The sequence below is a fragment of the Prionailurus bengalensis genome, chromosome D3, assembly GCF_016509475.1.
Source record: "Prionailurus bengalensis isolate Pbe53 chromosome D3, Fcat_Pben_1.1_paternal_pri, whole genome shotgun sequence".
In the NCBI taxonomy this organism is placed as follows: Eukaryota; Metazoa; Chordata; class Mammalia; order Carnivora; family Felidae; genus Prionailurus; species Prionailurus bengalensis.
Genome location: NC_057356.1, coordinates 18,581,841 through 18,642,788, shown reverse-complemented (window position 1 = coordinate 18,642,788; position 60,948 = coordinate 18,581,841). Strand labels below are relative to the sequence as shown.

General features: G+C 56.0%; 1 protein-coding gene across 2 annotated transcripts; it reads right to left on the bottom strand.

The window, feature by feature from the left end:
* Positions 1 to 3,959: 3,959 nt before the first annotated feature.
* Positions 3,960 to 59,449, bottom strand: FAM222A (family with sequence similarity 222 member A). Of its 2 annotated transcripts, none has more exons than XM_043557859.1 (3): positions 58,564 to 59,449; positions 29,372 to 29,499; positions 3,960 to 6,491 (listed from the first exon to the last, which is right to left on the bottom strand). In XM_043557859.1, exons 2-3 carry the CDS (start codon positions 29,451 to 29,453, stop codon positions 5,206 to 5,208), a joined length of 1,368 nt encoding a protein of 455 aa, XP_043413794.1. In that variant the 5' UTR covers positions 29,454 to 29,499; positions 58,564 to 59,449; the 3' UTR covers positions 3,960 to 5,205. The 2 variants fall into 2 exon arrangements, with proteins under 2 accessions (XP_043413794.1, XP_043413795.1); XM_043557860.1 differs by having other exon boundaries at positions 29,378 to 29,499; positions 58,564 to 58,664.
* Positions 59,450 to 60,948: the final 1,499 nt, after the last annotated feature.

Sequence of the window (60,948 nt, the reverse complement as noted above, 5' to 3'; positions counted from 1 at the left end):
CGACTTTGGCTCAGGTCATGATCTTGCAGTTCGTGAGTTCTAGCCCCACGTCGGGCTCTGTGCTGACAGCTCCGAGCCTGGAGTCTGCTTCGGATTCTGTGTCTTCCTCTTTCTCTGCTCCTCCCCCCCGCTCACGCTCTGTCTCTGCCTCTCAAAAATGAATACACTTAAAAAAAATTAAAAATAAACAAACATTGAAAAAAAGAACTAAAAAAAAGTTAGGGAAATGCTGGGTTAAAAGGATGGATACTTTGCCTGAAGGACTTTTCAGAGCCTTTAATATGCTAATATGATTTGGGCCTCTCCGAGGTAGAGGGAGAGGGATGCATCTGTTTTTGGACCTCTTTTTACATGGAAACGCACTTTCCAAGGTGAAAGCAGCTGGAGTAGGTGATGACAGAAATAACACACCTAACTTTGGGGGCATCTTCTCTAAAGCGGACTCTGTTCCCTAGGGGACTTGGCCACCTGTTTCCTATGTTCAACCGCACACGGTGATAATGCGGTAATACCAGTCTCTTTACAGTGGAGAAATAGGCAGCTCAGAGAGGGGTGGTCACTTGCCAAAGGCCACATGCTCATGAGGGGCAGTGTCAACCTTGGAACCAGGTCTGTCTGATCCTCTAACCGCTAGACCCCACTGCCCTCAGGCAGGTCCCTCACAGGGCCCATTTGCCCTGTCATTCTGATCACACATCACCTGGTGATATCCCGTCCTTCAGATGCCACGACCTCCTCCTTTGACAGATCTGGAATCGAGGCCACACAAGTCCCCCCAGAGTCACCTATGGAGTGGAAGAGTTACTGAAGCCAGTTTCCCGGCCTCCTCCCCTCCCGCCACCACAGTCCTAGTGAGCTGGCCGTGCTGGTGATTTAAACAGAAATCCTTCAGTCCACCCGCCCCCCTAGCTGGGCTCCACCTTCCAGGCCCGCGCAGGGGGCCGGTAGGACCACCAGGGCCCTTTAAGGGAGCCTGGGATGCGCAGGCGCAGTGGGACAGGGTGCACGTGTGGGGGCGGAGTCTCGGCGCAGCTGGAAGCCCTAGCGTAGGTGTAGGTTCGAGGTCGCTGGCTGCTGCCTGGCAAGTTCAGGGGTTGACGTGGTCTCAGGTTCCCCTCTCCAGAAGTGGGGAGGGGCTCTGAAGGCTGGCACATGGGTCCAGAAAGCACAGAGCTTCCCGGAAAGGTGAGTGTCCCCTGTACCGGACCCTCCACTGAAATATTTGCCCAGGCTCTCAGGCCCCTCACGGGCAGCTCTGGAGTCTGTAAGATGGGGTGGTCTTGTAGCCCTTGTTAATGAAGTAAGTGCTAATAATCCTCGAAGTTCCGTGCCAGCCACGTGTGGCTACCGCGTGGGACAGTTCAGCTCTCAGGGGTGTGAGCCCACAGCAGGAGGAGGAGCCTGGGGTCGCCAGGAGGGGCTTGGAGACAGGGAAGGGCTTGCACAAGCTCTGGTTGGGGAGGGGGGGGCAGACAGAGGGCAGATTGTCCCCTCTGCCCCTTCACCCAGCACCACACCCTGCAGCCGGCAGTGGGGGCCCCAAGGCTGGACCTTTGTGCTGGAGCCCAGGGGGCCACATCTGGGGCTTGGTGGTAGTTTATTGTTCTCCGCAAAGCGCGGCAGGTCAGAGGTCAGACTCTGAATCAGACAGGCCTGGGGTCGATCCCAGCCGCTTCGCCCTCCTCCGGCCTCAGCTGACGCTGGGCAAAGCGATTGCCCTCCCTGGGGGTGTCACTAGCCTCACCTGGGACACTGGGACGTGCACCTGTATCGTGGTGAATGGTCGTGGCGACTAACACCGTTTAGCACCGAGCCTGGTGACTAGTGTGCCTGGGGTGACTGTGGGCCCTTGGTGATTGTAGCGTTGATGGTAACGTCGTGGTCGCCTGCACTGCGAGGCCATGATATAAAGGGCAGGGCTGCGACATGTCAGCATGGTGATTCTGGAAGGCTCTTCGCGCTCAGCTAGTTCAGCTCCTGGGAAGAAGGAGCCTGGCCAAGGCGCCGGGGGAAGCCGGTGCTAGGGCAGGGCCAGAACCCCAGCCGGACCCTGGGGCCGGCCCCAGTCTGTCTGTGCCACGTGCCCCCACCGCCCACGGCGCAGGCCCCGCCCCACAAAGGTGGAGCCTTTCCCGGATAGGAGGCGGGTCCTCAATCTGCAATTCCAGCATCTCCAAATGCAGGGACCTGGCTCGGCCTGTGGCTCCAGGCTTGCCTCCGTGTGCTCCCCTGATGCCCCTGGCCGTGGGCCCAGGACGTGGGGACCTGGGCTACCGGGAGAGCACATCACGTTGGTGCGGAGGCGGCCCCTGGGAACAGCTGAGCCACAGGCCAACACCCAGCCCTGAATCTAGCCCTAGACCCTGTCCCTCTGCCCCTCTCCAAGTTCCAGAACGGTGCTTTCGTGTTCTTGAATTCCCTCGCTGGTCCAGGGTCACTCGGAGGAGCAAAGCTCCGACTCCAGCCTGCTTCTAGCTCCCTCCAGAGGCTGGGCCTTCTGGGCTGCCCACCTCCAGGGACCTCCCGGGCACTGCGCGGCCCCAGGCGGGCTGCAGCTCTGCGTGAGGGCGGAGGCTGCCCGAGCCCGAGTGCGGGGCCTGACGCTCCCCTCCTGTCGGTCCGCCAGGCCATCCTCAGGTTCTGCGTTCTCATCCCGTAAGATGGGGATGACTTTGTTGCATACGTACCTGATGCAGCTGCTGTGAGACTCCCATTTCGGGAGGTCAGAAGAGCTCTTTGTCAACTGCTCTTTGCTTCCCACTTATGCTCACCCCCAGCGGCCTGCCTGGCAGTACTTTCTCAGCTTGTCACCAGCAGGACCCCGGGGCTGCTCCCCAGGGCGTGACAGTGATGTGCGGAAGGGCCTGGGTCCCGCCCTGGCGCCCAGGTGGGGCTCCGAGCATGGGAAGGGAGGCCTGCATCAAACGAACTGGGGGTGGGGCTCCTGGGGGCTCAGTCAGTTAAGCGTCCCACTTGGGCTCAGGTCATGATCTCATGGTTCATGGGTTCAGGCCCTGTGTCGGCTCTCTGCTGTCAGCACACAGCCCGCTTCACAAACTCTGTCCCTCTATCTGCCTCTCCCCTGCTTGCTCTGCCTCTCAAAAATAAATAAGCTTAAAAAAAATAATTTAAAAACTTAAAAAGAAATAACAACAAAAACAAACTGGGGGCTCCCCAGGTCCCCCAGGCTAGATGGCGGGCTCCCCTGCCTGGGGAGAGGGCAGAGACAGGATGTGAAAAAGAGTCCATGCTGTGGGATCCAGACCCCAACTTTTCAGAATTGCTGTGTGACCTTAGGCAGGTCACCTAACATCTCTGAGCCTCGGTTTCTTCCTCTCAGACACCTACTACCTTGCAAGGATGTGGCGAGGCTCCAGTGAGATACAGTGTGTATGAACACGCCCAGCACAAAGTTAGGTGCCTGATGAATGCCAAGTGTCCCGGGGTGGGGGAGTCTGTAGATCTCCAGGCGCCGGGGCCTGGAGTGGGTGTGTGCCGGGGCTGGAGAAGGTCACTGCCACAGCCACTTTGGCCTGCGCACGGCCATACTGCCCCGTGGACGCTTGGAGCGGGTCAGGCACAGGGGAAAAGCTGGGAAGGCATCTCGTGACGCAGGGAGACACCATCCCCAGACCACCTCGGCACCATTCAGGGAACGAGCCAAGGGGCCCGGGCTTGGTTCTGTCTCAGCCGCTCTGTAGACCGGTCGCCGGCCACGACCCAGCGGCCTTCCGCCTGTGTGCGGACATGTAAACGGGGTAAATGACGGTGTCTACCTTGAAAGAGCTGGAAAAGGAAATGAAACACTGAATGCAGAGTGGCCGGCGGGTGCCAGGAGGTTCCTGGCCTGCTTCCTCAGGGCTCCAAGCCCGGTCGGCAGCGGGGGAGACAGCCCGTTTTACTCCTGAGGGAGGGAGGGAGGGAGGAGAGAACAAAACAATTCCACAGCTGAGACACCATCTGTGTTTTCCTTTTTTTTTCTTTCTCTTCGTTTTTAAAACAATATAGTGCAGACTGCACTTCTCACAGTAGAATATAATGGTCAATTTTAGTATAAAAAAAAAACATTCTCAGAGATTTGTAAATGCACTTAGTGCTCGAACAGGCCTTGGAGAGATACAGTACCGCTTCCGGAGTGCCAGAGGGGCCGGGACTTGGGGACCGAAGAGGGGGCTCCTTGCCTGCCTCCCCATGGTGTGGGGTGGGCCTTGGAGGGCAGCTTGCAGGAAGGGCGTTGGATTGGGTCTCCCGGTTAAAACCAGTAGGTTGCCTCTCACTGGCTCTGAGGAGAACCCCTGAGGAAGGCAGGCCAGGGTCCCTCTGACTGGTGTCTAAGGTGGCAGGCCCACCGTCAGCCCCTGTGGTGCCTTTGTGCGAATAGGAAAATGGCGCCCCTTCCTCAAGATTCAGAAAACTGCCGTAATAAATATACACGTCTAGGATGCAAATGGTGTCTCCTTGGACGAGGTGCCCTTGTGCGGTGCACAGCCTGTACAGCCGTGCCCAGCAGCCCTGTAAGATGTGGAGAGAAAGGGGATGGTGGTAGTACGGGGTCTGGGGGGTGGGGATGGGGGTGTAATTCTGTTTGGGGAAGAAATGGGAGGAGGGAAGGAGAATCTAGAGGAGGAGGAGCAGGGGGACTGGTGGTCCTTGGAGCCTCTCTCAGAGTGGTCTTCACCTGGATTGGCCAGTGGGGGACACTGTAGGCCCTGTGACTTCCTATACCCCCTCTCTGCTCCTTTTCCAGGAGACGGGGAGCCCGTGGGGGGAGGAGCTCTCTGACCCGTGGGGGCTGCTCTGACCCCACCCTGACTCTGGACCATCACATTTCCTCCTGTGTCCCCCCGTGGCCTGAGCCCCTCTCTTGGGAAAGCCAGCAAGAACCATTCCTGTTTTAAAGTGGTTTCTCTCTCCCTGCCTCTGCCAGCTTGGATGGAGGAAGTGGTGGACGTCAGTGGTGGTCCTGGGCCCTCCCCGTGTCCTCGGGCAGCCGATAGCAGGGAGGGGCCTTGGGGAGAAAGGTGGCCCCGCCACTCCCCATCAGGTGGCCGCACGGCAGCAGCCTGCCCGGCTTCCCTGTGGGCACCCACGGGCACTCGGGCACAGGGCGAGGCTGGGCGCCCCTGTGCGCCGCCCACCCTGCTCTGCGGCCTGCCTTCCCGCTCGACGCCCTGTCCGTCTGTCCACGCGTCCGCCGGGCAGGCCTTATCTGTAGACGGGCAGGCGGATGTGGGCGTGCTGGTGGTCGAGCAGCCGGGGCACAGCCACGGTCTCGTAGCCCTTGCCCAGCATCTGCTCCTTGATGCAGGGCGGCCGGATGTCATTGATGAGATACTCCAGCGACTGCAGGCTGCTGCTCAGCACGGCCGTGTTGCACACGCTCTTGCTGGGCAGGCCCGAGAGGGCCTCCACGGGGGGGCCCGCCAGCTCCCGGGGCGCCCCCGGCCCCAGCTCCGTGACGGCCACGGCCGCCGCCGGGTTGTAGCAATCGCTGGTGGGAGTCACCAGCACGCTGTTCCAGGGGGCGGCGAAGTACTGGCCCACGGTGAAGCCGGTGGGCAGCCCCATGGCGCAGCTGAGGGGCGACCCGCTGGCCCGCTCGTACACCCGCCCCCCGCACGCCTCGGGGGACTTGCTGGCCGCCGTGCCGCCGCTGTAGGCCCTCAGCGGCTGGGGTGGGGGTGGGGGCGGCTTCTGCGGCCACAGCAGGTAATCCAGGCCCCCGTCGGCGTACCCTGCAGGCTTGGTGGCCCCAGCCAACGTCGAGGCCGCCGTGCCGCCCTGGCCCAGCTCGGCACCTTTCCGGCAGTCGGGCAGGCCGGCGGCAGCAGCCGAGTAGGCCATGCCGGGGAAGCTGGGCACGGGGCCGTGCTTGGCCGGGCTGGGGTGGGGACCGGCTACGGCCTGGCAGGCGGCAGGCGCGGCGCCCGGGGCCTGGCACTGCTGGTTGAGCTGGTAGAGGATGCTGTGGATGGAGGGCAGGTTGGAAGGCGGCAGGGGCAGGCCGCGGCCAGGCAGGGGGATGACGGAGGCGGCGGTGGCGGCGGCGGCCGCAGGCAGGCCGGGTGGTGGGGCGGGTGCCTCGGGCGGCTTGGGGTAGGCCAGGGGCCCCAGAGTGCTGGGCGCCGGGTAGGGCGCGATGCCCACCTGCACGGCAGCTGGTGACAGCTTGGTCCGCTTGCCCTCGGCGCTCTTGAGCACGCTTTTGGCAGGCCCGGCAGGCGCGGCGCTGCCGGAGGAGGAGACGGCGGCCTTGACAATGGCCAGCAGGCCCTGGTAGCCAGCGGCGTGCTGCGGGTAGGGGCTGTAGCGCTGGCCGCTGGTGTCATAGCCGTTGACCGTGCGGCCCAGGTGCTTGTGCTGGGGCACCCGGATGTTGGTGGGGAAGATCTTGATGGACAGCGGGCTGTTGGCCACCTTCTCGGCATAGGCGTCCAGCTCGGCCGGGCTCGGGTAGCGGGACGAATGCATGGAGCTGGCGGCCGTCTCGCCTGCGGAGACAAGCGGAGAGGAAAGCACAGGTGAGGGCTGACCCCGCGACCCGTGGAGGCGGTGTGGCCACAGCCCTGCCACTCCCTCCTCTGGGTCCCCATTTGCCCCCTCGCCCCTCCGTTTGTCCCTTCCAAACCCCAGAGCTTCGCCTTGGGTGTAAGGTACAGAAAGCAAACTGCATGCATCGTAAGCTGAGCTTTCACGGACGGAACGCGCTGGGCCGAGCGATGGGTCACTGCCGGTCCCCCCAGAGTGTCGCCTGCAACTCCGCCCAAGCGCACAGCCGTCCTGACTTCCGATGGCAGCGTCTGTACACGCAGGCTGGAATCCCGCCAGGCGTCCTTGGCCGCATCGGCCTCTGCCACCCAAGGTGTTTTGTGAGGTTCACTCAGGTGGCCGTGGTTCGCGCTTCCTCACGGCCGTGTGGTACTCGTGTGGACTCCTCCTTCCTGCTGCTGACGGCATTTGGGTGGTTTCCAGTTTGGGGCTGACACACACACACTGCCACGCTTCCTGGTGTACAAGTACCCAGTGAGTTCTCTTGGGACTTTGCCCGGGACGGGGATTCGGGGCAGGTGAACCTGCAGCTTCAGGAGAAGACGCCCCATGCTTTGCCAAGGAGCCTGTGCCGGGCCGTGCTCCCCCGGCGGAAAACAGGAGTTCCGGGGGCTCCGCACCCTCACTGACGCTTGGCGCCCCGTCTTCACACCACACTGGTGGCAGGCCCTTCCTCCTAGTTCTTCGTCATCCTCTCTGCGCCTCCCTTGGCTCATCTGTAAAATGGGATGATGGCCACCTGCTGACCTCTATGGGATAGTTAAATGTGTTGCTATGTGAACAGAGCCCAGCACAAGGCCTGGGACAGACAGGAGCTGCTCTGTTGGCTTTCGTCGGTTGCTCACATGACCTGCCTTGATCAGCAGGCAGGGGAGGAGGGGTTTTAGCCACAGTGGCTGCCCGTCCCATCCCCAAGTCTGCCTGTCACCTACAAGGCCAGGGTGGTAACCACTGCCTCTTCTTCGCGCTGTCATTGTGGGGCCGGAGGCTGCACTTTGTGTGACAGGCTGACCGTCCTACCGGCCACCGTCCTGGGGGAGGTGGGCTGCTGGTGGGCAGACCCCCCTCTTCCATCCAGAGCCCCTCCCCCGGGGCCTGAGACATTCCTCAGTGCTGCCCAGGACCCTCCCGAGGTGGGGAAAGGAGGGTGGGGCAGGGGTGGGCTGTGGGAGACAGATGAGAGGTCTCCGGATTTTAGAGCTGGCTGGCCTGAGTAGAGTCCTGCCTGGTTGTGGGGCTTTGCGGCTTGCCTGACCGAGCCTCCCCACCTGTGAACCGGGGATCATGATTGTGTCAGTTGTGCAGGGTGGCCTGGAGTGTTGGCTGCCAAAGGGGGTGAGACACACAGTCGGAGTTGGGAGATGGTCACCTGTCTAGGTCCTGGGGCGAGGGGCCCCTCCCTACAAGGTCTCTGCAGCACACTGCCTTTCTCCTGCCTCATGACACCCTTGGGGCCCACCGGTGACTCCCAGGGGGAACTTGAGAATGGGGCGCCTCAGTTTCCTCATCTGTAAAACGGGAGGTGATACTGCCATGAACGCTGCCTCCCAGGGTGGCTGCGAACTTTCAGGAGTTGTGCGTGGTGCAGTACGGGCAGCATCGGGTGCTCTCCGAGTGGGAGTGTTGACGCCCTCCCCATCTGCTTGGGATGAGGGCCGTCCTGGGGGCGGAAGGGCAGGGGCTCAGGCTGCCCTTCCTTCTGGCCAGCCTGGGGGGTCCTGGCACTGTGGCTGGAGTGGAGTGCAGACCCCACCTGCCCATCCCTTGAAGGTCTCACCCCACATCCCATCCATTCAGAGCCTCGCCCCTGAGCCCCTTGTTGGGCTCACAGCCGGTCGGAGCAAGACACGTGCTGTGATGGGAAGGCTAAAGCATTTGGGGATGGGGCAGGGGCCTCACCCAGCAGGGCTCTGGAAAGCGAGACAGCTTTCTGGAAGAAAGGGCATCCCAGTGAAGGCGATGTCAAAAGGGGCGAGGAGAGGGGAGAGCAGCATATTTCAGGCAGAAGAAACAGCACAGGCAGAGGTCCAGAGGTGAGGAAGCACGTCCTGAGTGAGGAACTGTAAGTAATGTGGAATGAGAGCAGAAGCCCGGATCAGGCGTGTGGAAGAGGAGAGACAGGCGGCCGGAGGGCAGGGGGCCAGTGCAAAGGGGCCTCCTCGCCTCAGGGCAGGGCAGGGCAGGGGAGGGGTGGGGCACACATGCGTGTTGCGAAGGTCATTCCCTTCTGCCCTAAGGTGCAGGAATGTGGTCTGACCTGGGCAGGGCAGCAGGGAGGGAAGAGGCAGGCGGCACTCAGCATGCCAAGGAGACTAGGGGAGTGCCCCTTCATCCCTCGGGCCTAATCCGGGGCCGGCAGGTGGAGCTGACCCCTGGCTGGCCACAGGCCCGCATCCTGACCCTGCCTGGGGCAGCCCCCTCCCTAAGTGGCCTAAAATAAACTCGGTGTGGAGAATGGAAATGTCACTTTGGCCAACGGGGGAATCTTTCTCTGAGATTGGATTTAAACTACATTATACAAGCAATTTCATGGGCACTTAGCGCCGCTCGGAGAGTCCCGCAAAAAAGGGACCAGCTCTTCATTTACCAGCCATAAATCAGCAGTTGCTATAATGAGCACAAAAATGTCACTTTTATGCAATTTTACAGATGAACAAAACTGGTGAAATTAACTGTGGTAACCTACTATAGTCAGCAAAAGCGGCTGCCGGGGAAAAAAAATTATATCTGTATGTATTTTTGTTCCTCTTAAACCCTCTTCCCAAGCAGGTTTCTGCCATTGTGGTGTGAAAACTCATTTGTCCTCACCATTATACTTTCATTTGGAGTTTATCTTGAGTATCCAATGAGCCACCAACTGTGAAAATGATTAAATCTACAAAATCTATCTAATGGATGGAATAAATTAGGTGTTTAAAACCTTTAAGAAGAAGAAGAGAGCGGGGCGGGGGGTGGGGGGTTGGGAATAAGTACTGCCTGTTACTGGTTCCCATTCACTGAAATGAGGAGCCCATCTGCCCCCCTGCTGGCCATTAGGGCTCCAGGAGGGTGGGCTGGTCCCTGCAGCACTTGGGGGAGTGGATGGAGCCTGCCCTCTGGTGAGCACGGAGCATGCGCTAGACTCTGGGCCTACGGCTTTTCTTGACGTCTCATTTGGAGCACCTGACCACTCAGAAGTGAGCGGTGGTCCCCACTTTACAGATGAGGCAGCAGACGAGTCAAAGCATTCGGCAGACAGCCACCAAGATGTGCCACACCCCTCTGCATCACTATCATCTCTTGGTACTCATGCCCGTGTGCTGCTTCCCCCCCGCCCTGCCCCCAAGTGGGGCTGACCCAGGTGACCCGTGAGGTCCTGTGGACCCAGCCAGGGCCAGATCACAGAGGCACTGTGGCTTCCTCCTCACTCACCCGGATCGCTTGCTGCGGGGGAAGCAGCCCACGGGGGAGATGAACGGGGGTCTCCCACCCACAGCCATGCGAGGCAGCCCCGGTCGAGCCTTCGGATGAGTACGGTCCCGGCCAGCATCCTGATTGCAGCTTCATGGAAGACGCAGAGCAGAACTACCCAGTTAAGCCTCTCCTGAATCCCTGGATCACAGACCATGAGCGAGAACACACGTCTGTCCAGGTCTCAAGCTGCTAAGTTCTGAAGTCACCGGCTACATGGCAACAGATAACTAGCAGAGGCCCCTGTTCTACAGATGAGGGTATGACCTCAGGGCTTCCTAAGACCACGCCACGGGCAAGGGGCGGTGCTGAGACTGGACCCGGCATGTCTTCCTTCCAAGTCTTCATAACGCTCGCCTCATGAGGCAGGCCACCGTGAAGCCAGGACACTCGAGAGGCTCTCCCTCTTCCATAGAACGGGGGGGGGGGGGGGGGGGGCAGGGAGGGTGGGAATAGTCCAAAGGAGGGACCCTGGAGTCAGCCCGGAGGCAGGAGGTGAGCCGTTAGAGGTCACAGGCCCGGCAGCTCTCACCCCTGCCCTTGGCTGGCTGCTAGGGCCTGCCAGCCCGCGGCCCTAAGCGGGTCTCGCCTGGCATGTGCTCAGGGCTCTCCGGTGTCTTGAATGGGAGTGCCTTTGGGTGGGGACATGGGTGTGCCCCTGCAGGTCACCAGAGTCCCCAGTCCCGAACCTGGCCCAGTTGCGCTGAGGCCGTGGCTGCCGCAGCCCCTGCTTTGTGCCTTGTTCCTGAAGGGCTTTCTCCTGAGCCACCCTGGGTGCCTCACACCCAGCTCTTCCCACCAGGGTTCCTGGAGGGGGGCCCAGCCACCAGTTCAGTGCTCTTGCACAGCCCTGTGTGGCCATTGTGATGACACAAAAAAGGCCTCACAGATGGCACCAGCCGAGCCGGCTGTCTCTGGCGGGCTTCTCAGCAGCGGTGAGGATGGGGGACGTGGGAAGAGCGCTCACAGGGCTAACGGGTGGCAGGGGAGGGGGCCTGTTGGGGGATCCCAGCGCCTCTTTTCCGTGCTACTCCCTCCCTGCCTTCTCGGGTCCCCCAGCTGGGCTCCATCAGTGCCTGGGCTTGGTCACCACGTGCCGGGGACTTGTCCTTCTCCCCCACCAGACTCGGGCTCCCTGAGCTGGTTTGCTCACTGCGGAGTCCCCGGTGTCTACAGGACACATAGTAGGTACTCAGGAACGTCTCAATGATGGCGCTGTGCCCAGACGGACCCGTCCAGCCTGGGGGCCCCTGTTCACTGCCAGTCATGACACTTGGGAGGAACTAAGCTAAGCGGACAGCCTCGTGGAGAGCTGCCTCTCAGAAGCCTCCCCTCAGCCCTGCATCCACCAGATGCTTCCTGGGCCCTCGTCTATGCAGGCACTATGCAGGGCCTGGGAAAAGCAGCAGTAACCAAAGCCCAGGCCTGGAGCCGACAGTCTCGTGGGGCGACAATCCTATACGTCGAGTCAGGCAGCAACCAGCCCCGGAAACAAGGATAGAGTGGGTGTGGTAGTTTTAGAACACGTCCACGAATTCTCCCACTCCTCCCACAAATCGCAGAGGCCGCTTTTCCTTCACTCGAACAGGAAGTAACTGGGCAACTCCATTCTACTGAGCAGAGTGGGGCAGACACGATGTTGTGTGGCTGGGTCTTTGCGGTGTGGCTTCGCCTGGAGCCCGAGGTGGCTCTGTGTCAGTGCCTCGGGGCGTCCACCCCTGGAACCCAGGCACTGTGCTCTCGGAAGTCCAGGTCACGTGGAGAGGTCACGTGTAGGTGTTTTCCCGACCCCCAGCATCAACCACCTGATATATGAGGAAGCAAAAGCCTTCAGAAGGTTCCAGCCCCCAGCCTGTGCCCTGTCCGTACCCCTGAGCGTACCACACGGCTGTCGGAGGCCACTGACTTTTGGGGTAATTTGTTGTGCAAGCACAGTAACAGAAACAGCAGGGCACAGGGGACGGGGCAGACCTGGTGGAGGGGTGTTCAGTGTGGACTCGGCGATCGGCGAAGAAGGCGTCTCTGATGATACGGCCTTGGAGAGAGGGCGGGAAGGTGAGCGAGTGGGCCGTGAGGCTGACTAAGAGCAGTGTCCGCAGGGGGACGGCAGGCAACAAGGCCAAGGGGCGTGGACGAGGTGCGTCTGGGGAAAGCAGAGCCAGCAGGGAAGGCCCGTAGAAGATGGACAGGGTGGCGTACTTGAGGACCTGGGCTCCTGGTCCACGTTGGAGGGTGGGGACCAGAGGAAGAACGTGACCTACCTTGAGTTTTGATGGGACCCCTTGAGCTACTGGGTGGAAAATAGGGCAGGAATAGGGGCATCAGGAGGAAGTCCTGGGAGCAGCCTGTCCCCACGAGACAGAGCACCCAGCAGGTTCTCAGCAGCAATGTGCTTTGCTGGGCATTGAGACTTGGGTTCTAGAAGGCTCTGACGAAGTGGGCAAAGGTATAGAGTACAGGTATGTGGAAAGAGGAGGTGACAGAGGGGCTGTACTCAAGAGCCCTCCGTCTCTCTCCTTCCCTGTTGAAGGGTTGGGGGGTCAAATCAAGACTGAAGAAGAAAAGAGCCGCAGATGCCAGCATGGCCCTGCCTGGTGAGGGGGCGTTTCGTTTCTTCTCTGTGCTTTTCTGTCGTTGCCAGTGGCTGGCCGTGACCTTGCGTTGCTTTAGGGTGGGGGCCAGGCGCACAGCTCTCCTTTCTCCCAGGGCCCTCCTGCCCTTGACGTCTGCGTCGCGCAGCCTGCTTCAAACCCTCCTCCTCTTCCCTCGGCCTTGAGCAGCCCGAGGCCCTCCCTGTCTGCCCGCCTGGGTGCCCGTCACTGTCCGGCCGCCTCTGCTCCCAGGCAGAGCATGGAGGGTGGCTGGCAGCCTTTTGAAAAGGCATCATGGTGCAGGGGGGCAGATGGGGGCCGAGTCCCAGAGATCTGGATTCAGATCCCGGCTGTGCCACACACGCACCGTGTGGCTTTGGGCGGGCCACGACCCCTCTGGGAACCTCCGTTTTCTCGTCAAATGGGGACACTGCTGCTATTGCTGTCCTTGGAGAATTTTTGTGAGGACCATAAAGGATCCTGTCCTCAGTGGGTGCTGTAGTTGCTGGTGGTGATGAACTCACTGGAGCGCCCTCCACTGTCTCCAAGTCCCCGGGGGGGGGGGGTCTCTGTAAAACCCTCCGGTGGGCCCCAGTGTTTGTGAAATCTGAACTGCTCAGGATGGTATTCGAGGCCCCGGCCATCTGACCCTGACCTCTCTCTGCAACCCTCCTTCCGCACAGGCCCCTGGACACACACATGGTGGCCCCCGGGGCCTCCTCTCACCAGCGGACAACCACCCTCCCTTGAGTGTGGCCCCAGGCCAGGCATTGTGCCAAATCCTTACAGCCCCGCCCTCCTGAAGTCCTCACTGCAGCCTGGGAGGCAGCCCTGGGTTTCAGAAGAGGTGAGACATTCAAGGAACAGGGTGTCAAGCAGGGATTTTTGCTGAGGACTGAAGGACAGATGGGCCGGGAATGAGCCCGAAGGCCCAGGCGGGGCAGGGACTGAGGTGAGGTGCACAGGGAGGCCGTGCCCTGCCCGGGGGCGTTCACCCTTGAAATCAGGCTCCGTCACTGAGTGGGGCAAATCATACACCTGGCGGGTGGGAAACGGCCCAAGGACCGTCACTTTGAGAGCTCTGGTCACATAGAAAGGATCCGTGAGCCAGGATCTGAGCCCTGGCCATGTGTCCCCTGGGCACCACAGACGCCGTGGCTTGGGATGATTCTCGCACACCGACACGCATTCCCTCCGTAACCAAATTCCCACTGGTCCTTTAGAGCCCGGCTGGAAGGAGGCCTCCCTGTGCTCCCCTCCCGCACACACCCAACTCATCCAGTCCTCGTCCGCCTGTCTCCCGCGCCCTGAGACACCTCTGGGTCCTCCCCGGTTCCTGATTGAGAGTGGTCAGCCTGGGGTTGGGTGCAATTGTCCCCACAGTGCCTGGAGCACAGAAGATGCTTGGATTTCGTGCTGGGAGAATGAAGTACAAAAGGTTGCTTATACCCGCCCTGGGTAGCTGGCTCCGGCACTCCCGGTCTCAGCCGGGACATACCCCCCACCCCACAACGGGCTCCCCAAGCTGTAACTGCCTGTTGACTTGTCTCCAGGGCTAGATACCGAGGCCAAGCCCTGCACTTTCTCACCACCCTGACGCCCAAAAAAAAAAATGTGTGGAACCACGGCAGGTGCTTGGAAAGTGCTGCCGAGTCCAGAGAATTCTCTGTTCTGAGGACTCCGAGAGGCTGAGGGGCAGCAGGCAGACAGCACCCGACTCCCGTGCATGGAAACAAAGGCGCCCACCCTGTGAGCTGGGCTGCCCCTGCCCCGTGGCCCCCATTAAAGGAAATTTAAAAGGCTGGCTGGAAGTGCGGATGAGCCGTCACTGCCCTTACGTTAATGTTATGAGCCTTTTACAGGTGCGTTAAAGAGACGTGGTTATTAACGAGTATATTAAGCCAATTAAAAGCGGCCCTTTGAGTGGGCTTTAATGTTGCTACAGGGAGACGGGAGAACGGGACTCGGCGGCACCGCATCGGGAGGGGGGAGAAGCAGGGGTGGAGGGGTGAGGGCTCTGCTGGAGAGACCACACAGGGCACAGGTGCACAGCTCGGACTCTGGCAGGAGTCAGGCCGTGGCGGACAGACGCGCGGTGTGACTGCTTGCTCCGGGTGACCTTGGACAGGTCACTTAACGTGACCCCGTTTCTCATCTTTAAGGGGATGAAGGGGTGGACAGATCACAGGAGGCTGAAGTCCATGTGATACTCTGCCCTGTAAGGTGTGCGGTACCTGCTCACCAAGGGGCAGGTTGAGGAGGGTGTGGGGGTGGGTGAGGGGGTGGGATGCCAGCGCGGAATTCCTGCCCCCATGCTCCAGGCTTCTCTGTGGGACTCCAGGCACCTTCTGTGGCTACATCCTGGCGCCTCCAGGTGCCGTCCAGCTGAACGCAGGCTCCTGCTGGTCCGCTGGACACACTCCTGCAGAAGCCGTCCCCTTGGCGGACCCTGGAGTTCGTGACTGAAATGGAGGTAACTGCAGCTCTCCCGTAGGAGGAGAGGGCGGGCTAAAGGTGTGCCAGGCTCACAGTAGGCGTTCAGCAAACGTCCCCTCTTTTCTCCTGCGGTTGCAGATTTTGCCTGTTGCCTCTTGCCTTCGGGCTCAGGAAGTCACAGCGGGCATTACGTTGTCGAAATGGGGGGAGGGGTGTCCCGGGCTGCTCCGGGGCGCAAGGGGTCCCTGGGCACAGGGCCTGGCCCGAGCCCACAGGGAGGAGCAGTCTGCATCTGCATTCCCCTTTGCTGCCGACACTCTGCCCTTGGAGGTGGCAGCCTCCTGAATGCTCAATTAACGTGACACTAATTAGCTGGTGGCACCGGCAGAATCCCTAATGAGGCCGCCCAGGAAGGAGGGGGGTGCGTGGGGAGGGTGGCTGGGCCGGGGCAGATGCAGCTGTTCTCTGGCCTCCGCTGGGAGGGATGTGGGGAGGGACAGGGGTGGCAGCCAACAACCCTGACCTCCCCCCAGCCCACTGACCGGGGTGTGAATCCCGGTGCCCCCATTACTAGCTGGGTGACCTCACGGTGGTGACCCGGTGGCTCCCTGGCCTCCATTTGTCCTATGAGAACAGAGTGAAGGAAGATTAAATGAGAAATCTTGGTACACAGTGGATGCTCAGAAAAGGCTGGCCACCTGGCTTCCAGCTCTTTCTAGGCCAGACTAGGCAGTGCAGGGTGGTGGTTATCACTGGGCGCTGCACAAAGGAGCCTCTCATTCTCTAACCACGTGTGTGCATATGCATGCAGGTTCTCACACACATACGCGCGCGCTTAGGGCACACACGTGGAGCCACTTGTGCCCAGATATTCAGGGACATCCTGTTCACAAAGACCAGCAGGTGCTCACAGGCACACACCTTCCACGCCCTGGTATCCACGCCCTGGAGCGGCCGACGTGGGCTTTAATGCTTCCCCAGCCGGACCTTCCTGCCTCTCGTCGTCTCCTTCCCTTTGCTGCTCCCTGACTGGCTTCTGAGAGCTTACTTCTCACCGTCTCCCGGTACCCAGACCCTGGCTTTGCTGTTTTCCCGACCCGCCTGCGGCATTGCTGGCCGGCCTGCCTGCCCAGTGCCCTTTAGAACTGCTGCCTCTTCTCTCCTCCTTCTGGCCACACACACCCCTGTCTGTCTCCATCCAGGACAGCGTGGGTCTGACTCATCTACCCTTCCCTCCCCACTCACCCTGCCCCTCCCCATCGCTGTCTCTCTCTGCAGTTTTGTCCCTGGCTCTCTCTACTCTGGATACTGGTCCCTTATAAGTGCTGCAGACACCCTCTCTCTATTTTTGGCTAGTCTTGACTTTTTTTTATGGTGTATTTTGCCGAGCTGCAGTTTTTAATTTTAATGCGGTCCAATGTGTTTCCTTTATTTGTGCTTTATTCTCCCTCTCCATTTGCAAATCCTTCCTGGTGGATACTCTCCATTTTCTTCAAAGAGGGATAAGGTTTTGCATTCCCCGGCACCAGGTTTTTAAGTCTGTCTGGAACTCTTCTTGCCGTGTGGTGTGAGGTAGGGCTCCGACGTCTTTCATTCCCGCACTGCCTGTCCGTCCCCAGGGACTTGCAAGGCCTGCTTTGTCCCGGATGGAGCTCACATGCACACTGACCCATTTCTAGATGTTCTCCTTCCTGCCCTGGTTCCCTCTGTCCCTGTGCTGCTCCCACCACCTCAGCCGTAAAGCCAGGGAGGCACTAGCCCGGTCCCCTGTCCTAATACTACTTTGATAAGAACAAAAGGCCAAGAATGGGCAAGGCACAGGTGACTTTGCTGACAAAGTCAGCTTCTCAAATTATACACCCCCCTTCCCCAACACACACATGGTCAGGATTTAAGGACTGGGTTGACTTTTTTCCATACCAAACTGTCCGTGTGCATAATCTACATCCACGTTTATTTAGGTCTTTAAAAAATATCACTGGATTGGGGCACCTGGGTGGCACAGTCGGTTAAGCGTCCGACTTTGGCTCAGGTCATGATCTGGTGGTTCATGAGTTTGAGCCCCACATTGGGCTAAGTGCTGTCAGTGTAGAGTCTGCTTTGGATCCTCTGCCTCCCTCTCTGCCCCTCCCGTGCTTGTGCTCTCTCAAAAATAAAAACATTTTAAAGAAAAATCACAATATAAATTTTTCTCCACAAAGGTCATTTACCTCTTTCACCAATTTATTTTAGTTCCTTAATAAATTGTAATAGTACCATAACTTGGATAAAGTGGACAGTTCCCAGAAAGATGCAAACTACCCATCTGACTTAAGAAGAAACAGAGAATCTGAATGGACCTGTAACAAATAAAGAGGCTGACCTGGTAATCAGAACACCACCCACAGATCAAAACCACAGTGAGCAAGCACTCTGTGCCCAGCAGGACAGCTGGAATCAGAAAGCTGGGTGGCAGGTTTGGGTGAAGATGTGGAGAAACCGGAACCCCGTACACTGCTGGTGGGCATGGAAGAGAGCACAACCACTCAGGAAACCGTTCAGGCACTTCCTCAGGAAGCTAAACATAGAGGGGCGCCTGGGCAGCTGGCTCAGTTAAGCGCCCGACTCTTTTTTAGCTCAGGCCACGATCTCACGGTTCCGTGTCTGGCTCCAAGCTAGGCATGGAGCCTGCTTGGGATTCTCTCTCTCCCTCTCTCTGCCCCTCCGCCACGCAGCATGCTTTCTCTCTCTCTCTGTCTCAAAATACATAAGTAAACTTTAAGGGGCGCCTGGGTGGTTCAGTCGGTTAAGCATCCGACCTCAGCTCAGGTCATGATCCCGCGGTTCTGGAGTTTGACCCCCGCGTCGGGCTCTGTACTGACAGCCCAGAGCCTGGAGCCTGCTTCAGATTCGGTGTCTCCCTCTTTCTTTACCCCTCCCCCACTCAGTCTCTATCAAAAAGAAACATTAAAAAAAATTTTAATTATTAAGAAAAGTTAAACATAGAATTGTCTTGTGCCCGAGCAATACCACTCATAGGTTTACATGCAAGAAAAATGAAAACCTACATCCCCATGAAAACTTGTACGGGAACATTCCGAGCGGCATTTCACACCATCGCCCCTGATGTGGAAACACCCAAAAGCCCTGTCGGCTGATCGGCGGTGAATCACGACCCGGCCACGTAACGGAATGTTACTCGGTGGTGACAGGGAGCCGGGTACGGACACCTGATACTCCGTGGATGAACCCAGAACACACAGGGAGTGAAAACAGCTGGACACAAAAGGCCACACAGGGTACAATTCCATTTATACGGGACATCGAGAGGGACCAACGCAGAGACCGAAAGTAGGTCAGGAAGTCTCGTGGTTGCCTACAGCTGGAAGGTGGCCGCGGGCAATGGGGACCGGTTGGTGATGGGTGTGGGGTTTCTGTTTGGGGCGATGAGGAAACATTTGGAAATTTAGTAGTGGTGACGGCTGCACAACCCTGTGAATTTACACTGGAAAGTATTCACTAGTGCAGTCTGAGTGGGTGAATCGTATGGTAGGTGTTACCGTCGGCGTAAAGCAGTTGCCAAAAAAATCGGTAATGGTATCTTTTTTTAAAAATGTAATTTCTAGCTCTTTGTATTTGGTGTAACGTAGGAGCCAGCAAACCGTGGCATACAGGCGAAGCCTGGCCTGCTGCCTGTTTTTGTAAATAAAGTTTTATTGGAACACAGCCGCGCCGATTCATTTCCGTGAATCTGCGGCTGTTTTCCTGCTACAGTGTGACGGAGCTGGGTAAGTTACCGTAGACACTGGATGGCCTGCAGGGATGAAAATATCAGAAAAGTTGCAGAAAATGTTTGCCAACTCCCGTTGTAGGGGAACACGATTGCGTCTGTGCGCCGCTCTTGTATCCGCAGTCTTGCTGACTGACTTTTTTGGGGGTTTCTGTGCAGTTAGTTTTCCTTCTTTCTAGTCCTTGTAACTTATTTATTGTTCTCGCTCTCACTGGGCCGGCCACGACCTCTGTGCAGTGTGGAAAGGCAGTGATTCGGGTCTTCGTCTGCCTCTGGTCTTAGCAAGCCTCGGGTTGCTTTGCTGTGGACTGTGGCTGGATCCGCTGTGACAGAGGAAGCTGCCTACCTTCCTAGTTTATGAGAGCTGGTTTTTATTTGGCAAGTCATAAAAGGGGGCTCGCTCGTGGCCCTTCGTCTCTGAGCCTCTCTCCTCTCCTAGGCATGGTTCCCGGGGCGGGGGCGGCACCGGACCTTCCTTCTGTCCCCAGGCTGCACTCCGCAACAGCTACATAATTGAATCTGCTACCAGAGGTTTGTTTTTAATTTTATTGGAATTTTAAATTGCTTTGTTTCTTCCGTCTTTTATTAGTGCCAGTGGAAGCAGGTGCACTGGCAGGAATGTCATGGGGCTGTGGTTCTAGCCTTTTGGGGTCAGGGTTGGGGCGGGGGGATGAGGGGTGGGAACTGGGGAGAAGAGCCTCTCCCTGCTCCTCCTGGGTCAGCGAGCCCTTCCTCCTGTGAAGATGAGATGCGCCAGGAACCTCTTGTCCCTTTGTGGGTGTAGGGAGGGGGCTCCCACTCTCCGAGGGAGGTGGGGCAGGTAAAGTGTTGGAGCCTGCTGCCAGGCCCTGGGGGTTCTCTCCTGTTCTTATCTTCACATCACAGTGGAGTTAACAGGCCCACAAAGGGCCAGCCACTCACTTGTCCAAGAACACACACGCCCCATTCACGGTACAGCCAGGATTTGACCCCCAGACCATCTTGGTCTCAAAGCCTGTGCCCTAGGGGCTTATGGGAAGGAGGGTAGGGTGGGTACACTGCTCTCACCTATAAAGGAGTAAGAGCGGTGGCTCACATCAGTCTCCTGGGGCAGCTGCCTCAGCCATTCCCTTCTCAGATGGCAGGTCCCTGAGAGCCACCCCCCACGCCCCTACGGTGCCTCGCCGGGGCGCTCCGCACAGCCTGAACTTAGAGCGGCGGTGACTCAAAGTTGATGTATCAACACCATGATGAGAAAGTCAAATACTTATTAGCAGGGAAGGCCCTGAGCGGCTGAGAAAAACAGGCTTCTGTCCCAGGTGTGGGCAGGTCCTGTTTGGGACCCAGGGACTCTGGCCCGCTGGGAGTAGCCCAAGATCTTGGGCCTGAGGTAGAGGAGGGGAAATGGACTCCCCTGCCCACCGTACACACACATACACATCTTTTTTCCTTTGTCTGCAGGTCACTTTCTCCAGTCACCCGGCATAGGCTACAAGAGCCAACTGCCCAGACTCCTGGACAGAGGGCCACCCACACTCCTGACTCCTCTGTCTGTCTGACCTCAAGTCCCAGAGAGGTAAACGGTTTGCTGGCCATGTTCTTGGTATATGTGGTTGCTGTGCCTTGTGCAGCCTTGTGTCGTCAGGCTGCTCGGATCCCATTTTACAGGAATGGAGGGAGGGACTCTCAGACTGGGCCATGTCTTCCCCCGACCAGGCTTCTGACGTTTTATTGTCACAGGTGGTCAGAGCTGGATGGCTTCTCAGGTCCACCTGACCGGACGTCTTGCTTTACAGAAGGGAGAACGCTGGCCCTACGAGGCTGACCAACTTGTCCAAGGTCACACTGCACATGGCCCAGTTGAGACCTTTCTTCCGTGGTAAGAAATGCAGCACAGCCCACGGTCTGGTCACAGAGCTCAGGGAGAGCCCTTCCTGTCTCAGTTCTGTCTGAGGGGCCACAGGCACAAGAGGGTCTGCCTTAGGGCCTGACTGCCCCAAAGTCATGTCCAGGAGGAAAGGGCAGGAGACGACTCTGCCAGTTGTCCAGGCCTTGACCAGCAGCAGGGCACCCAATTCAATTTGCTTATCTCCCTTCCTGCCTCCCTCTTCCCTGTGCTTTTCAATTACAGGCAGAGTCAGTATCTTTTCTAGTAAGTACAAAGATGTCAAAGGGTCTGAGTGAGCCAGAGAAGAAGGATGTCCTTGGTGGCCCTCCACACTGACCAGTACAATTCTTGGAGCAGAAGGATGAACTAGTCCGGGTCGTCATGCCTCGCCCTGCCTCCAGCCAGCTGCACAGGAGCAGTCATGGGTGAGAACACACATTCTTTGAGCCAGTAAGTCCACCACGGAAGAATATATGTTTTTTCACAGATACACGTGCATGTACAAAGATTCATTACAGCACTGTTCAGAATAGCAAGAGACTAGAAACAACCTAAATGTCTATCAGAGAGGGATGGTTAAAACGTTATTCTTTAGCCATGTAATAGAATACCATGCAGCTGTTAGAATGAAGGCATTCTTTCTGTCAGGTGGTGAATAACTGCCAGGATATACTGGTAAGGAAGAAGGCAAGGGATTGAGAAGGGGAGGAGGTATAAGAGGTATTTAATGCTTCTCCTGCATGTGTGTATTTTTCAGGAGGGTATTTATGAAACTGCTAACACTGGTTTCCTCTGGGAAAGAGAGTTATTTTTCATTTTAAATTCTTGCTCTTTCTGAATTGGGTGCCATGGACAATCTATTCAGTGAAGTACTTAATATAACAAAAGAGAACATGTTCTCCCTGGAGGTCCTATAAAGGAGTGACGGGGACTAGGCATTAAAAAACATGATTCCTTGAAACCAAAGCCCTCCCCCCCCCAACAATTATCTGTCATTATTTGGTTTTTGATAAAGCAAGTTATTTCTCTATACTCCTATCTCCGAAAGAACACCAGCAGAAGACCCTCAATTTTGAGGATGTCGATATAATAACTTCTCTTCCTACAAATAACCCCAAAACAGCATTAAGTAAAATGCAAGTTCCATTTCTGGCAAAAGTAGGTGATAGCTAACCCCCTAAACAACAGGTGGACAGGCTCCCCAAAGCAACAAAGATCAAGTGGGGCTGAGGGAGGAAGCAGAAGAGAGAGGGTGCCATGGCTGTAGATTTCAGAAACAGCCAGTAGTGTATCCTTCCCAACTGTGACAGATACACCCTGTACAAATCTTAACAAAATCTAAAACCCCTTCTTTGCCGCAGTGGAACCAGGGATGCATCAGCTGGTTATAGACCTTCCCTAGACCCACTTGGTTCTGAAGAGCAAAGAAGGTAGGGCTACATAAGAAATCCCACAAATAAGCCATACTTGCAGGAACCTGTTTGTGAGGCAACTGGACGGAAATAGCCTCCTCCAGTGGCAAGTAATCAAAATTGAACCACCACAGTACTTAATCGAAAGGAAAATGAGAAGGAAAAGCAAAGCCTAAGTAAAAGCTGGCAAAAAACAAAACAAACCACTACTTCCTATCAGAAAAATGTAGCCACAGAAAAGATGAAGATTATAGTTAAATATTTCATCGTGAAGGAGAGAACTTAGTAAACAATGGTTTCCATAAAGCAAAACCACAAAGAAGATATACAAGAGTAGAAGAAGAAACTTACTGTAAAAGCAAAAGGGGGAAATGGCGTGCATAAGGAAAACAAGGCACACACACAAAAAGTAAAACGAAAGGCAAAAGACAGCCAATCTGTGCTTAACTAGAGCCCCCAAAGAAGGAAACTGAAATAATACAAGCCTTGGATCTGCCTGTCAAAAGGGCACGGGTACTGCGTTCTGGGAAAAAGATACTCTGAACAGTCAACCCCAAGACATATGCTAGTAAAGTAATAACATGAAAGATATGGAAAGATCAAAGTAAAATATGAAGAAAGAAGAATCAGGCTTCAACTTCTCCATGGCAACATTCAACATTAGAGGAGAATAGAATATGGTCTGCAAAGACCCTCAAGGAAACAAAGTGACCCAGGGATTATTTCTCATTCACTCAAGCAGATAGTCGACAGATAGACCTTTCTGAACTTGGGAACTCTCGAAGTGCTGTTCACGTGAGGCCTTAAGCCATATACACGTGGACCAACTTTGGATGATGGGAAACTGAGGCACAGGAACTGGTGGTGAGCACTGGCCCTATTTCTCTCGGAGACAGACTGAAAACAACTGGGCGTAGTGATGTAACCACCATTACGAGCCCTGGGATAGAGTAATGGTACCGCTAATAACAAAGCGGGGAGGGAAAGGAGGGATGGCAGTAGAAGCGCAGATATCCCCATATTTAATAATTGGGAATAGAAGATATCCTTTCTTTTTTTAATGTTTAGTTTTGAGAGAGCATGAGCAGGGTAGGGGCAGAGAGAGGGAGACCTAGAATCTGAAGCAGGCTCCAGGCTCTGAGCTGTCAGCACAGAGCCCAACACGGGGCAAGAACCCATGAACTGTGAGATCATGACCTGAGCCGAAGTCAGATGCTTAACTGACTGAGCCACCCAGGTGCCCCAAAAGATATCCTTTTTAAAAAGTTGCTTTAAAGTTGTTTTGTTTTAATGTTTATTTTTGAGAGAGGGAAAGAAAGTGTGAGCAGGGGGAGGGGCAGAGAGAATGGGAGAGGGAGATTCCCAAGCAGACTCCCCACCATCAGTGCACAGCCCAATGCGGGGCTCGAAGTCACAAGCTGTGAGATCATGACTTGAGCTGAAATCAAGAGTTGGACGCCTAAGGGCACCTGGGTGACTCTGTTGGTTAAGTATCTGACTTTGGCTCAGGTCACGATCTCACAGTTCGTGACTTCAAGCCCCGTGTCAGGCTCTGTGCTGACAGCTTGGAGACTGCTTCCGATTCTGTGTCTCCCTCTCTCTGTCTCTCTGTCCCTCCCCCATTTGTGCGTGTTCTCTCTCTCTCTCTCAAAAACAAACATTAAAAAAGAGTTGGACGCTTAACTGACTGAGCCACCCAGGCATGCCCCCCTCCCCTATTCTTAGTAATCTCTACACCCACGGTGGGGCTTGAACTCACAACCCTGAAATCAAGAGTTGCATGCTCTATCAACTGAGCCAGCCAGGAGCCCCAAAAGATATCATTTAAAACTGATGTCAGGTAATGGAGCCTTAATACAAAGAAAGGAACTCTAAGAAAATGTAGAGAGAAAAAGAAAATACATTGATTTCATCAGTTTGCTCATTTTAAGGACAGTAATAGATACTGTTCCAAAGAAATAGAGGATTAGGGTATTATTTAAAGTTACAGCACTAGAACAAAATCAACCTTCTTTATGATTAGTAGGTACGCAAAGCAGCACAGATCACATAGACGTAGACTTTTCAAAGCAATTAAAATAAAGCACAAAATAGACCAGACACCTGTCATATCAATAAACGTAAATGGGCTAAAACTCTCAAAAAAATTTAAAAAGCCATTCAGATTGGATCACAAAGCTTAATTCAACTCTATGGTCTATGAGTCACATCTAAACCAAGTGATTCAGAAAGGTTGAAATAAAAGGATTGGTAAAGTTTCAAGAAAAACCGTGAAGTAAAAAAGCAGAGGTTACCATCTTAGTAGACAAAATTGAACTCGCGCCAAAAAGTATTAAATATGGCAAAGAAGGATGCAATTCGCTGTGAAGATTTAAGGTATTGAGATCTCTGTGTTAAATGACATGGCATCACCATACATAAGGCCAAAGCATTAGGAGCTACAAGAAGAAATACACTGGGACACATTAGCGGTAGGCATCTAATTCAGTTCTCCATCCATGACAGGTAAGTAAGCACATGGAAGACATAAGTGACATAGTTAATGGGAAGACATAACTGGCATACGCCAAACTCTGAATCCTGGAAACAGCCACATCTTTTTTCTTTTTAATGTTTCTTTTGAGAGCGCGAGTGAGCGCAAGGGGAGGGGCAGAGAGAGAATCCCAGGCAGGCTCTGTGCTGTCGGTGTAGAGCCTGACATGGGGCTTGAACTCACAAACTGTGAGATCGTGACCTGAGCCCAAACCAAGAGTCACATGTTTAACTGACTAAGCCACCCGGGCGCCCCTCACATCTTCTTTCCAAGTCCCATTTAAAAAGAAAAGTCACAAAAAAATGACTACAGATGACGTCACAAAGAAAAATTTATTCAAGTCCAAAAAAAGTAGAAATCTTGAGCAACATTCTCTGAATCATAATGTATTATAACCAGAAATAATGAAATACAAAAGCACCTACCACCTGGGTAGATAGGTGGAACCCAGATGAGCCTTAGGTCAAAGAAGAAACCAAAATCACAAGAGGTTTTAAAAACAAAATACCTCCTCTTAGGACCTATCAGATATAACTAAAGCAGTGCTCAGAGAAGTTGTAGCCTTAATTTTTCCTTTTTCTCCTTGTTTATTGGTATAAAGAGTTATGCTTCTAACTTAAGAAATTTTTTCTAAAACAAGGAAAGTAGGAATAATTTAATAAAAATAAATGCATAAGTGAGAAATGCATGAAGTGAGAAAAGGGTGATTACTAATAACTAAAGTTGGATCTTTGGGGAAGGGAGAGAGGTAAGCTTTTAGCCAACTAACCTAATCAAGAAAAATGGGGTTTGGGCAGGGAGATGGGGGAGGGATGCACAATATAGACAAGAAATAAGAATGAAACCATCCTTGAAAAGAATTACAGGGGCTCCTGGGTGGCTTAGCGGGTGGAGTGTCCGACTTCAGCTCAGGTCATGATCTCAGGGCTTGTGGGTTCGAGCCCCACACGGGACTCTGCACTAGGGGTGTGGAGCCTGCCTGGGATTCTCGCTCTCTCTCTGCCTCTCCCCCTCTCAAAACAAATAAAAATAAATAAAAGAACTGTAAATTAATTTGTTCAGTCTCATACAAGTAAATTTGACAAGTGGATAAAATGAATACTTTTCTAGACAGACAAAATTTACCAAACTCATTTAAGGAACAGAATGGTCACAACAGATCAATTATTACAGAAGAATCAAAGAGCTACTCCAAAAAAAGGCCCGGGCCCAGACTGTTTCAGAGAGGATCAACGAATCTTTAAGGAACAGATAATCCATTTCCTTTTTTTTTCTTCTTCAGTGTTTTACTTGTTTTTAAAAGAGAGCATGAGTGGGGGAGGGGCCGAGGAAGTGGGGGACAGAGGATCTGAAGCGGGGTTCTGCACTGACAGTGGAAAGCCTGACGTGGGGCTCAAACTCACGAACCACAAGATCGTGACCTGAGCCAAAGTCACACGCTCAACTGACTGAGCCACCCAGGTGCCCCAGATAATCCATTTCTACTTAAGCTGTCACAAAGCATCGAGAAAGCCGGAAGCCTCCGTTCTCTCTATGAGGCAAGCAGCACACTGATAGCGAAACCCAACAAAAGGCGTTCCAAAACCTGAAGGCTAATCTCACTAATGAAACTGAAGCAAAACTCCTACATGAAATAACAAAGCCAGTCTGGCAATATATTAAGATATTCACCATGACCAGGTGGGATTTGACCAGGAATGCAAGGGTAGTTCAATGGTAAGGAATCCCTGTCATTATTCCTATTAAAAGACCAAAAAACCCATATGGTCATCTTCATGGACACTGAAAAGGCATTTGCTAAGCTTTAACTTCCATTGTTGATTTTTTAAAATTCTTAATAAAACAGGAACACAGGGACACTTACTCAACCTGCTAAACATCTGCCCCCTGCACACCAGCATTTTGCATAATCAAAGCTGCTCATTTAAAGTCAGGAATGAAGCAAGAGTGTCCATTATCACGAATATTATTTTTCATTGTTCCAGGGATAGCAGCAGACACTATTAAATAAGACAAGTCAAAGTATAAAACTTCCGAAGTAGGAAGTAAAATTATCATTTGCACACAATCTAATAGCGTAACTGGAAAATCTAAGAAACCAAATTGAAAAACCGTTACAAACAATAACAGAATTCAGTAAGGGGGCGGGAGTTAATAGCCTTTATATAAATAACTTCCGTTTCAGGAAGAAAAGAGTAGCCCCAAACGGGTAACTATCCAGAAGTCAACTTTTAACATATGTGCAAAAGGCTAGATGAGGCAGACATCAAAACGTTCCCAGGGACCAAAAAAAAAAAAAAAAAAGGTCTGAGCAAACAAAGGTTTTATCATGTTCCTGGAGAGCATCAACATAAAAAAATCATTTCTTCCTGAACCGTAAATTTCATGTAATCCCGGGGAAAAAACACCCAACAGGATTTTTTGCTCTCTCCTAGGTAAGTTGCTCCTATAAGTTCAGACAGAAAAATAGCCCAGGAAATTCTGTGTGGGGGGGAGGTTGGGGAATGAACAGGAACAGCAACCCCCCCCCCCAAATATGAAAAGGGGGTTATATACGTGCTACAATAGGAATGAACCTATAGGGATGAGCTTGAAAACGTGGCGGTGCTAAGGGAAAGAAGCCAGTCACAAAAGGCCACGTGCTGTAGCATTCCCTTATCATCAAAGTCCAGAATAGGGGACTCTGCAAAGACGGGGAGCAGGGGATCAGAGGGTGACTGCGAATGGGGTAGGGGTTTCTTCTTGAGGTGACAGAAATGTTCTAAAATTTGCTGTGCTGATGGGTGCAAGATTCTGTAAATATACTAAAAAACCATTAGTTGTATGCTTCAGATGGGTGGGTTTTATGGTATGTGAATCATATTTCAATAACATTAAAATTCTTAATGTATTACAACTATAATAATTACCATAGCATTGCACTGATGAATATGCTTGGATCCATACCTCCCGCTTTATACCATGTATTTAAAAAATTAAACCATAAAAGAACTAGAGGCAACCCTGATCTCAGCATGAGGAAGGATATTCTAAGTATGACACAAAATCCAGGGGCCATAAAAGGAAATACAGATCTCACTTCACAAAGAAAATGTCTTCATGGCAGAATCAAAGACAAATGATAAATCGGGGAAACCATATGCAATTCAAATGACAGACCGAGGTCTAATTCCGTTATATGCAAAGAGCTCCTGTAATTCAATAAGGACAAAACCTACCCAACTGAAAAAGATGGACCAAGGAGATGAATCAGTTCAAAGAGAAAACAGATGGCCCAGACATGAGAAGATATTCATCCTCATTCATGTTACATGTTAATCTAAAACTGCGCTGGGATCCTATTTTTCTCTGATGAGGTGAGCAGAGCCTAGAAGTTTTGAGACGGTGCCGTGATGGGCGAGGGTGTGGGCAGACAGGCTGTCTCACACACAGTCGTCTGAATATGTTAATCAGACCACATAGTTCAAAATGACAAGTACAAATACCTTGGACCCTCGAGAAGTCTATCCTGCAGTTTTGCTCACACCTTTGTGACACACACATGTGGTTGCTGATCGCTGCACTGCTTGTAATGGCAACGGGCAGGTCCAGTGTATACAGAGGGTTGGTCAAATGAAACACAGTTCGCCCTTGCTCTGGAAAACTAAGGGGCCGAAGAAGGAAGAAGCTCTTTAGATGCTGACCCACAGGGCCCACTGGGAGGATGTGTGACTGTGTCCCAGGTGTGCTGGGTTGTGCAGAGAACGTCTGGAAGGACACACAGGACGGCGCTGGCTGCCTCTGAGAAGGGGAGTGGGCGGCCGTACGACAGGAGCGAGATGGGGACTTTTGTCTGTATACACACCCCTCGTTCCTCTTGTATACTGGACCACATGAGTGTACTACCTTGTCTGAAGATAAACACAGAACAAGAAAGAAAAAAGAACAGCGGTGTAAGCACAGTGATGAGTGGCAACCACTCCTGAGCTGTGGGACGGAGCCAACGGGGAGGGGGTGGGAACTGTGGGGAACAGGAGGCAGAGATCTTCAAAGAGACAAGAGCAGTTCAGTTCCAACCAACAGCTGCAGTTCAGGAACCCAGGCCTATGTTGCCAGATCCTCTGATTTTTTTTTTTTTTCCCAAGAGACATTAAAAATCCAGGTTATTATGCAAATCTCCCTGTTTTCAAATGTTTCCAAATACTGCAACTTTTCAAAAACCCTATGGTGGCTACAGATAATCAGAGGGTTTGTCATCCCTATCCTAGATGGCCAAGGAAGACAGACCCTTGGAGATCACCAAGTCCAGCTCCCTAATTTGACACACTGAAAAAGCAAGGCCCAGAGAGGGCAAGGACCTGCCCAAGGTCACATAGCAAATCAGGCCCCAAGCTAGGATCCCATTCAGGACTATTTGCTTCCACACTGTCCTACTCTCTGCTGACAGCACAGGAAAATGGTGATTGAGACAGACGTGGTCCATCATGGGGTCACAGACAGGGGGCTGGGGTCAGAGAGGGCTCCTGGAAGGAGGTCACACCCAGTGGGAGTCAGCCAGAGGGGGTAGGTGCTGTCGTGGGGGAGGCAGCACAGCACGGGCAAAGACCGGGAACAGGGTGAGTTCTGGGCAGGGTTGTGGTGGGTGGACATGCCAGTTCGGATGGCATTCCCTCTGTGTCTGCCCCACAGAGGCTTGGGTGGGGGAAGCAGGACGTGTCTAGGAACACGGCAAGCTCTGTGGGTTCAGCGGACAGCAGAAGGGGGCAGGGGAGGGCGTGCACTCACACTTACGCAGCTCCCGGCTCTTGCTCGGGCAGGCCAGGTGCTGGCCCGGTGGGTTCTGGGTCCTCTGGAGACAGGCCAGCATGGCTGAGCTGGGGGCCCGCGGCGGGGTGCACTCTGCGGCAGGGTCCCTGTGAGGGAGATGAGGTGCTTGTCATTCAGGCTGCTCCGTGCGGGCCTCCCACCTCCCTGGGCTGGGGTCACTGCCAGCAGCCTCCCCACTACCCAGCAGAGCGTCAGAGACTTTCAGAGGGGATGCCCCTTCTCCCTTATCTGGCGGAGGAGGACACTGAGGCCCGGAGGCGTCAAGAGGCTCATCCGTGGCCTCACAAGAAGGAAAAGATTCCAGATCTCAGGGCGCCTGGGTGGCTCAGTCGGTTAGATGTCTGACTCTTGATTTTGGCTCAGGTCATGATTTCATGGTTTGTGGGTTCAAGCCCTGAGTTGGCTCTGTGCTGATAGCATGGAGCCTGCTTGGGATTCTCTCTCCCTCTATTTCTGCCCTGCCCCCTCTCAAAAATAAACTTAAGAAAAAAAGAATCCAGGTCATGAGGTGGTGGATTTCCACTGTGATGGGGCCAGAACAGAACGGTCAGAAATGTCCTGGCCCTGCCCATTGTGTGGGTCACCTCCTCCAGGGGGCCTCCCTGATGCCCCCACACCTGGACACATCCGCACCCCCTCCCTTCCAGTGGGTTGTGCCCTCTGGCTCTCTTGTCACCACCTCTGTCCCTGCTCTTCAGCCTCGGGCTCATGGAGGGCAAAGGCCCCATGTGGTCATCTTTGGAAGCTACATGAGGGGTACCCAGGAACTGCCAGTGTGCACGTGGGTGTTCCAGCGTTTTGGAATGTTGATCTGGGGCATTCTCCCGGCACCCCTACAGGAAGACGTCCAGGACGGCATTGCTGGGAGAAAGCGTGATCTCCCACCCTGATCCCCACTGAGCCTGACTGAGCCCTGAGCCCAGGTCCCAAGGACTCCCTGCCTGAGCTCCCCACCCCAGACAGGAAGGGCAGGGCCGCCCAAGGCAGCTCTACCCTGCCAGGCTGGGCAGGGTCCCCCACAGGTGGCAGCTCAGATGAGGCTCCAGACAGGTCCACGTTGTGCTCACTTGCCCAGAGTCAGATGCCCAGTGTTTACAAGGAAATGTGCACTTTTATCTTCGAAAAACCCACTTGCCCGAGAACACAGAGCCTCTGAGGGGCAGGGTGAGCCTGCCCTGGAGGCCATGGAGAAAAGACAGGAGTTTTCCCCGCAAGGGCCCCTCCCTTCCTCTCTCCTCGGTAAGGAGCCAGAGCCACAGGCCCAAGCCACCCCTGATGTCCGCCCACCCCGGGCACTGGATCCCCACTACCTCCTGACCCCACCCCACCCACGTCTTGAGCAGCCAAGCTGGGCCAGCTCAATCCTCTTGCCAGTTCTTTAAAAAAAAAAAAAAAAAAAAAAAAAAAAGAAGAAGAAAGAGGAGGGGGTGTGTGTTTAAGGGGAAGAAAGGGGAGTTATTTAATACTAAACAGGTGTCTGGAGCCCTTAAATTCTGCTGCTTTCTTCTAATAATGAAGTATTCATGAGGAAAAGCCTTTTTTCACTACTTTCTTAAGATACTAATTTCACAACAAGCTCCTTGTTACGGCGCAATTATTCCAATCTTGAATTTCCCCGAGACGGTTGCAGCCTCCTGTCTGTCCTGGCCTCTCGGTAAATGAAAGACAATCACGTAACCACCTTTCATTATGCTCTATTTTACTTTCAGCAAAGGTACCCTGAAAGAAATGATTTACTCTGAAAGGGACTTTTATTCAGTTTCAAAACCAATTTTCTCCTATTACTGTCTCAAAAAAAAAAAAAAGAAAGAAAGAAAAGAAAAAAAAAGTAGGGGTGAATGGGGGAGGGGAGGCGGTTCTCCCCCTCCCCCCACCCCCAATCGCCAGCCTTAACGCAGCGACGATGCACGCGCAGTCAGAGCTGCAGTATCCACTTCCCGGCTTTGATTTCTGGTAATTTTAAAATATGCCATTACAATCAGGCAGAAATTACACAGTTTAAAAAGGGAATGAAGTGGGGCTTATTGCAGGGATGAAAGCCCTTGACTGCAGGAAGGAGGCACTGAGCCTCGGGGACTGGGGACTTGGGCCCTTCAGGATATAGCCGTGCACACACTCTGCCCCGCTCGGGCACCTGGGGGCACGTGGGCACGATGCCGTCACACGCTCACTACGGACATCTCCCGAGATGGGCACAGTGCTGCCCATCCTTACCAGTGGTGCCGCGCCCCTCCACGCCCCCTGGCGCCCTCTCATGCACAAGCAGGCTGTCCATGGTCACGCACAAGGGTGTGTGCACCTGGAAGGTAAGAGCCCAGCAGCCCAGCATGGTGCCCCCTTCTCACTGCTCTGACACAGGGTTTGGGGGACAGAGGGGAGAGCCGGAGAAGGCCTGCCAGCTGCAGGTGAAAGCCCTCTCGGGGAGACCCAAGCCAGAGAGGCCACACCCTGCGCAGGGCCACGAAGCAGGCAGTGGCTGTGTAAGCCTCTCCACCCTCCCCCCCCCCCCCCCCCAAGCAGGCAGCCTGCAGGCCAGGCCAGGCAACCTGGAACCTACATACCCCTACCCCAGTGCCCACTGTGTGACCCCAGGGGAGCTACCGCCCCTCTCTTGTAAAAGAGGCTCCCTGACCCTCCCAGGTCATTATCCACTAGGGTCCAGACAATTCCCAACACTCCCCGCCCCCTAGCACAGGTCCTTCCTCCCTCTTGCCTTTCACTGGGTGCCAGGGGCCCAAGAAGCCCAGCCCCTGTCCAGGCGCCCCCACAACTCCCCTTGGGCCACACATTACAGCATGCTTTGCAGATGAAAGGGGCAGGCTGGGGGCTGTAGTTGTTGGGGGTGAGGGGCAGACTGCCTCATTTGGGGCCTCTCTGGACCCCATCAGCTGCCCTCCCGGTGAGGCTCTGGTTTTCAGAATGCTCTGATGGTGGACACCTAGGGGGTTCTGGGAGCCAACAGGTCACCTGCCCCAGCTCGGTGGGGGGTGGGGGGGAGCGACAGAGGATCCTGCCCCCCCTCCCCTGCCACCACCGAGGAAGCAGAATCCATGTTAAGGCCTCAGCTCAGTGCAACTGCCTGAATCATTTTATCCCTCACTTCTGGAGGACCGGCAGGCAGGGCCCTGCTGCCTGAGAGACCATCTTCACTTGAAGAGGAAGGGCTTTTCTCTCTGTGCCTCTAATCCCAATTCACTGCTCATTTTCCCAGGAACCCTGTGCCCTACTGCTGGGGCACGTTGTGGGTGGGAGGGGGTAGGAGCTGGCCGAGCACGATGACGAGTGGGTTACCACCAGTTCCCACATCATGCCAACCATCTACAACAGGACAAAGACCCCTCTCCTTGCCCTTCAATGTCTCTCTGGCCCCAGAATAGAGCCCAGCCTTCTTTGCCTGCACCCTCCCCCTCCACCGCCCTAGCTCTTCTAGACCTCCCTCCAGCTGGCTGCCCCACACACCCAAACCTTTGCCTGTGCTGGCCCCTCTGCCTACAGCACCGCCACCCCAATCCATTTTAACTCAGACTCTGACTCAGCTGTCCCCTCCTCTGGGCATCCCCCATCACGGTCCTAAGTGTAAGTGCCAATTTTCACGTCTGTCTCTCTCCACTGGACTGTGAGTTTCTCGGGGGCAAGGACCATGTCTTATTTGTCCCTTTCTCCTGGTGCCTGGCAAAGAGCAATCATTTAATAAATAGGTGCTGAATGAAGGGCTGAATCAATGAATCCGTTATTGTCAGACGAAGTGACCAAGGCCCAGAGAAGTCGAGCATCCTGCACAAGGTCACACAGCAAGCTGGGGACAGGAATGGGGCAGGCGCCTAAAACACTCAGGTTCTTTGCCTTGACCCCACCTTGCCCCCTCTCTGCTTGGCATCATCCCATCTGCAGAAAGCCAGCACCCTGGAGGCCCCACCCAGACTCATGACTCCCCAAGCCAGGGACCGTCCTGGGAATGCTGCTCATTTTGAAACCCTATCTGCAAATCAGGCTGTTTATACGCCCAAGGTCTTTTGTGACTTTAATAAAAAAAGGGGGTGGGGGGAGGGAGGGAGAAAATGTCGCAAGCCTCAATGATTAGAATGCTTTGGCATCATTCCTGACGTGGGGGCTGATAAGACGTCTTATCTCAGAGGCACCCCTAGGAAAAGGTCCCCTCCACCAGATAACGCCCCCAGCTGTCGATATGCCCTTTCATGGCTGAGGATTTAGATAAAGGAAATGTGACAGGGGAGGGGAAAGAAAGGAAGGAACTTTCCAAGTCCGAGGAGGAATTGAGTCTGTGCTGCTTGCCTTGGCAGAACAATGCATAGGAGAAGGATGTCTAAAGGGTCTTTATTTTTATTAAAAGAACAGGGAATTGGGGCCTTTGGCCCTGCCTGCTTTCTGTCATCTCTCCCAGCCTGTCTGGCTGCAGGGGGCCTCGGGAAGCCCCAGCCAGTGGGAGGGGGAAGCTCACAAGTAACTATACACACATTAGTACTAATAATAGCACTTCCCATTTATCGAAGTTTCCCTCTGTGCCACACCCCACGTGCATCCTGTCCGTTATACCTCACCGCAGCTTCCTAGCAGCCTCTGGGGTGGGTGCTGTTTTAGCCCCATTTCACAGATTAGGAAATGGTCACGGAGAAGGGAAGGAATCTGCACGAGGTCATGCAGCTTTTAGGTGTCACTCCCAACCAGAGACTGCACCCTCAGCCCCACACCATGTGGCCCCCACCCCTGGATCAATCTTGGGGGGGGGGCCCTCAGTCCCCAGCTTCTAGGCAGCTGGGCGGGAAGGAGCAGAGGCAAAGGCCTGCTTCTCTCCAGTGCCCAAATCCACTTTGATTCTCCTCCAGGAGGGGCTGGGATCACAGAGAGGGAGGTGAGGAGGGGAAGGAGGAGGAGGGGCTCCCAGGAGGCCACTTACTCATCCCATAAACATTCACAGAGGACAGCGTGTGAGGCCTGTGTTGGGCAGAACAATACTGAGCTGAATATATTGCAGACCCTGCCTCTGTGGGAACGTTTTGAGGTGCCTGTCATCTACCCACCCATTCCCTTCCTCCCTCCCTCGTTTGTTCGTTCATTCATTCATTCATTCATTCAGGCAGCAAACACTCCCTGAGCATCTTTTGAGGGCCAGTCCAGTGCCTCGTGGACTGTACAAAAATCGGTTAAGAATGTCCTGCTAAAGAGAACATCCAGTAAGAACGGACTTCCCATTCCCGAATCCAGCCCATTGAAAGTGAACTTTCCTGGCTTCTCCCTCCAGCTGCTCCTATTTCTCTAAGGTGGCAGTTGGACAGAGCTTTCCCTCATGCATCCTGCAGGTCAGCAGATGGTCCCTTACCAGGCCGGGCTGGCCCTAAGGCAGGGCAGAATATGAGGACATGCTTGGAGAGGCTGTGACCTCATGAAGGCCATGGCCATCTACTTCCAGCCTGTGTCTTTCCCCTGCTCCTGGAGCTGTCTGCTCTGGCCTCCTTGGCTCTACTCAAGGCCAAAGACTAGCTGTGGCTTGGAGGGGAAGGTCATGCCAGGCCCTTCCCAGTGTGCAATGAGAATAGGAGTTCACAGAGGAAAGCTGTGGGTGGCACGTGCCCACACCAGGGTTCTGATTGGCTGAGTGACCTGGAGGAAGTCACCGTCCCTCCTTGACTCTCAGTTTCCCTCACTGAACCTTGATGGGGCGTAGACCAGCGGATCTTGTAGGAGGTGCTTCCAGCTTAGACGTGTGGGGATGTTACGATTTAGTTTTCAAACAATCCAGTGCACTAAATGTGTGCAAGGCAACAGGGCTAGGTCTTCTGCTGGCACACAGAGGGGGTTCTAGATGCAGCCTGTACTTGAGGGATTCAGAATCTTGACTTGGGATAAGACAGGGAGCTGGAGAAATCCAGCAGTTCACATGGAGCGCTGGGTGGACCGTTAGGACTCTTAGGACTCTGAGTTTCCTAATGGGTTGAAGGAGTTGCCCACTACTCCTCGGGGGCCCCACAAACCTCCAAGGGGGAGGAGGCAGGAGCTGCCCACAGTTCTCACCTTGATCCTTCCCCTGCCCCCGCTGCTGTACAGGAAGCCTTGTTCTTCCTCACCCTGTCCTGGCCACAGAGCCTGACCCCACCTACAGGGAAGAATGTGTAGTGGAGGTGGGAGGCCCAGGGCTTGGGGAAGGGAATGAGCACTGGACTGGGAGCCTGGGAGAGTTGGAGTCAGATCTTGATTGTGTGGCCTCAAGTCACTTTATCTGTGACCATCTCCAGCACCACAAGTCAGGCCAGCTCGAAGCCTCAGAAGCTCAGTCCTCCATAAACAGTGAGGGGCAGGAACATCGCCTGCCTCTGGCCAGGACAGAGGGGCGGAGGGACCCTTGCCCAGGAGTGCCATAGGGACTCAGGGTGCACAGCCCCTCCCCCACAAGAGGAAGATCCACTGTCTGTCTCTTTCTTCCTCTTCTTGGTCTCTCTCCCTGTCCCTTACTCCATCTGCCTTCCCGTCCTGGCGTCTCTCTTCTTCTTTCCTGCTGTCCCTCCTTCTTGTTCTCTTCCTGACCCCACTCTCCCCTACTCCTCCCCCCCCCCCACCATCCCACTCTGTCTCTCTGCAGGGCAGCCAGAGTAGAAGCCCACCCCCATTCCCCCTCCTGCAGCTCCCTCCCCCATCCCTGTTCTGAGCCTGAGGCCTTCCAGGGGACCCTGTTAATAATTAAATGTTAATCTAAAAAGCAATTTGAGCTGCGGCTAGGCAGATCTGGTTAGAGATTACATTAGCATGGAGGAGGCGAGGGTAATTTTCTTTAACCCCTCTCCTGATCTCTCAAGCCCGGGAATCTTCAAGTCGCACCACCACTGCTGATTAAACTGGCGCAGGGCTTGGCTGTGGATAAGGGGTCTGTGAAAAGTGATTATTTCCCCACTGCCATTTGGGTTGCAGCACCAGAAGGGGATTTTCACTTTCTTTTTTCAAAGGTTGGGGTGGAGGGGCACTGCCCCCTTCAACAGGCCGCCTCATCTACCGCCAGGATTACTGCTGCATCCATCCCCACACCCCCACAGGGCCAGAGGTCTCTCCAAAATGCAAATCTGGCCACAAAGCATCCCTGGCTCCCTCTGTTCCCAGGACAGAGATTCCATCCTGGGAGTTGGCCTGGGAGACAACTCTCCATTCAGTCTAGGTCCAGCCCTGGGCTGGGCACTGGAGCCAGAGAGGCGGGCAGTTTTGGGCTGCCAGGAGACACCAAAAAGTGAACTGACAATCATGAATTCGGAGGGCAGGCAGCCTCAACGGAGCCTTGTGGTGAGCGCAAGCTTCTCACCACCACACGTGCAGGCCTTTGCCCATGGAATCCCTTCTGCCTGCAAGCCCTTCCTGAGTCTCTACCCGCCCCCTTGAAATTCTACTTGACTTTCAGCTGGAGCCCAGGTTCCTCAAGGGCTTCTCAGAGGCACACAAGGTGCTTGATAAACGTCTGATCAATAATCAAACTAATGGGAGTTCCTTGCGTGGCTCTCTCTGATCCCTTCTCCATGGGTATATGATACTATGACCAGTGGCCGTGCATAGTGGGCCCCTAGGAAACCGTCTCCTGAAGGAAGGATGGGCAAGAAGCTGGCCCAGGGTGTTGAGGCAAAACAGGGCTCAGAACAGAGGGGGCGGTTTAGGGTGGGTGGCTCTCCCGAGCCCTTCAGCACCACGGCCAGCTCCCAGTGCGAGCGCCCCGGCGGAAAGGGGCAGGGCAGAGCCTGGGAGCACAGTGACGTCAGTCACCATGGGAACTAATCTAGATGTTATTTGCCCTGGGTGGCACTCCAACCTCGGGAGACATGACAAATTAAGCACCTACTGTGTGTGGGGTCCTGTGTGAGATGCTGAGGCAGTGACAGACCCTGACAGCGGGATGAGGGTGTCAGAAGGGCAACTACAAGGCAGACAAGGGGTAGCCATGATGGGGCCACCCTACCTAGCCTAGGGGTGTCACAATGAAAGGACAGCTCCACTGCCTCCTAAGGAGAGTGACAATATTGTTCCAGGCTTTGGAGCCAGATGTCTGAGCTTTATCCCTTAACTGAACCCCAGCTTTATCCCTTAACTATGATGCCTAGGGCAAACCCTCTGAGAGTCAGTTTCCTCCTCTGAAAAAGGGGTTAATTTCTTACCAGGGATCATACAAATAAGGTGCCAGGGTCATAGTAATAACTGCCCAAGTGGTAGCTGTTATTAGTATCATTTATGATTATTGTCAACAGATAGGTAGTAAACAGGTGAAGAGGGGAGGAGAAAGGGTCCCTATGAAGACTTGGAAAAAAATGGGAATGTGAAGAACTTGCAGCAGCTCCAGGAAGGAGAAGGAACCCTCTTGATGAGTAACTAAGAGCACCCCATCTGTGTTAAGGCCAGGCAGGGTCACCAGGGGCAGGGACCTCAGTCACGAGGTGGCGAGATCCACCTCCTGTGGCCAAGTGCTGGTTCACGGCAGGGAGAGGCTAAGAGAAGGTGCTGGGTGGGTGGGTCCATAAAAAGGCTTGAAAACCTCTCCCTCTAGTGATGGGGTGAGGGGGTAGTTGTTGGCACTGGCATCACACCTGGTTGGTCTCCTCCCAGAATCAAAGACGGCCCAGGAGCACCAGGGGAGTGAATGGGGGTGGGGCTCGTTCTCACAAAAAGGAGCCTTCAGGAAGCCCTAGCCAGGGAAGCAAAGCTAGCAAATCTCAGACCCCTACCCAGCTTCCACTCCCTGAGAGCCAGATCCCAGGAAGGGAAGTGCTGGGGGGGCGGGGCGGGAGTGGTGGTGGCACGACTGTACAGGTCATCCATTCTTCCCCTATCCTGACCTAGGCATAAGTGACAGCAAGGTCTCCACTGTTACCTTCCAGCCAAGGGATGGGTGGGGGGGGGGGTGAAGCCAGGCATCAATATACTGAATGTCAGCAGCAGAAAGGCCCCAGCCCAGTCTTTTTGTTGGAGGTCATGGAACCTTTGTGGAGGAGCAACATACAAGTGGAGACTAAAACGATACCAAGTGTTACCAGAGATGACTGGGGATAATGAGTCCAGAAGGGGGAACACTGTGCAAAGGGCAAATGTAAGACCCATCGTAGAGCTGGGAGGGGCTCAGTGCTCCCATGCATCTTCTCACCTATCCCCCTGCATGCCCCCAGGTCCCTGCACCCCACAGTTCAGGCTTAACCCAACAACAGGGAAGGAGAAAATCTAATAATCAGAGTAATAATAGGAGCTGATTTTTATTTTTAGTGTTCCCATGGGCTCAGCACTTTACAGACATCACGTCATTTAACCAACCCCACAACCTAGAGAAAGAGATTACTACGGTCTGTGTACCCATGAGGAAACAGAGGCCAGGACAGAGTTGTGGGGAGGCGGCGGGGGGGGGGGGGGGCGGCGCTGTCCAGGGCCACAGGGCAGGCAGTTAGTTGGTGGAGGGGCAGGGCTGGGCTGGGCCAGACTTAGACCCTGAGGGGAGAGAGGAAGGGCAGAAAACTGGGCCCAGGGCAGGAAGGCCAGGAGTGCTTAGGAGACTAGGAGACAGAAGCCCAGGTGTAGGGTGGGGTAAGAGGAGGGGTGGATAAAAGTGTCTGGTTGAGGTTTGTTCTTGACTTTGAGCCAGGAGCCAAAGATCAACACATGCTTCAGAGGATCAGGCTAGAACAGAAATGAGCAGAGCCTTCAAAGGACAGGGGGCAGGGAAACAAGACGAAGCACTCTAGCCCAACTATATCATCAATAGATTTATATATATGTTAACCCCCCAGAGCCAAGCCCCACTTGTATGTGGGCCAGGTGTCCAGCTTCTGTCCTTTGCTGTGAGCTGGGCTGGGGATGCCGCGTCTTTAAGCCCTTTTCTGGGAGAGGGGCTCCCTCAGTGTCATCTGGCCACAGGGTGCTGTGATCTCAGCACTGGGATGCTGGGGCCAACCCACCTGGGTTCAAACCCCAGCTCTGCCACAGCCTGGCCATGTGACTGTGTTTATATCTAGGGAGTTTGACTCTTCTTCTTTGTGCTTCTATTTCTAATTTTTCTCCAGTGACTGTGGATCACTTCTGTTTTTTTTGTTTTTTTTTAAAGTAGGCTCCATACCCAACATAGGGCTTGAACTCATGAGATCAAGCCCTGAGATCAAGAGTTGGATGCTCCACCGACTGAGCCACCCAGGTGCCCCTTAAGTAACTTTTTGAAAAGGATTTCAACCACTGACCACCCGGAGGCGAGGAGCTGGATGTATTATAAATTGTTGGACGTGACAGGGAGCAGCTGCTCAGGGAGGAGGCAGTGGCTGGGAAAGGTGGGGATGGGTGGAGAGAGAGAGAGGCAGGAGCACGAGAGGGCCCAGAGGCTTTGAAATCCAGGCGTGAAGGGAAGCAAATCTGGTCCAGACAACCCTCCAGCAGGTCCTTCCTGCAACTCTTCCACAACAGACCCATGCTCTGACCATGCGCCCCATCACGTCCTAGCCTCCACAGGGCCCCTTCATTCTACTCTGCACCCCGCAGGGGCCAGGCTGAGCTTCTATGTGGAACTCACTTCCTTTTCTACTCTAAACTCCCCCACTGGCTTCCATGGCGTTTCTATCAATATCCTCTAAGGCTCTATGTGAGCGTCTTTCCACTCCCTATTTACACTATCCTTCTCCTCTTGCTACCCTGCTCTTCTAACAGGTCAATGGTCAACCTCAGTATCACCCCAGGACCTTTGCACTTATAGTTTTGTCTCTCCTAAATACACCAGTGCTCTCCAATAGAAATATAATGTAATTACAAATTGTCTAGTATCCACAAGGGAAATTCTGTTTAATGACATTTCATTTAATCTAATATGTCCAAAATAGGACCACTTCAACATGTAATCAATATTTAAAAATTACTAATGAGATAGTTTATGTCCCCCCCTCCCCCCCTCCCCCCTCGGCTAAGCCTTTGAAATCTGGGATGGATTTTACACTTACAGACCATCTCAGTTCAGAAGGGGGGACACTTTTGTGCCAGCTCAACTCCTCATTCACACCTCAATCCAAACATCACCTCCTCTAAGAGGCCCTCCTTGACTGCTCCAGCCACTATTCCATCATAGCTCTAGGTCCTTCATTGTCATTACCACTCTGAAATGACCTTATTGATGAACAATTTAGCATCTGTCTCTTCCACTGGAGGACAATCTCTACTGTGCTTGCACACTGGGGCACATAGGTGTCCGGGGTGGGCAGGTGGTAGGGGATGGGGTGGGGCCCCGGGGCCCTTATCTGTGTACCTCATTCCGAATTCGACTCCGGCGAGGGGAGGCAGAGGCGTGTGTATGTGTGTTTGGGGCAGGGGATGCACAGGGCGGTGGTGGTGGTGGGGGGGTGACGGGCACGCGCACACCCAGAGACACACATAAAGACCCCCCACCCCCTCCCCCTGCTTCTGAAGAGCGGGCCCAGAAGATGGGCCTCCTTTCAAAATCAGCCCGGCGCGGAAAAACAGCTGTGACAGCACAAAGCCGAGATTGAATCAGCGACGGGCCCGATTGCCTGGTGACGGTTACAAATGATCTGATGTGGAAAAGACAGGATCAGATGTGTGCAGAACAACGGCTGCTCCGAGCCCCCACATGCCAGACAATGGGCTGCTGGGCGGGCGGGCAGGTGGCTCCCAGAAGCCCAGGCCGGAATGTGCCTATCGGCGCGGGCCCTTCCTCCAGGCCAGGCCTGGGCTTGGCCTTGTCCACACTAACTCACACAAGCCCCACTTGACCAGGGCGTCATTTATACAAGGTGAAACCAGATCCTTCCCAAACGCCCAACACCTGGGGGGAATGTCCCCAGCATGAGACCAAGTGCCGAGCTCTGGGCAGCTGGATGGTGGCTGAATTTTTATCAGTTGTATTGCTTCCAAATACTAAAAGATTAATTTTACTTTTGTAATGAGGGAGGAAAGAGAACATCCTCCCTACCTCTCACACCCCACCGGCTCCCAGCTTCTGCCTCAGAAGGGTGAGCACGTGTCCCCTGTCATACATAGCTCCATGACATAGCGCCATGGACCAGCTCCTACCTGATCCCCAAGGGGTGGGACAGGGGATGAACCTCCGTGTGCGACTCCCAGGCTCTCAACCACTTAGCACTGAACGTCACCTCCCAGTGACCCTCTCCATAACCCTGTGTGAGAAGGCTGGGTCTGGAGAGACTGTGGCTTGGCCCAGCGGTGCTCAGCAGGAAGGTGGCCGAACCTGGGGCTTCACAGGCCCATCTCTAGTTTCTTTCTACACCAAGGCCAGGCACACAGTAGATGCTCAGTAAATTCCCACCGAATGAACAGAGGAATGCACTGGGCCTTTCCTTCCCGACCACCCCTTGTGTGACCCAGGGCCCACAGCTCTCCTCTCTGGTGATGTGCCCTGGCCCCTGGGGTCTCTCCCTCATTTGACCGCACCGTGTACCTACCACCTCAGCCCAACAAACCCCTCCACACATCTGGAACACGTAGGCCCCCAGAGAACCAAGTGGGTACTTGACAGTGCAGATGGGTGAGTGGGGTGTGGGCTGGGCGGCAACGTGAGCCCCACCCCAAGTGGTGTCACGGAGGCTCAAGGGCTGGGAAGATTCTGGAAGACGGGGAGGGGTGCCCCTTGCTCCACCCAGCCTTGAGCCCGCCCTGAGAAGCACAGGCATATCCATGCCTCAAGCAGAGGCTCAGCGAGGCCCAGGGTCTGTCCAAGGCCACCTGGTGGGGTCTGCACATGAAGCAGGGTCTGTTGCTCTCTGAAGCCGGTGGCTGGGGCAGACCAAGGGAAGGCTGGGATTCCAAGTGGGCACCCGGCATCCCACTGGTCGCTCCTGGGGTGGGCACTGGGCCACCTCCCCTGGACACTGCCCTGACTCTGAGCAGTCGGCAGGACTGCAGGCCAAGGAAGGGGCTGACGCCAGAGGGGCCGTCCTGAGCACAGTGAAGTCAGCCTCCCACCGCCACCACCAGGATGGCATCCTGCTGGGCCTCACGCCCCAGAGCTGCAAGGCGCGGCCCCCCTAGCCCCTGCAGTGGGCGCGAAGGCTGAAGCAGCGACCCGGGGCCTTCTCTGCCACTTCTGGCAGGACTCTCCTAAGTCAGCAGGTCCCTGGGGGCCTGTTTCTCCATCTGAAAACTGGGGCTAGAAACGGCACCTCTGTCACCGGGCCGAGAAGACAGGGCAGGATGAGGAGCACGTGGAGTGCAGTCACTTGCTCAGCGGTGCCTTCTTAGCCCTTTGAAATCCACTGCCCACCGGGTGCCCACCGTGCCGGCAGCATCCACCCTCCACTTTCACCATCGTGGGCCAGAGAGGACAATGGCTTCAACAAGTAGAGAGATTTGTCCCCGGCCCATGCAGAGCAGCGCGAGGGGACTCGAGGAGGTACGTGTGGCCCTGGCCTGGGGACCCTTGAGCTCCAAGACCTGAACCCCAGCTCTTCCAGTAAGGTTTATACTTCAGCTCGCAGGGACGAGCCCCACGTACGCTCAGGTCAGAGTGGGCATTGGTGGCTGCATGCTCCAAGCCTTGCCTGAGCACCTGCAGTGCCGGGCTGTGGGGACCCAGCAGGCTCGGCAGGGATGGTGAGGCACACGCCCGACGACCCCAACCCCGGTCAGATGGAGCTCCGAGGGAGCCCAGAGCAGGGTGCTGCACGGAGCACGTGGCACACCGAGAGGGGCTTAGTGAGTCTGATGAGCCAGGCCTGTAGGGAAGGGCAAGGGTGGGAAGGTATTCCAGTGGAAGACCCCACCCCATGTGCAGATGCCAGAGGTAGTACTTAGCGGTCATCCGTCCACTGAATCCTCATAACCTCCCTGAAGTAGAGACCATTATTATCCCAGTCTTCCCGGAGGGGAAACTGAGGCACGGAGAAGGGAAGCCACTTGCCCAAAGCCATCCAGTGAGGGACCGGTGGGTCGGGGATTTGAACCCATATCCGTGTGGCTCCGCGATGGTGACCACCCCACCCACAGCCCTTCAGCATAAAAAAACACGGGGCAGGCAATTTGGGTGGGGTGTGCAAGAATGGACACGGGCTGGAGGGTCTGGGGTGGGGTGGTGGTCTTGAAGGCCAGGCTGAGGTCTTGGCACCTCATCCACGGACAAGAGGGAGCCACAGAGAAGCCTTGGTGGTTACGGGGAGGACTCCGGAGCTGGCCTCTCTAGGCCCGTGGAACCCCACCTGTTCCACTCACCAGCTGTGCAGCCTGGGGCAGGTCAACTCACCTCTCTGTGCTTATTTCCCCATCAGTGAGGTTGGATTTTGACACACAGTGAATTCCAGGTATTTATTAAATTGGTGTGTGTGGGGGGGTGTGGAGAAAAAACCCTGAAAGCTGGAGGACTGAGACATTGCCCCCTCGGGTTTGGTGATAGTCTAGTCGCTGGGCCTAGGGCACATTTTGCCCCAGGGGAGTGGGCACAGACTGGCACAGCCCAGCCCTGGCAGTGGGTGCCGGGCTCGGGGAGGCGGTGGTGGCAGCGGCGTCTCGGGGCCTGGCTGGGACATGCGCCGGCAAGTGCACGCGCGCGCGGCTGTGTGTGTTGCTGCAGCAGCTTCTATGCAAACATGTTAATTTGTTTTCATTTTGTGTTTTTTTTCCCTCGCAGGATAATTGGGTGAGTTTGAAGTCTTGGCGAGGCTGCTGATTATAGCTATTTGGGTGGTGCCCTCGCGGGGCTTTGGGCCCTGCCTCCTGCCTCTGGCAGTGAAGGCGGCATCTGGGGGTGTCTTGAGAGGTGCCTGGAGCTGCCGCTGGGTTCTGGGGGCTCTGGCTGGCTGTGCTCTCTACCCAGGCACCACCACGTCCCTGAAGGGCACAAATCCCGCCCACAAACAGCTTTTCTTTGCCCTGTTTGCTGTAGTGGGGGGGAGGGGGGGGAGTGACATGGTTGCCAATATTAAAAAGAAAAGAAAAACTAAAATTCTCCTCCAAATTCTCCTTGTCTGGTTTGCCTTGAAAACAAATGAATGAAAACTGGCAGCTCGGGAACCACCGAGCCCACAACCCCGTGAGGCCCAGTGGGGCAGGTGCATTCGCTCATCGCGTCACCTGGTTGGCCCCAGTGGGCACCTGAGTTTTCCACCCTGGAGAAAAGCACATACCGGCTCTGGGGTCATGTGGTCTGAGGCTCAGGCCAAGGCTCCTCAGGCCAAGGCTCTGCCCTCCACAGCTGGGTGGCCTTGGCCAGTGTCTGCCTTCCCAAGGCTCCTTTTTCCATCTGTGAAACTCGGGAGGATTAAAATTAAGACAGCTAAATTTTCAGGAGCACATTGGGGGCTTGGAAGGGTTGGCTCCCTTCTTGAGAAGAGGGTCGGCTGGGGTGAGAGCTTCCTGCTCCCCAGGTGTCCTGCACTTGACCCCATCCCCGGACAGGCAACCTCGTCTCTGATCTGCTTGTATCCATTTCTCTGGCTGGGCGGGGGCCAGGTCCCTGAGGCCAGAGGCGCATCTTGGACTTCAGAGACAGCCTACTGTGCACCATACTGTGGCAACGAACTGGGAGAGGTGAAAAGGCTTGGGGTTCCGGTGGCAGAAGGCAGGGTATGGAACCCAGAGGGGGACTCCAAGCCCCTCCACGATGGGGGACAACTAGGAAGAGGCGAGGTGGACTTACTCTGCAGAGAAGATGCGGATACGCGTGGAGTGTGAGTGTGTGTGAATGTGTGTGTGTGTGTGTGTGTGTGTGTGTGTGTGTGTGTGTGTGTGTGTTGGGAAGGCAGCCCCAGTAGAAGCCCCGGTCTGACAAAGGCACAGGGGAGGGAATGGTCTGGTGGGTGCGAGCTGGGGTATCAGGTTGCTACAATACGCCTTGGGAAGCCGAGTGGCCTTTGGGGCTGCGGGTGGGTGTTCTGGGCCTCCCACAGCACAGAGGGGACTTGGTCAGTGTCTACAGTGGATAGCTGCCCAGTGGGTTGGGTGGAGGTCAGGAAGAGACTAAGGACTGGCCTTCCAGGAAACCACCTTCCCTGTGATCCTAGGACCCCTGACAAGTCATTTCAGCTATCTGAACCTCAGTCTGCCTATCTGTAAAATGGGGCTGCGGCAGGAACCCCATGAGACAATCCCTGCCATGTGTTTATGCTCCCAAGGCTTACCCCACATCCCTGCCACCTGCACGCTGCCTCACCTGTCCTCTTACCTCTCCCAGGAGGGGGCAGGGATGCCAGAAAGCCCAGGACGTGTTCATGAAGCCTGAGCACGTACAGGCTCTAAGCTCAGCATTTTGCCCATGTCCTAGCACGTCTCCAATGCAGGGATTCTGTTCCGTTCCCATTTTTAAGCTATGGTGATTGAGACTCAGAGAAAGTTTAGTGGGTAGGGTGGCCCTCAACAAGGTCCTGTCCCGGATCTCCACTAAAGCTACGGCAGCTACCGCAGAGCCTGGCCAGGACCGAGGGACAGAAGGGGTGCCTGGTGCCTGCCCAAGGAACAAAGGCAGCCGACAGCCTTCCTAAAGCTACTTGGGCAGCTGAGGTGGGGCTTCAAGTTGCAGCCCCGGGTCCTGGGACCCGACACCAGCAGGGCACCAAAGGCAACTCCATGGAAAGAAAAGGCTTTGGAGTTGGCCAAATACTGGCCCCGTGAGCAGCTGTGAGTATGGCCAGTCCGCTGTCCTGAGCCTGTCTTCACTGGTAACGGGACAACTGCCCTTTACCTGCCTTGGCTGGTGCTGACCCTCAGGCCAGGGTGAGCCCCCTTGGCCCTGGCCCATCTGCAGGCAGCGGGATGATGACAGCTGTCATTTATGAAAACACCGATTGTGCGCTAGGACTTTTAAAATTGTTGCCCCCTTTCAACCCTTTTACCTGCAGGGTTGGTGGTGCATCTGGCCCGGTGCTGGCACACAGTAGGCCTACCGCCAACCAGGTTCATGACTGCCCTTGGCTTCTCGAGCAGCCAAAGGTCCCAGAAAACAAAAGCAGGCAAATAATGGTGGAAGGTGGCGGCGGAGCGGGGGGGGGGGGGGGGGGGAGGCAGAAGATGACAGGCTCCCTGGCTAGTCCCCCGGGGCTGGTGGCAGACCTCTGTGGAGGGCTCGGGCCTCCCCGGTCACACAGGGTGGCAGCTGGCAGCATCCCCTTCCCCCACTGAGCACCACACAAAGGGGCCTCTATTCCCTGCTCTGAGCATTTATCCCTGGCCGGCTGGGCCGCGCCGCCCTCTCCCCACTCTGCTGGCAGCCCTGCCTGGCCCGAGCCTACACAAAGGCCGGTGTGTCCCTGCCAAGCCAGCCTGGCCTTAGAAGACCCCGTCCACAGAGAGCTAGAGAGCTCAAAAGGGGCCTGGGGTGGGTTCACGGTGCGTGGCAAGGCCTCACGTCCAGGCCACGATGGGGAGGCAGCTAGGAAGGCGTGAAAAAGATTTTGGAGCCGACGAACCTGAATGTGGCTCCAGCTGCCCCTAGCTGTGTATGCGGCCTTTGGTCAGTTTAGACCTCAGTTTTCTCATCTGTACAATGGAGACGATGCCCAACTTGCGAGGCTCCTGAGGGCTCAGTCAGGCGGTGCAGGGCCCAGCACACAGCACCTCAGAGTCAGATTAGAGGCAACTGGGGGAGCCCTGCCCTGGGGACCTGGTGGGCTCAGCCCCCTGGGGAGGGAGGAGACACAGCACCCCTTGTGGACCACTCCACCCCCACTCTCCATCCGGCAAGATCCACCTAGGCTGACCTTCAGGCCAGGGCGAGCCCTCTCCGACCCTAGCCCATCTGCAACCCGCGGGATAACGGCAGCTACGGTTTACGAAACGCCGACTGTGCGCTAGGACTTTCAGATTTACCGTCTCCTTTCGACCCCGCTGCTACCCTGAGAGCGTGCGGCAGGGTGGCACAATGACGACAGGCTCTGGAGTCCGGCGGGCCAGGTCGGAAGCCCGGCACCGCTTCCATCCGTGAGACTCCTCACGCTCCGGTGATAAGAAGGGCAGTGTGCTCCCAAAGGTCAGTTCAACAGCCCAATGAGGACAAGCTGCTGGATGCCCCCAGCCCAGGGCACAGCCCCAGGAAGCCTGAACTCCTGACCACTGAGCTATCATTCCCAACTCACAGAAGGGGAAACCGAGGCCCAGCTGGCAAGCCACGCCGTGCTTGGTGTGCAGGAAGAGGGCAATAAACCTGCTGGATCATTCTGGAGAGGGGCTCGGGGTTCGAAGCCGACCGAGACCAGAGGATTCTGGCTCGCCCTCTTCTGCAAACGTGTTTGGGCAGCTTTTTCTCGTTTCACAGCCGGCCTCGGCTCTGTGGGCCATGCGGCCTGCGGAGGGTGGGACGGGAGACCCGAGCCCGGAGCCTGACCCATCCCCCTGGCTGACCTCCAGGAGCCCTCACCCTGCCGCACAAAGTCCCCCTTTTCCCTCTCCCACCCGCTCGGGGCGGCCAAGTGAGCAGCGGAATACCAAGTAATTAAGTCGGCGCACACCATCCGGGCGCCCAGGAACACTGTGGAGTTTCCCTTTTATGTTTATAGCAATTGTATGAAAATGTGCAACATGGAGCGGCACCAGCTGACAAATGAGACGAAACAGACAGGATTCCGGGCCGGCTTTTTTCCGGGCCTGATTGGCATTAATTGTGAGCGTTTACAAAGCACAACTCGGCGCCTGACATTTGCTTCAAGCGAACATTTCCTTCTAATAGTTTTAATGATTACAACGGGAGCTGGTGATCGCTGCCGGGCGGGGAAGGGGCTGCCTGGCGCCTGGCCTGGGCTCCTGCCAGGGGTCTGACCAGTCTGTGCCTGCCTGGGTCCCAGGGGTCCCGCTTGCCCCGGCCACCTGCGGGAGGGCTGCATCAAGTCCGGAGCCTTGGGCACCAGGACCCCCCCACACGGGGCCTGGCTGCCGACACACGCCAAGCTGCTGGCTTATGAGTTGATGGGCAAACCCACAGGCACAGTGATCCTGGGCGCAGACCTGGGGCGGAGGGAGGAGGGAGGGGAGAAGCACAGGGGTATTTGGCTGGTGTGGCTCTGAGGCTGCAGGGCCTCAGTTCCCTCATCTCAGGACGTGGGGTAGGAAGGACCCCACAAACGCTGGCAGTTCTTTCTTTGCCATGTGACCTTGGCCAAATCCCCTCCCCACTCAGGGCCTGCCTGGCATTCTGCAGCTGTAATGTAACAGGGACTTGGTCAGCCAGGGGCATACAGGTCGGCATGCCAGTCCCAGCGGCATGACCTTGGGGGAGCCCCTTGATCTGAGCCTCAGTTTTCTTCACCTGCAGACCTGGGAGTTCAGAATCCCCACAGGCTGCAGATTGGTTCCTAGACTCCCGCAGAAAGGGTATAAAAACCCTGAATTTCTGGCCTGCCATGAGCCTGTGTCCCATGACCTCCAGGAGAGCCTTCCAAATACTTTACTCGCTCACACACATCCTTTCAGTAAACATCGAGCGTCCTCATTAGGAACCTGGGAGGACATCACCGAACAAAGCAAAGATCCTCCCTTTGGGGAAGAGACACGGCAGATATAAATGCACTTCAGATGTGCTATCCCATCGACTTATCCCCGTCTTACAGAGGGAGCAACTGAGGCACAGAGAGGGAGAAATGAAGTCACCCGGGCAATCGAACTCTGGCAGGCTGCCTCAGAGGGGAGTCCTCTCAGACCCACTTGATGGCCAGCCCACTTGGGACGTGGGTGGAAGTCCTTTCTAAGGGCCTGCGGAAGGCTGACCCCTTGAGTGGGTCTCATCTGGGCACCGTGGCAGGAGGCCCGGACCACCAGGAAGAAGGGAATTTGTGAGGCCCTGGACAGCCCCATCCTGCTGGGCTAGAAATGAAAGAGGAAGTCCCTCCTCTGTGGGCCCCAGGACACCATTCTTTCCCACATCTCCATCAACACTGGGCAGGGCCTGTTCTGGGACAAGTCTCTCTGTGGAAGACATGCAAACAGGATCAGCGAGATGGCTGCAAAAGAAGAGCGGGTCCCTGGACAGCTACATGGCACGTGCAAAGGCCCAGAGCTATAAAAGAACCCAGGGGGTGGGAGCGGGCAGGGTTCAAAATGCCCTCGGTTTGAGGAGGCCCTAGCCTCTCTTCAGCAGCCACCCGGGTCTCACCCAGCCCCCTGATTTTGCCAGGCCCTCCCTGCAGTAAGTCCCCTGGATGTGTCCCTGCTCTGTGCTTGGCTCCAGCCAGAAAAACCTTGGCAAATGTTTCTTTTAGAGTCAGTGTGGGGTGTGGGGCAGGGAGAAATTTTTTTTTAATGGGGATTTTTTTTTTTTTCCTTTTGCATATGGTGGCACAGATGGGCCCATGATCCATAAAAACTGTTTGCAATTAAACTCCCACTTTGCATGGCTGGATTTGTCAGTTGTTTGAACCTCGAGTGTGGGGTTCCACGCTGACGGGGGAGATGGGGCTCAGGGCAGGGCGGGGCCAGATTCTGCAGGATGGGCGGAGGCCCAGGAACCTGCTCTGGGCTCGGGGCCCAAGCCTATGGGGCGGCAGGACAGCCACGCCAGCTCCCTCTCTGGGCATCCCCCAGCCCTCGCCAGGAGTCGGGAGTATGGCCAGGTGGCTGGGGTGGGGCTTGGCAGGGTTTCCCAGCCCAGCAGAGACTTGGCCAGGGCTTGGTGCCCTGGCTGTGGGGGTAATGAGGAGGGAGAGAGAGGAGCTAATCACCACTCAGCCCTGCCAGAGATTGGGTCTGGGATGAGGACAGGCAGGAGGGTGGTCGAGCAGTGTGAGCCATAATGGGGGTCCAGCAAGCAGAGTGCAATGGCAGGTTCAAGGCTCAGGAGCCAGAACCACTGGCCCAGTTGGCACAAAGGCCCAGCACGGTGCCAGGAAGAACTGCCAAGAGCCAGAACTGGCTCCTTCCTCATCCCCAGGAGAACCGGCCAGCCTCCTTATGCCTCTGTACAGGTAGGGAAATCAAGGCAGGCACCAAGAACCTCTCAGGGGCCCGGGCTTCCCCTGCCAAACCAACAGGCTCTCTGTATTTGGGAGCCTTTTCAGAGGGCTTCTAGAATGGGGGCAAGGGGCCTGTACCCCTTCTACTCCTCTTGGCCTCAAAATGCCAGCCGGCCACCCCAGCTGCTGCCCTGGGATGTGTGCTTGTTTGGGTTAACAAATGCACCGTTTGGCTTTGGGAAATCCTGAGATCGCTAATAATTGTTCCCTGATGAAAAGAAATAAGGCCCTGATACCCCCTTTCCCCCGCCCCTTCCAAGCTGGGAAAGAAAAGTCATAAAAATAGCTTGTTATCTCACCTATTGAGGCTCCGACTGGATGTTACTGCTAATTGGGTATAACATCCTTGTCTTGTTCTCTCAGAAGCTAAATCAAGAAAGCGCCACTGCTGCGAACTAATTATATCTCCGGCCTGCAGCCTGCAGCTTGTCTCTCCCTTTATTGAGTTAAAAAATGGTCACGAACCTTCATCTTTTATCCCCCCAAGCACCGGGTCCAGGCTGCCCGCCAGACGTGGACCGCACTGCAGGAAGGTCTAGGAGGGGCTTCGGGGATGGACAGCAAGGTGAGGAGGGCCGGGAGGGAAGCCCTGGCCCCTAGCGCCTGCCTGGCTCCCTCCCCGGGCCACCACCCCAGGCCTCTGGCCTCTCTCCTCCCTGCAGCTGGGCCCTCTGGGAAGTCAGGAGCAGGACAGCCAGGCGGCTGAGCATTCAGTCATTTATTCCTTCAACGTGCTCTAGGTGAGACTTCAGGTAGAGCGGGGGTAGCCCCAAGCACCAGCTAACCTCACCCTGGGTTCGAGGAGATGCTGAAGAAATACACGGAGATGGGACCGGATCATTCTTCTGCACAAAGAGCTACTGCAGATCCCTACCACGGAGTCCAGATGCCAAGACCAGCCCTGGCTCCTTCCACAGGCCCCGCGTGTCTCCATATTCCAGGCACATCCAGCCACATGCTGGTCCCTCAACCCACACTACTCACGCCTGCCTGCCTGCCTCTGAGCTGCTTCTCAGGCTGCTCTTTTCCCCCAGAGGGGCCCGTCACCTTCTTAGAAGACCCAGCCCTACCTGTCAGAAGCCCACCAAGCTGTAAGGCCTTTAGTGACACCTTCTCCAGGAAGCCTGCCCTGTCTGCCTGCCACCCTCAGCCCTGCTTCAGGCTGTGGACCTCGAGACCTGAGTGTGACTGTCAGCTCAGCCACTCAGCAAGGGCATGACCCTCTTCTGCTTAATGGCTCTGACCCTCAGTTTTCTCATCTCTAAAATGGGTTAAGATTTCTTCCTAGAGGTGGTCGAGGGGCACATTGCAGGTGCTCTGCAGAATGATAAATGGCAGAGTATCCAAGAAGGACCAAGCTCTCAGGAAGAGCTTACTCAATGTTATTATTATGCAGACTGAAAGCATCTGGAATCGGCCTAAAGCACTTGAAATGAGCAGGCACTGGGCTACACAGACACAGGTGTGTTTGGGCGTTGGCTAAAGGTAACAGACTCTTATACCTCACCAGTTCCTGTGACTGTTGAACAACCTATATCCTCAGAGAAGATCCCCCGGGGTCCCTTATTCTGGTACCATATGGAGATGGGCCGGCGTGGCCTCTGAGCTCATCAAGGCCAGGCAGGCAAGCGGGCTTCAGCTCTTAGGCCCCACTGATGGATTGGAGCTGCCTGCCCAGAGCCCTGGAAAGAACCCAAGGTCAGGGGAAGAACTCAGCAGGGGAAGAGGGCAGCAATTGATTGGCGATGTCTGCCAAGGGCACAGCGGTGGGAGGCAAGCCAGGCCTGCCACAGATACGCCATCCTTGACATTTTACAGAGGACGCAGCTGAGGCCGGGCTGGGGTGGGAGGTAACTTGCTCAAGGTCGTGCATCTCATAAAGAAAACAGCTGGCCCAGAACTGGATCCCCTCAGACCCTGCCCAAAGATCCTCCCATGACAGCCCCACCCAGCCTGGTCCTCTCACAGGGAGAAGACAGGCAGAAGCTTGCATGGGTAATGAAGGGGATTCTGTGGACCTGCCGTGTGGCCCTGGGGTGTCATTTTACCTTGCTGAGCCTCCGTTTCTTCATGTATACAACCGGGATAAAAAAAAAACACCCTTCCCACAGTCGTATGGGGATTACGTGACAGGCCAAAATGCCCAAGCAGGAAGCTTAGCCTGGAGCACGGGCAGAGGCCAACAGTGCCCTGTGATTCCCATAATAGGCAAAGGCATTTAGACAGGAATCTCCAAAGTCAGCAGTCGAAAATACCTCCTCCTCCACGGAGCCCTCCCTGGCGATCCCAGCCGGCAGTAATAGTTTCCACCTGATTTCCCAGCATGCTTTGAGAGACTGGGGCCCCGGAGGGCAGGGGCCATATCTGGCTTGTTCACTGCAGGCCCCCCGACCCTGCTCCTGCCACAATGCCTGCACACTGTGAATTCTTGCACTGTGGTGACGGACCCACTGCACTGTGATGGCGTGTCTGAGGCCTCACCACCTTTTAAGGCAACTGGGCTTGTTCATCTCTGCGTCCCCAGCACCTGGCAGGGAGCCTGGCACGGAGCCGTAATCTCTCTGAATGAACGGATGAATCAAGAGTAAAAATAGCAGTTCCTGTTTACTGCTCGCTTGCTGTGGGTTATTGCCAAGCCTCGCAGCTGCCCTCCCAAGCGGACCCCTGGCCCATCCGACAGATGAGGAGACTGAGGTCACGCAGATGCTGAGGGCCAGGGCCAAGCCCCAAATTCAGGCCTGGGGACTGCAGGCTGAAAGACCCTGCCTCCTCTGTGTCTCCCAGTGCCAAGCTCAGGCCTGGACCCCACAGGGCAGCTGCGCCCGCCTTGGCAATGAGTCCCGGAGCAGACAGCTGGCGGCTGGACCGACCTCCTCCTCTGAGGGAGACCACCCCTCCCCACCGACTCTGGGTCATTAAGTTCTGCATCATTAAGTCCCTGTCCCCAGGAGCCTGTTCACAGCCAGCCTCGGCCTTACCCCCTGACCTCCCGGGTCTTTGTCCTCTGTGCCCTCTGCACAATGGCAGGGGCTCCCAGGGCCCCAAACAGCTGCTGTGGCCGGGATGCTGGTTTGCTCTGGGGCCAGGGTGACCGGCTGGGGCCTGTGCCTGAGCCCACCCACTTGTGAAGGGCTCAAACTCACCCAAGTACTCTCCACACTCAAGCTCGTCCCACCCACCAGCCGGGGAGAAAACTGCTATTACTTCCTTGAACAGATGAGAAAAGTGAGTCCCAGAGAGGTAAAGCGGCTTGTCTGAGGACACACAGCCAGTGAGAGTGCAAGAGCCCAGGGTTCTATCCTAATCTGCAACTCCCTGCAAATGTTGCCAGACTGACCTCTTTAGCACTCCGATCATACCTCACCCCTGCCCGAGATGCCTTCACTGGCTTCAGGTTGTTCTGCCTCTGGACATGTCAACACTTAGTTCAGCACTCAAGGCCCTGCACACCGTCCTAGTTTTTCTCCCTTTACCTCTGCCTTCTTGGAAGCTCCCCCTGCCCTTCCTGGTCATGCCACAGAATCTCAAAGTCCCTCTGCCAGCAACATCATCTTTACTCCATGCTGGGCAGATCCACCCAGTCCTCAGGCCTGAAAGCAAAAGCCCCCTCTGTCAGGAAGCCCTCCATGACGTGGTTTTTCCCTCCTGCATGTCTCTCCTCGAGCCCTGCTTGGGCTCTGACCAGAATCCGAAATAGTTGCAGATTCCTCCTCCCCGTGGAGGCTGTGGGCCATCTGATTCCTTAGAGCTTTGCCACCTGCACAGTGGCCGGCAGGATGCCCTTGCCCACCCTGATGCCCAACACCCGAGTGGACCCAAGGGGTGGGGGTGGGGGGGTGGTTGGAGCCCAGGCTTGTTCCTTCATCCTCCTCTAGCTGGCCGTGCTGTGTTCTGCACCCCCACTTCTGGCCACCAACAGACTTTACACCTGAGCTACTTCCTGGCTTTGTGACCTTGGGGAGCGAAGTAACCTCTCTGTGTCCGGGTCCCACCCCATGCACCAGTAAAATGGGGGAGGGGGGGCAGGTAGCAGCATCTGCATTTCTTAGGGCTATGACATCCACCCTGGGAGGTACCAGACAGGTGACCTCTCCCCAGGAATGCTCACCACTATTATTTCTGTCTGCACCCCTATCCGGCGGCCAGCACATGAATTTGGGGGTCAGAGAGACTCAGGTTCCAACCACTTACTGGGTCTGTGATTCTGGGCAGGTGGCTCATATTCCCCAGGGCCTCTATTTCCCCATCTCTGAAATGGTACTAACTCCGCCCACACAAATGCAACCCGGATCCATCTCAGAACCCCTCTTTTGTTCCAGGCATGCAGTAGGCACTCCGATATTTCTCAACTAACGAATCAATGGTCCAGGTGTAGGGAATCCATCCCCCTTCCAGCCTCCTCTCCGCCCACCCCAGCCTCCAGAATCCCCTTCCCCACCCCCAGCCCAGTGCAGACTAAAATAGTCATTAGGCAGATTTCAAAAGATGTCAGTAGCTTATAATTATAGTCGACATCCTTCTGAGATAAAAGTGATTACCTTGGATGCAAATCACTTAGCAACCAATCAGGGCGGTGGGCGGCGCCCACGGAGGTGACCGGCCGGCGTGCAGCCCTCCGCCCGCAGTCCGCCCGACACAGGCGGAGAAAGCGCACAATAGCTCTTGACACGCAAATGGGTTAACACAATAAAGGCGGCTCCGGCCGCTGCTGGGGGAGAACAGCAATTCCCGGCCCGCGGGAGGTAATAAAGCGGCCCTTTTGTGCGCGCCTCCTCGTTCTCACCCCCGCCCCGAGCCCAGAGGAATCGCCGCCTGATTGAATTACGGTTCATGAATATGAGCTGCTCCGCTTGCTTCCTCCGGTTCGTGAGGGACTGGAAGGTGGAGGGGGCCCGGGAAGGCTGGGGAGGGGCCCCTGGCCAGGCCCCAGCCCCACAGGAGCTCAGATGGGAGCCACGTGTGCTCACCACGTGGGGTGCCCTGGGTAGGTGGGTGGGAGATCCAGCGGAGGCAGCTGGAAGGGTCCCTGCCTACCCTGCAGTCTTTGATCTTTGGCTGGGGGGGGGGGGGGCAGGAAGCGTCATTCGCGGCCCTGTTCTGAGGATGAGGCTCAGAGAGGCAAAGCTACTCACCCAAGGTCACACAGCCAACAAGGGTGGACCCATTCCATAGCCTGGTTCTTAACCATGAGCCACTGCCCACCACAGGGGGTTAAGCAACTCAGCCCAACCCTGTCCCCTCCCCGCCAGAGCAACTGTGACGCTCAGAAGGGATAGGGGATGGGCGAGCTTACATGGAATTAGACCAGTGATAAGGATTACTGTGGGGTTGGGGGAGGGAGCTAACCTTGAGAGAGGAGACTGTCCAGGGTTACCATCCCTCTTAAGGGAGCCCTGCCGGATCCTCTCCCCTGCCCAAACCTCTCCCCTGCCCAAACCTCTCCCATCTACCTAAATCTCCAGGACACATCCACCCCAAGGCCACCCCTTCCCCTCATTCAGCACCCCCAGAGCACTCACAGGCCACACCCAATGACCAGAACACTCTGCACTTCTCTGCCGGGCAGATCCCTGTTTGTCCAGAGTCACCTTGTACCCTTCCTAGAGGGCCTTCCTCAACCTCCAGGCTGGGTCAGGAGCCACATCTACCAGAGTTGCCACTGACTTCCCTACCAGCTGAGTGCCTACCAAGAGGGTCCCTGCAGTAACTGACTGAAGCCTCACCCCTCCCTGGGGGGAGCCCAGAGGGGCAGATGACAAGGAACCCAGGGCCAGCTCTCTCAACCCTTCCTGCCAGGCAGGCTTCATGTCCCACCTTCCTTCCCCCAGTGCTGGAGAAGAGGGGTGCCAGGGGTGAGGGAAGCAGGGTGTCCACAAGGCCAGGGCAGAAGTGGCTACTCTGCCCAACACTATCCTGTAGGTAACGGGGAGGCAGGATTCAAACCCAGGTTTCAGTGCAGGAAGGAACCTTGGTGAGGCCAGACACCCTCCATAGCCGACAGTCCCCGACTTTTGCAGGGACCCTGTCCAACAAGTGGTGTAAGGCCTCCCCTCCACCCGTGGAAGGGTGTGGGAAGACCTGAGGACTCCGGAGCCAAGGCACTTCAGAGCCAAACCTCTACAGCTGCCTGGCTGAGCACCTGAGCCTGTTTCCTCATCTGTAAAATGGGCCACAGCACACGAGCCACTCCAAGCGGTAACTGAGATCCTATACGATGCCTGGCACACAGGGAGACACTGGGTAAGCTGGCACTCCCTCCTGCTCGTCGCCTGGTGCTATTGCCAAGCCCAGGGAAGGGAACAGAAGGAATTGCCCAATTCTGACAGCCTTTCCCTCCGCTTTGGCTGTGGAAGTGTAAATACTCCACGGAGGACCTCCAACTGCCTGTGTTTGTGGATCTCTGGCGCGCACTCCGGGTTTGTTTCTAAACTGGGAAGCTTCGAGAGGCAGTGCAAACAGCCCTTCTGCCCACCTCTCCCACTTCTCCCCCCATCTGCTGTTGCTCTGTCCTTGGAAGCCTGTGTGTTTAACGACACCATTTCAGCTGGAAATATCATCTCCCTGCCAAGCCCCCAAAAGCAGCTCCACTGATATTTATTGACCTGTTAATCTAGCTAGAGAGCTGGGTAGGAGAAGAGAAAAAATGCTGGCTGCATAGAGACTAGGGCCTGGCTTCTCATTATGACCCCCTCCTACACACACACACACACACACACACACACACACACTTCCCTCTGCTCTCACCCTACCCCACGCTGAAGCGATGACACAGTTCTCTAACCTTTACCTCAAAATGTGATCTCGGCAGTTTCACCCACATCCCACAATGGTAGCAATTGCTGGAAGGAACTCAGAAGAGGAATCAAAGAACCAGCGGCAGGGTACTGGCTGGGGGGGGATCTCTGGGCCTTCACAAGGAACAGGGCCAGTGCCTGAAGGGTGTGGGGAAGAAAGGGCTGGTGCCTGACCCCATCAAAGCTGGCCCCTGGCAGGGGCACACTTCATTCAGACCTTGGCACTGACGGGCCTGACTTGCCCTCTGTTCACTTAATGAGCACCACACTGTGCCTGTCAAAATCATCTTAAATGCCAAAAGGAGAGCGGGGCCGACAGGAGTTCAGGCTTGGCCGAGGCCCTTCATCTTGGGGTTGTGCAGCAGAGGAAACCCTTAGACTTGAGGGCTGGCAGGCAGCAGCTGCCCTGCACCTTCCCTGGCTGGGGGAGCCCACACTTTTTCCTGAGTGGAAGTGGCCTGTTTTAAGGCAGGGGTCCCCCGTCTCTCTGGGGGCCCTGGGAACTTCAGCCTCCCGGCTGGGTGTATGTATGGTGGGGTTCGAGGTCTTCACCGTAGCATCCCTTTTGAAAGCATAAAGTTGCTGCTCTGTTTGGCAGTCCTGAGCCCCCAGGCAGTGCCAGGCTATACAGGCAAAGCTGAACACCTGTCCTTGGGGGGAGGAGCATCAGCCGGGACAGCTGGCACTGTTTCCCTCCCCCACCTCATCCAAGAGCTGGGGATTTAGGTCAGAGGACTACAGTTGAGAGTGGGGGAATCTGCCTTCACCCCTCCATTACCCAAAGGCATCAGGTCTCACCAGGAGTTACCACAACCCCACCCCCTCCGGCCCTGGGTCAAGGCAAGTCGCGTCGCCCTGGCAACCCGTGACGTCAGAAGCCTGGCAGTGACGTCACGCTGTGGCCCCATTGGAGAACCCACCATCCTTGCAAGATTTTTTGAAGAACGAGGGCTGTACAGGAGACCCTGCTATGGTCTAGCCTTGGAGGGCGCAATCCTCAAACGCAACCACCTGCACGGCCAGGACTCCACATCCCCGCCCCCCCCCCCCCCCCCCCCCCCCCCCCGGCCCTGAGCTGATGTCCCCTGAGGATCTCAGAGGCTGCTTGGGAGAACCCCAAGGGTTCCAGCCCTCCAAGACACGGGAGTTCCCAGGGAATTTTCGGATGACAGAGCTGCTATCTTTGTCTGTTGGCTTTAGGGGTGGGGTGACCTTTCCTCTCTGGCATACGCCTCGCCCAGGGCTCCGTGGAGTCCCCACAACCTCCACTCCGGCCGCTTGGCCGGTTTAGACAAGTTGCGGGTGAGAGGGAAAGGGGTGGGGGGAAGACAAGGAGCACCAATGCTTCAGGATTCCCAACAGCTCAGGGCCCCTTTATTTCCGATCCGGCCGCCCAGACGCCAGGGAGTGCCCCCAGCTCCGGCCCGGAACCCCGCCCCGCGCAACTCACCAGATCAGCCAGGCCGTTGAAGGGCACCAGGTCTCAGCGGCGACGACTCTCTGCTCGCCGGGTCGCAGCCATGCAGAGGTGGCAGAGGTTGCCTGAGGGAGCCCCCCTTGGGGGCCGATGGCTCTCTCCGGGTGGAAAGGGACGTTGTCGGTGAGAGTGATCCAGGCACCGGCCCGCGCCGTCCGAAGTCGGCGGTGGCGGGTCTCTCGGCTCAGCGTGGGTCGTGCCCGCCCGGGACCTGGGCGGTGCGGGCGCTCAGGCGGCGCATCCTCACCGGGGCCTGTGCTCACCGCGTCCGGCGGGCGGCGCTGCGCCTCCCCTCGGGGTCTTGCTCAGGGCTGCAGCTCGGCCCGCGCCGCTCCCCGGGGCGCCCTCTCCGCCCGCGCCAGGAGCCGGGCGGCCGCGGCCCCTCTCGCCGGCCCCAGCTGCAGCCTGTCTTTGTTGCTTCCTCTCGCACGACCGCCCGCCCGCGGCTCGCAGCCCCCAGGTCCGCCCGGGGGCGGGAGGGGGTCGTCTCCTCCGGGGCTGCACGCACCTGCAGCGGCCCCGACTCCTCGCCGGGCATGCACCGGCCCCCGCAGGTTGCAAAGAGCGGCGGCGAGAATGCACCGGCCCCTCCTCCTCCTACTCCAAGCCCTGGGTGTGGGGGGAGGGGAAGCTGGAGAGCAGAGGCAGCCGCGGCGGCGGCAGCGGGCGGCGGAGGCTCGGATGCAGTCCCGGGGGCCTCGGCGCCGCGAAATAACTGGTCCGGGTGGCGCAGGGCGGACGTGGGAATGGCCAGGAGGACGGTACACCGGGCGTGCGAGCTCTCGAGCTGCAGCAGGGGCGGCGCGCGCCGGGCTCTCACGCGCCCATGGCCCCTGGCGGCGCGCAGGGGCTCCCGGGGCCTCAGCCTCGCGCCGCCTGGCGCGCGCCGGCGCCTCGCCTCGCCTCAGGCCCGGGTGCCGCGCGCAGCGTCCCGCAGGCGGCGGGCCGGGCTCTTCACCTCCCCCGGCTGGAGCACGCAGCCTTTCTGCGGAGCCGCCAGCCCGGCAGTCCTGCCCGCTGCTCTGCTCCGGCCCGACTGACAGGCGCGAGCGCCGGCAGCGGCCGCGGCGTCTCGCCCCCCGCCCGCCCCCTGCGATCCAGCCCAATCAGCGGCGGCCGAGAGGCGGTTACCAGGGTGACGCGGCGCCGCGTCCTGCGGGGGGCGGGGCCAGGGGCCGCCACGCGCGCTTTTCGCGGCAAAATTCAAAGGCCGGCAGGGCGGCTCTCCAACCTCCTCCCCCAAGCTGGGGAGGGGCGGGGCCTACCTCGAGAGGACTGCAACTCCCGGCATGCAGGGCGCCTGCGCCGGGCGGAGGGGCCCCGACTTGGGGCGCAGAGCATGCTCATATTTGTAGTCCCTTTGTCGGGACCCAGCGGTGGAAAAACCAGTATCCTTTATGGAGCGCATATTTGGGGCAAGGCACTGTGCTAAGAGCATTATCTGCATTTTTTCATATAATCTTAGAAACAACCCTATGAGGAATTTTGTTAAAAATAATAGCAAGTTAACTCTTATGTAATGAAGTACTCTACCTAAGCCTCGCAACAACCCTTTAGAGGGTTGGTATTATCATCCCTATTTAACAGATGAGAAAAACGATATGGTGGGTACTAGTATTATACTCCCAACTTATGGAGGAAATTGGGCCTAAGAGATGTGAAGTGACACTCGGTCCTGAGTGTTTTGCCCCCAGGCCTATTTTTGGCAGTCAATGATTTCTGGCATCACATTTAAGATCTGTGAACCACTGACTATAAACCCAGGCACCGTGCTCTTTGCAAGGTCCATCTCATAGTATCCACACCACATGTATGGGAGGCAGGCCCAGGCATTCTTCACCTAACAAATGGGGAATCTGAGGCACAGTATCACCTGGTGTCCAAATTTTGAATCCATCAAACTGTACTGCACCTTGTGTTTCACTTTCTAAGCAGCTCCATACGCTCTCAGTAGGTCTGTCTGAGAGCCCACGGGTGGCCTGCTTAGCAGTCCCATTTTACAGCTGGAGAAATTGAGTCCTGGGAGGGACAGTTCTCCCCGTTGCCATGTGTCCATCACACAGCAAGTTGGGGCGCCAGCTTTCTAGGAAAGACTTCAGGGTCCCTACAGAAAGGCAAAACCGCAGCCGGCTATGTCTGTGTGACCGCAGCCCGTGTCTTGTGACCCCTTGGAGCCCATGGAACCTGGGTGGCATTCCATCCCTATCCTTGCTAGCTGTTGGTTTTGGTCATTTGTCTTCGTGGCTCTGTGCCTGTCTTGTCTGTGTATCGTAAGTCCTATTTTAGGGGGTTCTTGTGTGGACAAAAAGTTATTGCTGGAAAGGATTCAGAACACACTACATGCTTCACGAATGCCAA

Excerpts from the sequence above, each read along its gene's own strand:
- FAM222A (XM_043557859.1), bottom strand. The coding sequence starts at position 29,453 with ATGCTGGCCTGTCTCCAGAGGACCCAGAACCCACCGGGCCAGCACCTG. Across the intron at positions 6,492-29,371 it reads GAGCCGGGAGCTGCGTAAGT|GCGAGACGGCCGCCAGCTCC; the intron begins GTGAGTGCACGC and ends TTGTCTCCGCAG.